At 43.8% G+C, this 72,089-nt stretch overlaps 1 non-coding gene across 1 annotated transcript; it reads left to right on the forward strand.

The window, feature by feature from the left end:
* The first annotated feature begins 33,966 nt into the window (after nucleotides 1–33,966).
* Nucleotides 33,967–34,073, forward strand: LOC148517908 (U6 spliceosomal RNA). Its single transcript, XR_015879246.1, has one exon. It is a non-coding gene; the product is annotated as a U6 spliceosomal RNA (small nuclear RNA).
* The last annotated feature ends 38,016 nt before the right edge of the window (nucleotides 34,074–72,089 follow it).

Below are 72,089 nucleotides of genomic sequence, written 5' to 3' on the forward strand. Positions count from 1 at the left end.
AATTGCTCCACTACTGGATGTTCACACCTTCCTTCAGGGTGTCCTCCATATACAACCTCTTTTTGTCTCTCCTGTGGCTCCATGGGATTTGTCAGTGGTTCTCTAAGCACTTCGGGGACTTCTGTTTGAACCCCTGGACTCAAAATATGTCAAATGGCTCACTGCACAGACTCTTTTTCTTCTGGCTATCGTGTCTACCCGTAGGGTGTCAGATTTGGGGGCACTCTCCTGTCGCTCTCCATTTCTGATCTGTCATCAGGACAGGGCTGTTCTTCAGACCCGCCCTGGCTTCCTTCCCAAGGTGGTTTCTCGAACATATAGAGGCACAGAAAGGGGAGGGAGCTTGACTACTATTACTATAATGTGAGAGTACAGTATACTGTAATATAAGACTTTAAGCTTGTGCTTTACCTGTACAGAACCCTTGTAACTTAAGTTGGGCACACAGTGGGTGATATAACGACGTTGTTCAGAGACATATGTGCAGCACAGCAGATTACCAATATATCTGCAGATATATATCGGTGCATCTGCTGGTGTGTACGGGCAACCTGCCGATCGCCCATACACATGCTGCAGAGACCCGACGGTGAGTGACAGCTGAACTGAGCTGGCAAATTTAAATGCCCACCCAGTTGTGATGTCAGGCTCGTCACTTTGGCCGGATTATTGGTAAGTGTATATGCACTTACCAATCGTCAGGTAGGTCGGCAGGCTGGACCAATCGACCTACTGTAGTGTGTACCCAGCATTAGGGCACAATGGCCCTCAGGCACTCTGTTCCCCCAGATATTGTAAATCCAATACCTAATATGCCCTCCAGTTAACATCAGTATTTTTTTACACAAATGTCAAAGAAAAAGGTTGCACTAGTCTAGCCTAAAGCACTGATGTTGCAGAAGAAAATAAAAGCTGTCAGCCAATTAGAGTATTTGTTGTGTACCTTACTGCTAGGGATGAATCTGAATTTCGGGGATCCGGGGCGATCTGAGCCAAGCTCGAATCTACCTGCCTGCCCCGGATCCCTCACCCGAGGCAAAACCTTGCGATCCCGCTGTTGGGTTGCGAGGTTTTGTATTGAGTGGGCTTAACACTGATTGGCTGAGAGAGCCATCTGTCACGGCTCTCAGCCAATCAGCGTTAAGCCCATTTAATATGAACACAGTCAGGAAGCAAAAGAAGATGGCACCCGCCATCCCCTGCTGCCTGACACCACCGGCACCCCCACTGGCAGCATCCCCCGCTGCCGACACCCCTGGTGCCGGGACCCTTGCTCTGCTGCCCCACGTGCTGAGGAAACCATCAGCGACCCCCACATTGCCAACACTGCCGGCACTCCCACACTGAGGACACCACCAGCACCCATGCACTGCCGACACTGTCAGCACACATGCACTAAGGATACCGCTGGCACCCCTGCTCTGCCGACAACGCCGGCATTAAGGACACCCCTGCACTGCCGACACAGTCAGCAAACCTGCACTAAAGACACCACTGGCACTGCTGACATCGCCAGTACTCTTCACTGAGGACACTGCCAGCACTGCGGCACTGCCATGCCATGTACTGAGGACACCGTCAGCAACCCCCACACTGCCGACACAGCCAGCAAACGTGCACTATAGACACTGCTGACATCGCCGGTACACTTCACTGAGGACACTGCCAACACCGCAGCACTGCCATTCCATATACTGAGGACACTGTCAGCAACCCCTGCACTGCTGACACAGCCAGCAAATGGCACCCCCACTCTGCTGACACCGCCGATACCCTGCACTGAGGACACTGCCAGCACCGCAGCACTGCCATTCCATATACTGAGGACACCGTCAGCAATCGTGCTCTGCCGACACTGCTGTCACAGTAAGTGCACTATTGGTGTAGCCAACCCACACTGTATAACACACTGTATCTGTGTTGGAAATTGGAAGCTGAACTGCCACATGTTAGTGCCACCCACTGTGTCACTTAGCTTAGTCAGCCAGCTAGCTAGATGGAACTTTTTGGCCTTAACTAGATGAAAAAAATAATTTTGTGAGGTGGTCAAAATTGATTGGAAATGACTGAAAATAAATTTTATTGAAGTTATTAATACTCTAGGAACAAAAAAAGACCAATTTTAGCTGTTTTTATTTATTTAAGAAAAAATCCAGATCCAAAACCAAAACATGAAAACAAAACACGGAGGTGAGGTTTTGGCAAAACCAAAACCAAAACACGGGGGTCGGCGCACGTCTCTACTTACTGCGTGTCATTATAACTTTAATCAACAATGTTAACTATGTGCACTGTTTATTAACGGTGCCAATCCATGCAAAATAGAGCCAAATCAAGTTTCAAGCTGTCATGAATATTTATAGATATGCGCTTACATTTTGTGCAGGCTCCATTAATTTATGTAAAAGGAAACATCCACAGACACCGCATCTCTTTAAATTCAATTACTTCTCATTCAGAGAGATCATAGCCTGTAAGATCAGACTATTAAGGTCCAAGGTGATATTGTTATACGTCAAGCTATATTAATTTTCTATGTAATTGGGACACAATATTTTTCCTGATCTTGTGCCAAGGTTACCGTGACCTTAGCTTAGGTGACCCTGCAGAAGTGCCTTCTATATGTCAGATCTAAGAAAAAATGTTTCTGGCTTTCAGAGCAAAGGTTTTCAAATGTATATTTATAAATCGTGACAAATAGGTTGCTGGGTCATTGTTCTTCCTTATGACGTCCATCTTCAGGGTTCTTTTTTCCTTGTGATTTATTTTCTATTCAGGATTATACTACATTCTGTCCTGATTATTTACTGTTAGTTTGAAAAGCAGATTCATTTTCAGAATTGCACAATTATGCTGTAAGAAGATATCACACAAAAGAAAAGTAATGTATACGTTTGTTGTTGATTCCCATACGGTAAGTTTTCAAAGGTACAGTATGAGAAACAGTTTGCACCTAACCGTTAGTGGCAAGATTTACTAATGTGCGGTTTTATAAAGCAATGTTTTTGTGGGGTTTGGTATAAAAGCTCTACAGTAAAAAGATAGACAATGTATAGATAGTCACCACACGGTAGACAATCACTAGGTTGACAGGGACAAAAAGTTGACAGGGACAAAAGGTCGACATGGATGACGATAGTTCAAACTATGAACAGCCCAGTTACTTAACCAGTGGTGTTGGTTTATTTAGATATAGCAGGTACAGCCGTACCTACTGCGGTATATACACTGGTGATGGAGCAGAGCTTGAGTGGAGCGAGCCGGTGAATGTATGATGCTTGCAGGATGCCGGAACTAAGAAGGAGACATCCATCTCCCACAATGTCGCTCTACACAGTGGCAAGATGGTGCAGTGCATGCGCAGTGCTAACTACAGCGGCCATCTTGGTACAGGGAATGAAGCTCCCTGGCGGGATAGTAAGATGGAGTCTGCGCAGTAGCACACTCTACTTTCAACAGGTCACACCAAAAATTTACAGAACAGTTTTCTGCCGGGCTCCCTAACTTCTTATGCTCTGACATCCCCACCATCATCATGGGTGATTTCTGTATCCCTATAGATAGTCCACATTCTCTTTGTGCCTCAGAACTACTCTCTGTGACCTCCTCTCCCGGCCACTCTGAGTGGACTGACTCCTCTACTTATCAGGATGATCTTGTATTCACCAGACTATGGTCAGTTTCTAAATTCAGTAACACACTCTTCCCTTTCAGATCACTACAAATTACTACTTTGGGCCAGATTCAGAGTTGCGATCACGCTAACTAGTTATGTGTTAAAATATGCTAATGCCTGCCAACAGACTCCCAGCCTGAAAGAGCGTGCAACGGACTGTGTAAATGTTGCTGCATCTACTTTCCCCATCTGCGTTGTGTGTAGATCTAGTGGTGGTTGAGAACACACCTCCATCGATGCAACATTGAACGTACATTGACTCCTCGAGTAAGTCCTAGGCTGTTCAGATTCTGGATTAACTTTTTCTCTAAAATGGCTTCTGAGACTGTGGTTCTGCGATTGGGAAACTAGCCACGAGCGCAGGCACACCGCTGGAACTCCCATAACATGCCCATGGTCCGGACTCTTTATGCGAACACTTTTGGCTTCCTCTCTGACTCCACCCAGGAACGCCCATGGATCTCAGAGGTGTACTCATTACGTTGCAATCATTGAGACGTTGCAAATACTGTCTCAAACTACAGCTCGCGCGTGCTCAGTGAGACTTTGCTCAAATTTTTTTTCAGTAGCACAAAACGCTCAACTGCGAAAACATCGGCAGAGTGTACTCTGAATCAGGCTCCTTATCACCTGCACATTCTCCTCCATCACTTCAGTCTCAGTGTCACTGAAGTCTACCAAGCCTCCTCAAACCCGCAGAAACACAATTAATTTTCAACAACTTTCCACCTCTCTGCAACAACTACTCTTATAATTTTCTACTTTATCTGAGATTGCTGCATCACACCTTAACCAAACTATAATAATAGCCCTCTAAGAAGTCGCTACAGCTATCCATCACATTCCAAGAAGACTTAGGCCCTCATTCAGACCCGGACGCAAGTGACCGTTCGTACGTTCGGCGTACGTAAAAAAATATTTAAATTCAAGCACACGCTCGTATTTTCGCTCGCAGCCAAACATCCTCCCCAAACTCAGGCGACCCCTCCTCTAACTAACGAGCGTGCCAAATAGCGAGCGTACATCCCCGAAGTGGTTTGAAGGGAACGCACGCACTAGTACTACCCGGAAGTTGGACTGTCAGATTTCGATAAACTGCTCGTTGATTCTGCCTACCTCCCCTCAATCGTAACATGCCAATCAATATATCAATTAGCTTAATTGGTTGTTTTTTTTTTTTTTTTACACAATGCAATAAACTTTATTTATGTCCATGTTTGTGTTTACCCGCAGAATACGTACGGCTTAAACATTCGCTTTTAATTGTCCAAATACATGTTAGCCCCTATTAAATAATTGTTCTATTTGTTTTTCTACCCGCATATTTCCTGGAGTTCAAATCTTTATGTAAATTTGCTTACGCATGTCACTGCATCAAGCCTATCATAAGTCTCAACAGATTTCTGGCCCTGTCGAACAAATGACTCATACACTAACCAATAGAATTGCTCCTGTTAATTTCCTAAATACATTAGCCAATCATAAAATTTGGGTGCACTTTATCAAAAATGATTTTTATGAAAAACTCCATTGCCATCATGAGAGCCTCCGCATTCACCAGGCGCGAGCTGCTGGTGCTTACGGAGGTGATGGATAGACGGATCACCAGCCAGCCTCCACCCATCACCAACCGCGAGAAGCGTTCCGCATATGCGGAGGTTCGGGCCCGCCTGCGCTCCTTCGGCTCACGCCGCCATATCGGGCAGCTGGAGCGCACGTGGTCGGACCTGCAACGGCGGACGCCCCGCTTGCTGGCATGCTTTCGCATGCAGATCGCGGAAAGTAAGTTTAATGGATTGTGTTTTTCATGTTTGTCTTTGTGGCCCTAACTGCGTGTGCATGTTTTCCCTGTATTTCATATTTATTAATTCTCCTCATATCTGCATGGCCATGTTTTCCCTGTATTTCATATTTATTCATTCTCCTCAAATCTGCATGGCCATGTTTTCCCTGTATTTCATATTTATTCATTCTCCTCATATCTGCATGGCCATGTTTTCTCTGTATTTCATATTTATTCATTCTCCTCATATCGGCATGGCCATGTCTTCCCTGTATTTCATATTTATTCATTCTCCTCATATCTGCATGGCCATGTTTTCTCTGTATTTCATATTTATTCATTCTCCTCATATCTGCATGGCCATGTTTTCCCTGTATTTCATATTTATTCATTCTCCTCATATCTGCATGGTCATGTTTTCCCTGTATTTCAGATTTATTCATTCTCCTCATATCTGCATGGCCATGTTTTCCCTGTATTTCAGATTTATTCATACTCCTCATATATGTTTTTTTTTTGCTGTGCATTTGAAATTGTTTTTGGGCGTGGATTTGTGTTGAAACTAACCACAATTTGTTTCACATCTTTTAGGGGCCCAGCGAAGACTACGCCGTCAGTGTCCGGCCAGATGACGATCACGGCCACTCTCCCCAACCCCCAGCCAACACTCCAACTCCAGTCCTTCCCCTATTCCCCACTCCTCCCCAGCCTTCCTACACCCTCGGCCTGATTTTTCGGGCCTCCTTCCCCTCCGTCCCAATTCCCCCTCTCCTCCAACCACCCCTCTTAGAATGACCCCCTCCCCGGAGTCGGTCATTACCCCGCCCCGATCTTTGGGGAATGGACCCACCTCCGAGGAGGACGATGGAGGGCCTTCCGGAGCTGGCGTTGGGTCTTCCGGTATGTTTTTCTTTGTGGTTTTTTATCGTCACAAACTGTTTGTATGTAATCATGGGTGTTTCCTTTTTTTTTGTTTTTTGGCTAAACTTTTGTGGTTTTTGGCGATTGCCTTTACCTGTTACTGCTGTTTTCAACATACACATAGCACACCTGTCGGAATTTGTACATAGGCCTTGTATTTTTGCCCTACACCATTTTAGTTTGATGAGTTTTAATGCCGTTTTTTTTTAATGTTTTTTGTGGAGTTTGGTTTTGTTTTGTTTTTTAATGTGGTTTCACTATTGTTATATTAATCCCCACACTTTTCTCACCCACAGAGGAACAGAGGCGTCGGGCCGATTTATCCGCCTGTGTGGCCCAGATGCACACCAATATCATCGGGGTGCTGGTGGTCCTTGACCGTATGTCGGTCCTCCTTAGGGAGTAGTTTTTTTAATTTTGGACCATTATGTTAATAAATTGTTATTTTTGAAGTTACGTTCTGGCTCATTCGTTTTTTCTAAAGCACATATTGTTTACCCTGACATAAGTAGACTGTTCCTGCAAGGATTTCAAATTTTTAACACTAAGAGTGTGTGTTTGATTTTTATGTCAAACAGCCACAAGAAACACCTAACAGTAACAATCTGATTTCCCTTTTTTGGTGTAGTCACAATTAGATATTTCTACATTTTACAGGTTCCTAGTTGGTGTGCAAGCTGCTTAGGCCAATCTTACGAAGCAAAATGATTGTACAGGCTTCCTTTTGGTGTTGTTTTGGACCCTGAAAAAAAAAACATTTTATCTCAACTGGCGTCAGTACTGGATTACCCCTTAGTCCAATGTAACGTGTGTGAACCTGGTTACACTTGCTGGTATCGTTACAAAAAATGTACAACATTTCACTCTCAAAACATTTATTATCAACATAACTGAAAAATCAAAGTGGTCACTCACAAACAAAACACACAGTGATAATCTCAAATACAACACATACCAAAAAAACAACATCACAAAACAAAAAATCAAGAACTGGTTGACGAACATCCATGCCAACATGATTCCACAAATATGGCGTTGCAATAAGGGTTCCAGAATATATCCCCAAAATGTCCACATACAGGTTTTGTAAGGGTAGCAGGAAGTAGTCATCGTTGGAGTGCCAAAGATTATGTGAAAAAACAGAAGATGGAGAAAATAATTAACCAAAAATTTGATGTTCTCAAACAAAACCAAACACATTAGGTAGCAACACTGTTTTGTTTCCAATAATTACCTAAAAAATCTGGCCACCACATCATCGCGTATGGCCCCCCACATACTGACCTCCGACCAATCTCGGGGGGGCCATCCTCAGGTAAGGCATCCTCTGGCTGCATTGGGACACCACTCCTTATGGCGATGTTGTGAAATATCCCACACAGGACCACAATTTTCGAAACCATATCCGGCAAATACATGAGTTCGCCACCAGAGCGGTGGAGGCATCTGAATCGGCCTTTTAAAAGGCCGATACAGCGCTCCACCACTTGCCTTGTGGCTGTAAGTGCGGAATTATACTCACTTTGTGGCCCTGGTGTGGAAGCCACATAAGGAGTGAGCAGCCAGGGCGTGCAAGGGTAGCCACTGTCTCCTGTGAAAAAGAATAGTCAACATCAGACTCACTCTGTATGAAGCTTAACATTGTTATGTACTAAAGGTCTCCACTTACCCAGAAGCCACGCATCACCAGCTTGTAGGTTGGTTAATTTGTGCCATATCCCTGATTGCTGGATGACGAAGGAGTCATGTGCACTTCCTGGTAATTTTGCATTCAGGGACAGGATCTGGAGGGAGGCATCACATACCACCATTACATTGAGGGAGTGATAGTGTTTACGGTTTCTAAATATTGCCTCCAGCCGTGCTGGAGGTTGAAGTGGTATGTGACTACCATCCACAACCCCTATGATGTGTGGGAAGCCAGCTATTTGGTAAAAATTGGCCTTAACCAGACTAAGGGCACCCATATCCAAAGGCATTTGAATAAAATGATGGAGGTGCTTGAAAAGTGCCGCCATCACTGCCCTCAGGATCCGGGAAAAGGAGGATTGTGAGATGCCCGCCACTATTCCCACCGTTGTTTGAAACGATCCTGAGGCACAGAAATGTAACACCACCATAAATTGTGTAAGTGGTGGAATTGCTGTTGGACTGTCAATTTGCTGCTCAAGATCATTCTCTATTAATGAAAGAGTGTCTATGATGATTTTTGGAGGAAGACGGTATCGTCTTAAAACCTCATCATCCGGCATTCCAAAAAGGGTGACACGTGTTCAAAATATCTGGGGCCTTGCACACCTACGATGCCTACGCCTGGGATGAGATTGAGGTTGGTCGGCTTCCGGGAGCAGGGCCAGAACAATCCGACCCATATCAACCTGAATTGGCAACATTGGAATGTCAGGTTTTTTACACCACCCATTAAATTAAAAATTAACTTAGCTTGAAAATACCATCCATTGATGCTTACATGCCGGGGTATTGTCATGATATGTTGTATCTGCAAATAATCACATCAAAAATATACATCATTTTATGCTGGCCATGTCATTTTCAAAAATTGAAGCCAGAAAATAAATAAAGGGGACACACACACATTTGGGCAAAATGCCAAACGACGTTGCGCACACTACGTCAAATAGAGGCAAAATGTAAGCAAACAATGCTCCCGAAAAAGCACAAACAATTTTAAGGGATGAATAAACATTTCACAAAGCGTTAATTACTTCGCAAATACAAGTCAAAATAGTAAGTAGTAAAAATGCGCTAATTAGTTAGCAAATACAAGTCAGAATAGTAAGTAGTAAAAATGCGCTAATTACTTCGCAAATACAAGTCAGAATAGTAAGGAGTAAAAATGCGCTAATTACTTCGCAAATACAAGTCAGAATAGTAAGGAGTAAAAATGCGCTAATTACTTCGCAAATACAAGTCAGAATAGTAAGGAGTAAAAATGCGCTAATTAGTTTGCAAATACAAGTCAGAATAGTAAGTAGTAAAAATGCGCTAATTACTTCGCAAATACAAGTCAGAATAGTAAGGAGTAAAAATGCGCTAATTACTTCGCAAATACCAGTCAGAATAGTAAGTAGTAAAAATACGCTAATTACTTCGCAAATACAAGTTACAACAACGCCGCATAAATAAAAATTAAAACAACACAGAGTTTGATTTTCCCGAAAAAAACGTTACATGTGTAAGGCCAACCAAAGTTGCGTAAAGACAAACAAGAACATTGCCAAAGCAGTTTAACAAATGAACTTACCAAGAGATAATATCTAAGAATCCTGAACAAAATGTCTTTGGGGCAGAGCCAAAATAAAACTTAAGAGAGATGAAATGACGGGAAAAACTTATTAGAAAAATCCACACCAGAATGAGAGACAAATTGACCCAAAGTTAGACTTCCCCAAACGTACCAAAACTGGAAATGAACAAAAAAAATAAAAGGGAAAATAAACGAACGGAAATCCAAAAAAGAAAGAATCCAATTAAAAAACTTCAAAACCCACAATCTCCTACACCAGCCAACAATCAACTCCAACCAACGTAACCTCCAACATTCAATAAACGCCACCTCGATTCGAGACGCACCAAGCCATAAATAGTGTTTCATTTCCCGCACAAATTAAGGAGGGATCATAGGAACGCACAATCAATGATGCGGCCGCAAAATAAGGACGCATGTATAAATATGTCACGAGACAAAAACACAATTCTGGTGTATTTCTTGTTTGAAGCTCACACATGGCTACAGACCAGGGAAACAATGGACAACAGTCAGGCGGTAAGTATTTCATGCATTTTGACTCAATGATTATTTTAAAACATAATATTGTGCAAGTTGTGAAGTTGACAATTCTCCAAAATTACACACATAGGTGAGGAGGATGACATGGAAGAGGCTGCTGGGCCCTGTATTCCGGCCAAAGCTGCCAAAAAGAAAAGGCAGCCACAATTCACAAGAAAGGAGATGGAGGTTTTGATTCAGAAATGTGTGGACATCCTGCCACAGGCAGACAGGAATATGAGTGCTAGCCAGAAGTGGAGAATGTGGGAAGAGGTAGCCGTGGATGTCAGTAGGGTGGGTGATTATGTCCGTCTAGCCCGGGATGTCAAACGGCGGTAAGTAAACACTTGACCACCCTAAAACCAAAAACCAAATCAAATAAAAAGTAATGTTTCCAATTTAACCCACAGATGGGGCGACTTCAAATATCGCCTGAAACAAAAAATGGCCGACAGGGCTAGGCATGCAAGGGGGACAGGTGGAGGTCCCACCCCTGTGTCATTGGAGTTGACTGATTTAGAAGAGCTGGCACAGGGGTGTGTGCAGCCTGTGGAGGTGTTTGGCGTGTCCAACATGGATACGGACATGCCAGACATTGCGGCTCCTCATGTTGTCCCAGGTAAATGTTGTGATGTCACCAACTGTGAAATGTTATTGTGCCAATATGTAGATTCTAATGTAAGTCTTTTCTCATTTTTCCAACAGAGACACAGGCGGATGAGTCTGCTCCAGAGGGGAGCCTTGGCCGCAGAATTTCTGTTGGCTCTGCAGGGGAGGAACCAGTACATCTGGCTGAGGACCCTGCAGAAGCCAGTCCAGGGCAATCCCCCTCGCAGGCAGTGTCCCTCCTCACAGAACTCAATTTTAAATCGGATTTCCATACGGAGATTCTACAGAGGATGGACGCCAGTCTGGTACAGGTGGCTGAGGCCCTGGAGCAAAATGCTGCGGCCAACGTGACCATTGGTCAGGCCCTGGCGGAAAATACCAGGGCCAACATCCGCATCGCCACTGCCCTGGAGCAGCTTGTTCGCCAGCACCTGGTGGAGCCGACCTCCCTTCCTGCCGGAACATCAGGATCCTCCACCTCTGGCACATCAGCCAATCCTCCAAATGTGCCTAGCCCTGTGCCTAGTCCAGAGGCCACAACATCTGCCTCTGGACGGGCCAGCCCGATGACATCCCGGACCCGGTCTGGCGCCCTCCCTTCCCCAGCCAAACGGGTGAAAAAACGGTGACACCATTGGCTACTTTTCCCACACTCCTTATGTGCTTGCCTCATATTCCTTTCTGCCCAAAACTTCCCTCTCCTTTCTTGTGAATTGTTTTTAATTTTGGATTTGGCGTTTACACAAAAATTAATGTTTGCATAATTAATAAATATTGTGGAACACTGCTAAAAATGTTTGAGTTAAATATGTATATTTTTTTTTTTGTGGCTTACCAATAAATTTACCACAAATGTACGACTTTGTATTCTGACATTATTGTAAAAATGGGTTACATTTAATCCAGGCACACAAGCCAACAACGTTCAAACTAAAAAATTACACATTGAAAAAAAAGGGCTCGTTAAGGAACGTTTAAAACATTACCTAAGGAGGAAAAATCACCTTGCAAACACAAAATGAGGGACCAAACCTAAACATGATGACATTATTGTTACAATAGTCCAAAAACGAACACATTGCGGCCAAAATACACCCCCACAAATGTACGCTAATTGATTGTGTAATCCAGACATTAGCAGCTCTGATTTCCACCTGCGTTCGGTTTTGTGCTATCCAAAAAAACTGCTTTCCAAACACATACCAAGCCGGTTTTCAATCCAACACTAATTGAGTTTCTGACAAGCCGTGATTAATCGATGCTACATCGTGGAGTCCCGGGACGGAGGAGAAGGCCATCGCCACTGTGGTCGAGTTATCCAGCCCCTAAGCTGTGCAAGCATTTTGAAGGGAAAGAGGATCATCCAGTGACGTATGAGTTGGTACGAACACATTTGACGTTCGCATTTGATAATGTATGTACGCCCCAAAAACTCCTCGCCACGCCTGCGTTTTTCCATCTCCACCCCCGTCAACGCCCAAAAACGGCCTGTTCTGTCAATCACATTTGACATGTCACTTCCTGTACGCTATTTGTCGAACGAGACAAAAAAAACTCGCAATCTGCCCTACGCACATGCGCAGTGTAATACCAACGCATGCGCGGTTACTCAACATCGGAACGCAACGAGCGTACTGCTGTTAACGAGCGGTTCTGAATCAGGGCCTTAGATGTCAACCATGGCATTATAAAATAACAACATGCTTGCAAGAACTCTCACGTAAAGTAGAACGTCAGTGGCGTAAATCTCGTACTACAAGTGACTTCCTCACATATAAGACTATCTATGAAAAGTAATGGACCAGGGGCATAGCTATAATAGGGGTGTGCACCGGCCACTTTTCGTGTTTTGTGTTTTGGTTTTGGATCTGGATCTTTCTTCGTGTTTTGGACCTGGATTGGTTTTGCCAAAACCACCCTTCGGTGTTCTGGGTTTTGTGTTTTGGATCTGTATTTTTTTTAAAAAAGCATAAGGACAGCTAAAATCACAGAATGTGTTGATTTTTCTACTCCTATACTATTATTAACCTCAAAAACCTTAATTTCCACTCATTTCCAGTCTATTCTGAACACCTCACAATAGAGTTTTTATGCCCAAAAGTTTGCACCGAGGTTGATGGATGACTATGCTAAGCGACACGAGTGGGCGGCGCAAACACGTGGCCCATCTAGGAGTGACACTGCAGTGGCAGACAGGATGGCAGTTTGAAAAACTAGGCCGCAAACAGTACATAATGCAAAGAAAAAAAAGAGGTGCAAGATGGAATTGTCCTTGGGCCCTCCCACCCACCCTTATGTTATATAAACAGGACATGCACACTTTAACAAACCAATCATTTCAGCGCCAGGGTCTGCCACACGACTGTGGCTGAAATTATTGGTTCGTTTGGGCCCCCACAAAACAAGCTGGCAAATAATCTGTCCCTGCACAAACTGGCTCTACGGAGGCAAGATGTCGTCCTCATCCTCCTCATTCACCGATTCCTCACCCTCTTCAGTGTTGTGTACATCCTCATCCTCACAGAGTATTAATTCGTCCCCGCTGGAATTCACCACCACAGGTCCCTCTGTACGTTCTGGAGGCTGGTCTCCCTGGAAGAGTTGATAATTCATTTTTAAGAACATCATCTCCACATTTTGTGGAAGCAACCTCCTACGCCTTTCGCTGAGAAGGTTCCCGGCTGCACTAAACACTCTTTCGGAGTACACACTGGAGGGGGGGCAACTCAGGTAAAATAGAGCCAGTTTGTACATGGGCCTCCAAATTGCCTCTTTTATCCTGCCAGTACAGGTACGGACTGTCTGACATGCCTACTTGGATGCTGTCACCGATGTAATCCTTTAACAGACAGACGCACGCTTGTCGCTGCTGCTTTGAGGATGCAGGTGCGGCTACAACCCACACAATTCACAAAGACAGAAAAAAAAATAATTTTTTATTTTGTTTGGGGTGCACTTTGGGGCTTACAGCACCCTTTAACGGACAAGCCAGCCGGCCCTTTACTTATGACACAGGCGCATGCAGTCGCTGAATGGCAAAAGTGGCCAGACATTTTTCGGGCCACCCAAAGCGTCTCCTGCACGCCCCTGTCGCTTTTCAGAAAATTCTGCACCACCAAGTTTATTGTGTGAGCAAATCATGGGACGTGCTGGAATTTGCCCAGATGTAATGCCCACACAATATTGGTGGCGTTGTCAGATATCACAAATCCCCAGGAGAGTTTAAGTGGGGTAAGCCACTGGGCGATGATCTCCCTCAGTTTCTCTAAGAGGTGAAACCGGTGATACACAGCGTAGCCTGCCTTGGAACGAGCTGGCGTTTCTGAGATGCTGCTACTGGTGACGCTGCTGTTGTTGCTGCGTAAGGTGATACATTTACCCAGTTGGCTGTCACAGTCATATAGTCCTTAGTCTGCCCTGTTCCACTTGTCCACATGTCCGTGGTTAAGTGGACATTGGGTACAACCGCATTTTTCAGGACACTGAGGACACTTTTTCTGACTTTTCTGTAGTGTCTCGGTATCGCCAGCCTAGTGAAGTGGAATCTAGACGGGATTTGGAACCGGGGACACACTACCTCCATCAATTGTCTAAATCCCACTGCACTAATGGCGGATACCGGATGCACGTCTAACACCAACATAGCAGTCAAGGCCTCAGTTATACGTTTTGCTTCAGGATGACTGCTATCGTACTTCATCCTCCTCGCTAAGGACTGTTGGAGGGTCAATTGTTTAGTAAAAGTAGTGGTGTTCCTACTTCCTCTCTGGGATTATGAACAACTCCCAGCAGCAGCAACAGCACTAGGAGGAAGTGGTTCTTGATCTTTCCCTATTTTATTTTTATTGGAGAAAGTTTGGTCCTCCATTTATGTTATATTGATATATACGTGCGGCTAAGGCGCACACAAACACAGAAATTAATTTTTTATTTTTGTTGGAGACTAGTGCACTTTGTGGGTTACACCACCCTTTAAGAAATGAGACAGCCGGCCCTTTACTTATGGGACACAGGCGCACGCTTGGCGCTGCTCCTTTGTTGATGCACATGCAGCCACAGTGCACACAATTCACAAACACAGAAAATATTTTTTTATTTGGTTTGGAGTGCACTTTGGGGGTTACAGCACCCTTTAACGGTCAAGCCAGCTGGCCCATGACTTATGACACAGGCGCACGCTTGACGCTACTTTGTTGATGCACGTGCGGCTACTGCGCAAACAATTCACAAACACAAAAATATATATTTTTTATTTTTTTTGGAGTGCAATTTGGGGGTTACAGCACCCTTTAATGGTCAAGCCAGCCGGCCCTTTACTTATGACACAGGCGCACGCTTGGCGCTACTTTGTTGATGCACGTGCGGCTACTGCTCACACAATTCACAAACACAGAAAAAATATTTATTTTTTTGCACTTGGGGGGAGCACCCCTGATGGACAGAGTACCCCCTGGACAACACTACAGCACCCCTTTAGGACTGGGACACTGCACAGGACTTTGGAGTGGACACAGCCCCTATGGACAACTGACTGCACAACACAGTCCAGCCAGCCCCTATGGACTTTGGAGGAGTGGACACAGTCCCTATGGACAACAGCAGCACAGCCCAACACAGCCAGCCCCTATGGACTTTGGAGGAGTGGACACAGCCCCTATGGACAACAGCAGCACTGCACAACACAGCCAGCCCCTATGGACTTTGGAGGAGTGGACACAGCCCCTATGGAAAACAGCAGCACAGCGCAGCACAGCACAGCACAACACTACACTGCATTACACTACACTACACAGCCCAGCCAGCCCTAACTCCCACCCTCCCTCTTCACTGTCCACAGCCGAGTGAGAAAATGGCGCCGACGCGGGTACCTTATATAGAATACAAAACCCGCGAGACCCGGAAGGCGGGATGATGACGTTTTCCTCGATTTCAGATCCGAGTCAGGCGGGAAAAGTCGAGCCTGACTCGGATCGGCCTCGGATCGGGGGGGCTCGGGGGGGTTCGGATTTCAGAAATCCGAACCCGCTCACCCCTAATCTATAATGGGTGCAGGGTGTGCGGGGAACACGGGCCCCTGGGTCCAGGGGGGCCCCGCACCGCACACTCTGCACCCACAATACGACTTACCTCTCCGGAGACCCACATCGGCACTGGTGTCCGGCGCTGTAAAACGACTGGAAAATGGCCACGGGGCCATTTTCCTGACGTTTGCGCATGCGCAGTACAGGGAAAATGGACGCCCATTTTCTCGGTGATCTGTGCATACAGTATAGACTCTGGGCACATTCTAGTGCCCAGAGTCTGTAACTCCGGCTCTGGCCGCGCACAGCTCAGTGCAGAACCCTGCTCCACTCAAGCTTCTCTCCAGTACCTGTATACACGTAACAGTGAGTACGGCTGTACCTGCTATCTCTCAATAAAACAACACCGCTGGTTAAGTAACTGGGCTGTTCATAATTTGAGTCATCCACTGGTGTGTGCCTACATAACTCTGCCATATGACCACACCTGTACAGCCCACACTGCAAAGATGCCAGACCATGATCTAGCACTTTAGACTATGGGCTCTAATATTCTTTAGCTGCCATCCCTCCTCTTGGTGCCCCTGCTGGCTCCCTCTTCACAATTGGTCTTGGGAGTTCTGTCACTGGTGCCTGTCTCTCCTGAAAACAAGGGATCTCAGGCACACAAGGAGTAAAAAGTACTGACCTAGGCTCATCCATGGTGGGCTAAAATGAAATCAAAATTTCATACATTTAACATAGCTGTTAGACTAAATACTCTTTGATACATGCTAGTCTACACCATAAACATAAGCCTATCTGATGCTTTAAAATTGTTATGAGCCTTAAAGAGCTCTAATCTTTCTTCCCTAAAAACATAAAAAGAAAACCTCAAACAAGATTATCTGTACCAATAGAAAAGCAACATCTTCCTTATTGGTTTATTTTTATTACTGCATATTGCAGCTGTTTCTTTGAGGACAGCTATATGATGAACGCATTCAAAAATGTGTGGGAGTGTGTCATGGAAGTGTAGCCAGAGTTATTTGATATGCACTCTGGAATGCCATGGGGTAAGTGGCGATGATAATGATAGTGTCTGCTCTCGCATATTGTTCAGTAGAGTTGTGCCATGGTATAGATGTGTACGCATTAGAACATAATCATAGTGGTATCAGCAGGGTGTGGTATAAGAGATAGACAGTAATTAGATAGACAATGTCTAGGTAGACACCAGATGTTAGACAGACAATAGGTCAGCAGGGACAAAAGGTCAACAGGATCAAAAGGTCGACATGGTCAAAAGGTCGACAAAAACTGGTTGAAATAATTTTTTGGGGTTTTCAGCCGTAATCTTCACCCTTACCCTCCCCTTGGATCCTAACCCTAACTCTCCCTCCTGGTGCTTAACCCTAACCATCGGGGTAGGTGCCTGGTCCCAACCGTCCCTTATAGTACCTAACCCTCCGGTAAGTGCCTAACCCTAACCCTCCCTCCTGGTGCCTAACCGTCTGGGTAAGTGCCTAGCCCTCCAGTAAGTGCCTAACCCTAAACCTAATCCTAAAACACACAAAAAAAATCATGTGGTGACCATTTGTTTGTCGACCATTTTCATATCGACCTTTTGACCCCGTCAACATTTTGTACCCGTCGACCTTCTTACATGTCGACCTTTAGTGTGTTGACCTTTTGCCCTGTCAACCTTTTGTCCCTGACAACCTATTGACTGTCTAACATCTGGTGTCTATCTAGATATTGTCTATCTAATTACTGACTATCTACAGTCCGGAACCCCATCAGCATTCCCGATATCATTTTAAGCCCATTCCATTGGCAACAGATGTCCAGAGTTGCTTCTTTACAACAACAACCTTGAATATTGTCATATGTAACATTATAATGACATTACTTTGCAGGGTTTCTTTAGTTTCCATGTTGCTAGATCACCAGAGCTATGCTTTGAAAATGTTTTACTTGCTTATTATATAGCCTATATACAGTATGTAGGCATTAACTATGTAACAATTGTCTACACAGTCATCCACTTGAGCCCACAGAAAACTGAAGCGGAAGGGATTCCAAAGTGTTTTTATTCTTTATTGTTTTTCTCTTTGGCATTAAGATAAAATATGACATTCCTTTTACCTATTGCACTTTAAGCAGCCATTGACTGTATCTAATTAGAGGCGATAAGAAAGAAGTGGCCTAGGGGCACTTTTGACATTTTACCCGATAAAGTTAAGAGATAACTGACCTAAAATGACAAGTGTCTGTTTTCAAGTCCTTGCTAATAGCTGTGGCCACTTATCTGCAGGTTTAAGTCAAATGCCATCAGAGGTGAACAGAACAATGTCAAAAGTCAATCATATGGATGAACGCATTGATGAAACAATATGTTGGTAATAATACTTTTGTGTTTCCAACATCATCTGAATTAACTGTCTCACCACCAAAGGTTTCAGTTAACACACTTTTTAAGTGGAAAGTAATTTCCATTTTCACTGTTTAAATCTGTGTCTGTTTACCTGGGAATAATCCATCTCTTTTATCCACGCGAGTGAATTTTATATTGATTTTTTTGTGTGTGTGTGTTGGGGAGGGATATAGAAAATAATGGTATCACAAGTGGAAAAACTTGTATGTCATAGATAAGGCGCCTTAAAAATACAAAGGTAAGTCGAAATGCGTTGGTATATGGGAAACAGAGTTCACTGCAAAAAACGGTTCACATCTTATCCAGCTGATAGCGCAGTGTATGGAAGGTGTCCAGTGGGACATATTTACTTGTTATATGTGGTAGGAAGAATAACTAATTGCTATGCTTTATCATAGGTGACATGCTCATCTTTTTTAAAACTATGGGGCATATTCAATTTCGGGTGAGAAAAGCAAAAATCCCGCACCTGCGTAGTTTTCCTGCAGGTGCGGGATTTTTGCTATTCAATTAGGTGCAGATTTTTTTCTATTTTTGTGCTTGAGGAGTTTTTTTGTCTCACACCTCCAGAACAAGTGTTATTTTTCCTAAAAACAGTAATTTTAGGCAAAATCAGCAGGACTTGCTCTGGGACCCCGGTGGCACCCCCCCTGAGGACTAATTAAGCAATTGTAAGTTTCCAATTAGCTTAATTAGTTCTTAATTACTTACCTTCTGCAGCGCTGTCTTCTGCATCCAGCTTCGCAAGCCGGGTCGTCTGCAGCAGGGTGAGTATGTCAGTGTGTGTGAGTGTTTGTAAGTGTGTATGAGCAGGTGTGTGTATGAGTATTGTGTGTGTGTGTGTGACCCCCGGTGTATGTGTTCCCCCAGTGTCTATGTGCCCCCCAGTATGGGAGCTGGGAGAACTACATCTCCCAGCTGCCCTTGTGTCTCCCACCAGCCCCTAGAGCCTCCAAGCAGTCCCCAGGACTCCCAATAGCCCCCTCTCCAGTGAGAAGATAGAGGGGAGGCCACCGAGAGCCGCGAAGACCACTGGAGACCCCCAGGCAGGTATGTGCATAATATTTTTTATTTATTTTTTTACACGGTGCAGGGTTTTCAGAGCTGATGACCACTTTTATTTAATTGGATACCGCGGGTATCGGGAGCGCACATACCCGTGGTAATCCAATATTGGGCATGAGGGGCACAAGGTTTTTTCCTCGCTAAACCTTGCGCCCAATTGAATATGCCCCTTTGTTGTTCTTTCAAATCTTTGTCTCCTGTGATCTGCCGTATGAGTCAAAATGCTGAACGAATAACCCTGATTTATTCATTTGATGTCTTTAATAACAATTTTTGGTGTGTAATCACATGTTGTGTACAGCTTATATAACATACTACATCGTACTATTGTTAATTTAATTTCTTTATTTTTTTCCCCTCTATGTTATTACGATTGAAGCAATACTGAGAACATCACTGTAACATGATCTACTAAATATTGTATATTCTGTTGTGTGTTACACTTAGCAGCACCATTGTGCTCTACAAATAGCAGATTTTTTGGGATTTAAGATAATTAGATAGGCCTCGGTAGTTCACAGGTGATAGCTAATAGAGCACTGAATAATTCCAAAAATGTTAGATATGTAAGATGTATAAATAGATCTCGGCACAAAATTGTGGCACTGTGCATGTTTACAACTTGCATTTGTTTTGAGCCATAATTGGACATGCAGTTGCCTACGCTCGGCTCCAGAGCATTTGGTCCTCTTGATTTTGCTTTAGCCAGCACTAGGGTTTACTAGCTAGGGCTGGTGGAACTATTCCAGGGAGACACTCAAGTGCCACCATTGTGGACCCAACCAGGTCAATCATCGCAGGACAAAAATCCCAAGGGAAGTAGGGCCCACAAAATAAATGCCCCTCCAGACAACTAGCCTTGCGCTGTGGTTAATAAAGTATGTTTAATAATATATTATATTTTCTGCATTAATGGCACGCTACAAGAACCCAGTTAGCCTTGTCATGCCCAATAATAAGAAAATGTTACAGAAAACACAGTAGACATACACACCAAAATAAAAATGACTGTATTAAATAAAAACAACACAAAATACTTCCTTTCCATCCTCCAAGCCCATCGCGGTGCTGAGCCACTGTGCAGGGCCTTGTCACTGGCCTCCACCATTGCCTGGAAGACTTCTGCTACTCCCACAGAAGATTTGCTATCTCCTGTATTGGAACCTTGCAGTGCCTAAGGGGGCCCGGGATGTTATGCCCAGGCTTGCTACTACAATGCTGGGGATTGGGGATCCTGCCCACTTGCTTGCGACTCTGTTCCCCATCAGGCAAACTGCTATTATTTCCTGTCCTGCAGATGAGCTGCAGCTGCCCCTGCAGCTCAGTCCTTTTCCTCAGTTGGACCTTCTGTGGCCCCTGGGCCCCAGACTGCAGCAGGTTAAGAAGCCCACTTTAGGATTTTATTGGGGTGGAGTTGCTGCTACTGTTGCTGGATTCCGTCCTGTTGGGGGTCCAATGCCTGGGGCATGGTTGGGTTATGGGTGCTTTCAAAGGGTGTTCCACCTCTGGTGCTCAGCCCTGCAGTCTTGTATCATCTGTCACTTTGGGAATTCTGGGGTCCTCTATCTGCCTGCTCTGAGGATGCTGGAGCAGTGCACTTCTCCCTAGCACCCTGCCCTATCCCTACTGGGGATGCTGTGGCCCTCAACTACAGTCATACAGGGTGTAACATTGTCCACTACATTGGCTCTTCCTGTGTCTGCTTTCTTGACCCATTGCTCTTGACCTGATTCCGGTTCACCCATGAGCAGTCTTTGCTGTCTGAGCAGCTATTGCAAGCCCAGCTTGCCCCTTTTACTGAATACCTATTTCAGGCCTTGTGCCCTGTGCATCTAGTCTCTACCCTTTCCCTGCCAGTCCCTCCTGCTATACCGACTGCTTCTTTGTTGGCTTTTAACCCCTCTTTTGCTGCATTGGTGACTATTTTACCTGTTTCCTTTGTTGTGCTGTAGATCAGCCGGGCACCTCAGGTGAGTTTTCCCTTATTCCTTCACATTGGGTTGATACAATTGAGTCCTCCTCCTTTGGCAGCTCTGTATCTTGGCAGCATGAGCAAAAGCGTGAGTCCCGTCATGCGTGGAATTCTTATAGCAGTAGCTCTGAGAGCCTCGGTTTATCATCTTCAAGCTTCAGTGACGATTCAGGGTCTTATAGTCTGGTCTGTGGATCACCTTCATCATTCCTGCAGGGGCTCTCGGAGTTCCAGTGGGTCAGCTGCTTGAGGTCTGTTGAAGATGGCCATGAATCTGTGGTGTGCTATGACAACATTGCCATATTGCCGGGCTGTGCAAGATCCCGAAGGACAGGATTCATAGTGGGAAGTTTGTGGATATGTTTTTTCTCACATTTTTTCTGCAGAGATAAAATGCAATTTGGGCAGAGGAAAGTGGATTTCCCTACACCTCTGTGGCAACTTTAGGATCAGTCCAGACACTTTTTCTTCATTCAATGTGGCTCAGCATCTACAGTTATGGGTTTCCCTCTTGGTCCACCAGGACAAGATTCCATTGACCAAGTTCCAGTTTTGGTCGCTCTTTAAGTGTTGCTTATTTGTGGTCTTTCCCCCTAGTGAATTCAGAACACATCCATTCTGAAATTCTCCTGACCACCTATGAGTCCATGGCTGGTGTATCACAATCCAGCATTAAAGCCCCCAGGTGCTGGAAGCTAGATTTTTGTAAGTGGTATATCTAAACTGGGCATGTGCATTGAGACAACTTGAGCCTCAGCTAACTTTTAGTGAGAAGATGTTGGCCCATGAGGGACTTTTTGCCCAATTAGCCTGCCATTGGGGCCTGGTCAATAAAAAAAACAACCAATTGTAAGTGCCACTGTTGTATCTGTTTATTATAAGTGAATTATGCTATAAGATTTGCTTAAGATGTCTTTAGCCAAACTTTTGTAAGGCTTTCAGGCGTTTATAATGTTAAATGTTTTTTTTTTCTATAATCTTTGGAAATACTAAGCTTTTTTATTTGAAATTTACAGTTTATTTGTATTGATATCGTATTGGGCTGTTTTTCAAAATAATATGTAAGAAATACAACTTTACTGTACTATGACCTATGATTAGGAACTAGCTAATTTAATTTACTACATCATGATATTACAGCTAATTTTACTGTTGAGTTCACCGTGACTTGATGTGGGCACATGTACAAAGACATAAAACTATTTTATGATGTGTGTCAGTATTTATGTTCCCCCCCTTCTCCAAAATTATCTGATTAATAATTTGTTAAAGGAATAAATACATGTAAGCATATGCTTGTTACAAAACAATATCAATAATAAAAGCTCCTGGTTTTATGTGTTTTGTTTTAGCAAAACCTTTTCTTTACATTAATTAAATACTGATATTAAAAAATTATTTTCCACTAAAACATGTGATTGAGCCACTTACCTGGCACTAATTTATGCCAGTTGGGCTTTACTTGAGATGACCAGATCCCATCCATCAATGGAGGAGATCCGTTCTACACATGTGCAGAATGGATCTTGTCACCCTGTTACGACTCCCTGGTAGTGATGTCACGGTCTGCAACGTCACGCTCCACTGTTCATGTAATAAGGTGAGGGGGCGAGCTATGGCACGGGGAAGGAGCATAAAGGGGGGGGGCATCTTTTGGCCCAACGAAAGTGATTTTTGAGTGGGGGGGTGGGAATATATTAAAAATATAAACCTGCATATAAAGTGACACATGGGGAGGGGGGGGGGGGCATTAATGGATGTGGTCCCGTTCGCACTGGGGATGGGGGTGAGTGCTCTGCCACTGGGATCTTTTTACCATTATGGGAGTGGGAGGAAATACTGCTGGAGATCTTTTTTTGCGACGGGGGAGCCATTTCCACTGGGGAGGGGAAGGGGGTTGAAAAATAATTTCTACATTGGGGACCTAAGGACACGTCGGGGTGCAAAACACCCCCTAGGTTTATATTTTTTTTAAATAAAATACTCAAATATTAAAAATTTATCGTATTTTAAAAATATAGCACAGCTACCTGCCCCTGGGAAAATACGTATTTCACAAATTATGGTGATTCAATGCAGCTGTATGTATAATGTATAATTAACTTTGATTTAATTACTAGATCATTGAGTCAGTTTTAAAACACATTAACGGTATTGATCATTTTATTTACTGTTAAATGTTGATATCGTTTCGCCACTTATATTAGTGTATTTGAACATGTTTATAGCAAAAGTATTTGTTCAGTTTTTTGCAGCATTGATAATTGCACCAGAAACACTTGATGTGTTTTAAGGGCCTGATTCAGAGCCGGTCGCTCTGACAGAGTGCACGCTCTGAATCAGGGCCGGTCTTTTTTTTTTTAGAATGGCCTCCTGGCCGCTCGCATAGCTGTGGGTGACCACCCACAGCTATAGTGAGCGGCCAGGAAGATGGTCGCGATGGTCAAGACCATCGCGACCATTCGGCTTGCGACGAGACCCTTGTGGTAGGGTCTCGTTGCCGCAAGCCCCAGAGAGCTTTCGGCTCAAACAGAGCCGAAAGCTCCCCCACTGACATCACTTGTGATGTCAGTGGGGCCGCCCCCAGATGGTAGGCGTTCCGTCTGGGCAGCCACCCCCCCGGCCCGCCCACCAAAGGGGGCGTGCTGTCACTCAACATCGACAGCACGCCCCCTTTGGTACGAGACCCGGAGCGACGGATTGCCCGTCGCTATCCGGGTCTCGCGCATGTGCACGACGGAGCCGGCTCTGTCGTGCGCATGCGCTCTGGGCCACCATCGACCCGGTTGCGAGCGCTCAGTGCTTGCGACCGGGTCTGAATCAGGCCCTAAGTTCTTAGTAGTGCATTGGAGATATTTGGTTTTGTTTGTTTTTTACTCAAATGTTATTTTAAGTTAGGTTTTATTCTGTTATAAGTTAAGAGTGCCTCCACAAAGAGAGTTTATTTTTCCTTTGGTGTTTTGAGATATTGGAAGTGGCTTAGAGAATTGTGGGTAAGTGTTAGTGAAGGTCCCAAAGGGACTCATTTATCAACAAGTTTTATAATTCACAATGAGTGATAAAATGAGTTGCTTATGATAATGGTGCTCTAGCCAATCATCTCCTGTCATCTGTTTGAAAAATGACAGTTGGGAGATGATTGGCTGGAGCATCATTTATCGTATGCAACGAATTTTATCACTCGTTGTGAATGATAACACTTGTTACTAAATGAGGCCCAAAGAGGGCTAATTGGGAGAAAGGGGTGTCCAGGGCACAAAAATGATCAGGTACAGCACTACCTACTGTACCTAATGCTAGGTACACACTTGCCGACCTGCCGACCTATCTGACGGTTGGTGAGTGCATATAAACTTACCAATCATCCGCCTGATGTCACAACTGGGCAGGCATTTAAATTTGCTCGCCCAGTTGAGCTGTAACTTACCTCTAGGTCCCTGCAGAATGTGTACGGGCAATTGACAAGCCGCTCGTACACACCAGCAGATGCACCGATATATCTGCAGATATATCGGCCATCTGCTGTACTGCACAGCCGATGCGATATGTCTGTGAATGACATTGTTCACAGATATCTCGGGGGTAGACACCCACTGAAGTGCTCACAATATATTGACCGTTCGATTGAACGACGGATATATCGCCCAGTGTGTACTCAGCTTAACTGTGTCTTGCTGCTGCTTCAAAGGCCAGATCATAGATAGGGCATAAAAGGAGCCTCCATTAATACACAGTCGAGTGACATTATTATGACCGCTAGCTAATAGCCAGTGTAACCACCATGAGCAGCATGGACAGCAGCTAGACGGTCTGGGAGTGACTCAATAAGGTGCTGGTAGGTTGGCACAGGTATCTGGAGCCATGCTGACTGCAGTGCATCCCACAGCTGCTGGAGGGTGCATGGTGGAAAATCCATAGAGCAAACAAAACAATAGAGATGGCCCCACAGATGCTCAGTTGGGTTCAGGTCTGGGGAATTAGTGGGCCAGGGAAGTACCTGGAAGTCTTGGTCGTGCTCATCCAACCACTGTCGGACATTTCTAGCCATGTGACATGTCGCATTGTCTTGCTGGGAGATCCCATCCGCCTCAGGGAAGACAATCAGCATGTATAGGTGTATGTGCTCTGCAAGGTTGGATTCATTACCAAATCGGTGGAGGGTGCCATCCACATGGATAAGTGGACCGAGAGAATGCCATGAAAACATTCCCAAGACCATAACGCTGCCACCACCAGCTTGTGTTCTTCTAGCAATAGTTGCAGGGTGTTTGCTCTCCGATGTTTCTCGTCTGACACGCCAACATCCATCCGTTTGATGAAGCAGAAAATGTGACTTACCGGAGTAGGCAACCCTTCGCCAATCAGCGGAGGTCCAATTCCGATACAGGCGTGAAGAGTGAAGCCTTTTCCGCTGATGCACCTTCGTTAGCATAGGTGCAGTGACCATCCGTTTGCTTTGGAGCCCCATACGTAGCTGAACTCTCATACGTTCACTGAACTCTCATTTTAGACGCACGTCTGGTGGCCCCCAGGTTCATTTTGATGGTGAGCTGTTCCACTGTAGCATGTTGGTCAGCATTCACTTTGTAGCCGACATTCACCTCACATCAATGGCACATGGTCAGTGGCGTAACTAAGGGGGGTCAAGCAGGTAATGTGCCCTGGGCGCCATAGGACCGGCAGCGGGGGGGGCACCATGGTACCAGCCCATCCTGGTTAGCCAGTGTAGTGCAAACCTCAGTGAGTGCAGTCGGCACAAGACATTTAGACAGGATAGGCGCTAGGCTTCCCTGCACCCAGCGCCATCCTGTGCTGCACAGCCGAGCCTCTTCTCTCCCCCTGAGTGCTTACCCAATAGCGCCAGATGAAGGGTGGGAGGCGGGCTCAGGCCAGTACATTTTTACACACACAACGCCGCCGGCGCGGCGGTGATGTGTGTGTTAACCAGCAGCCAATGAGAGTCAGAGTGCGCTAGCCTGGGAGGACTGACATGCGGACGGCGGCAGGTGCAGTGGCCAGAGCCAGAGCGGGGATTCAGGTAAGTTTTTTTTTTCTTTCTTTTTTATACTTGTATTTGTCTGCACTGCATCAGAGGAAGGGAATGGGGGGGCTAGAAGACTACTACTACTACTGGGGGCACTACTGGGGGAGATTACTACTGGGGGCACTGCATCTGGAGGGGGGACCTCTACTGGGGGCACTACTGGAGGGAGGCTACTTCTGGGGGAACTGCATCTGGAAGGGGGACCTCTACTGGGGGCACTACTGGGGGGAGGCTACTACTGGGAGCACTGCATCTGGAAGGGGGACCTCTACTGGGGACTACTACTGGGTGGACTACTACTGGGGGCACTGCATTGGGGGTGGGGACCTCTACTGGGGGGGACCTCTACTGGGGGCACTACTGGGGGGGACTACTACTTATGATGTCACACTGTAAAACCCATTTTATCATCACATCTCCACTCCTATTATGACATCACAATGTCATTCTCATTATTAAACCACTTTAGTACTCCCATTATGGGGGCACAGCATCAGGAGGGGGGACCTCTACTGGGGACTACTACTGGGGGGACAACTACTACTGGGGGCACTATATAAGGGGCTTACTACAAGGGGCACAAGGGGCACTGCACTGGGGGGACCACTACTGGGGGCACTACATAGGGAGGACCTGGACCACTACAGGGGGCATTGTATAAGGGGCACTGGATAGGGGGATAACTACTGGGGGCCTACATAAGGGGGACCACTACTGGGGGCACTGCATAGGGGGGACTACTACTCTGGGCACTATATAAAGGGGACTGCATAGGGGGTACCACTACAGGGGGCACTGCATGGGGGGAGTACTACTGGGGGCACTATATAAGGATCACTGCATAAGGGGGACCACTACTGGGGGCACTGTATAAGCAGAACTAATGGGGGGGCTGCACAAGGGGGATCACTACTGGGGGAACTTTATAAGGGGAACTAATGGGGGGCTGCATAAGAGGGACCACTACTGGGAGTACTGTATAAAGGGCACTACTAGGGGCCTGCATAAGAGGAACCACTACTAGGGTAATTGCATACTGGGGGTACTGTATAAGGGCACTACTGGGGTTAAGGTGCATATGGAAAGGAATGTTCAGAGTGACGAGAAAGGGGTGTGTGTCATGTTGACACGCCCCATTTTTAAGTGACCACGCCCCTTGTGACCATGTCCATTTTTGCCGCTTGCGCACATAGGGTGGCAGGGTGCTGCCTTTTTTAAATTTGCCCTGGGCTCCAAATATTCTAGTTACGCCACTGCACGTGGTGCTCCACAGTTTCATTGTAGGTTAGCCGCAATGGTGCCATTTGTCCAGTCATGATACACCTTCACCACAGCAGCACGTGAACAGTTCACAAACTGCGCTGTTTCAGAAATACTGCCACCCTTGGCCCGAAAGCCAATAATCATCCCTTTTTGCAAGTCTACTAAATCGACCCTTTTACCCATGACAGCAATGAGTGAGATGTGTGCAGATGGCCTATCGCACACCTTATATACCCACGAAGCCAGCGCACGGCACATGACTTACTTCATGGGCTACGCGCTGCCGACGTCAAATGTAGGAGGTGGTCATAAACATGTGACTCGACTGTGTATAATGGACTGCTTAACGCCTGTCTCTCCTCCCATGGTATAGCAGCATGGCATCCTCTGTTCACAGTTCCACACAAACCAACAATGATAAGGCTTTATGTAGAGCATTAACTGCAAACAGCCAGAGTAGTGTACGCAATTGCATTCGCGAGAATATCCCAAACGACTCAAATGCCATCTTGTAAATAGAGATGTCCACTGCAAAAGTCTCTCAATCGTCACTGACATGCAAAAGTGAGAACATTGGACACACATCGGTTGAGAGCTCACCAGCTGTGAGTGAACTCACTGTGACTGGATGGGGGCATGGACTTAGTAGAAAAACAATTTGGAAAGTGGAGTTTTGGTGATAGTGAAAGTTATTTGCAGTAGACTCCCAAAAATTTTAGTTGGTTAATTTCTCTGATGTTCTCTATGTAAATCTTGTTTGTGAGGCTTCCAAATGTACTTACACTGCTGTCCCCTTCTCTGCCCACCTGGTCTCCAATTCCGGAAGCCCATTTCTTCAGTGTTTTGACAGCCACGGAGAGCCATGGAAGACACCCACAGTATACAAGCGGCAGGAGAATTTATTTGTAATATTTGGTGTAAAGAGTATCACAGTGTCCACTGAGCAATTATTTATGCATTCATTTATTACCCGCCTTGCATATCCCACTTTTCGTGAATTCAACTTTCAGATGCTGCTATCTGATCCTGTAGGTTGAAAGTGAAAACAACTCTTTCAGGAGGCATTTATAACATCCTTCAGCTGAGCTGAGCTGTACCTGGGCAGAATTCAGTGTAGGTCCTCAAACTTAGGATAATCTCTTTTATTTGTTATGTCGCTGCTTATCAGCCCTTCTTATCACAGAAGAGTCCTTTCCGTAGGATTAGGATCAGTGCTAAAAGCAATTTAAAAGTCAGATTAATAAGACAAATGAAAGCTTCCCAAAACTGACATCCTTCTGCTAGTTCCTATTTCAAAAGGTTTAGTTGCAGCTGAATTGCCAGGTTATTACAAAGGGAATTTCTGTTTTCTTTGCATACTGATTTTTGCATTAGTATCTTCAAAGAGTTTCCCCTTTGCTTAATAGTTTTGTTCATCCTTAGAAAATGGAAACGTTGGCTTCACGCTGTCAGCGAGGTCAATCCACTAATAACAAATGTAGTATTATCACAAATAAAATATTGGGTGGAGTGATTTGTGGTAGGACTGGAAACTTAAATTCAAATTGAAAAGTGGTTAGAAACCAGCGCTAAATATTGTTGTTGTTATTCTGGACAGTTAATTCAAAACTCAGAAACGGATGTAAAAAATCACTTGACACATTTAATGCATATAATATTTACATAAAAATATATATAAGACAATAATAGTATAAAAAAGCACAGTCAGTGAGGTGCTATCAGTAAATTATTGATGTATATATTCCGCTACTAGGGGAGCTCATGAATCCATGGTTTGCATGAATGGACACTAGCTGTGTGGACCAATTGATAATTCCATATGGATTAGCCCAGCAAATATTTACCAAGTGGAATGTATGTATGTCTCAGTCCTGTTAGCGAAGATCGCAGATGGATTGACCGTATGGGTAGTCCACTTGTAGCTGTATCCTGGATGGAGTCGGTATAAGGTTCCCAAACAGCAATATCATGTGTCCAAAAATAGTCCAATGTAGATGATGTATGAGAATCACCCCAAATAAGTGTAGCGGCCTACCGATACCGCTACATTTATTTGGGGTACTGCACCTCCTCCCTCCTATACTTACCCATCTTCTTTGGGCAGTGTGTCCCTTCACTGCGTTAGGAGCAGTTGGGCACGCTCTGCAGGCAGGCGCCAGTGCTCCCACTGCATATGACAGAGATGGGATAGCTTGGGGAATTATATTATAGATGTTCGCAGTAGAGATGTGCGGGTTCGGTTCCCAGAGAACCTACAACAACCGAATTTAGGGGTTCCGAGAAGAACCGAGTCCGAGTTCAGAATCACTATGGGGTACCGAGTCGACCCGAGTTCCGGTTCGGATCTTCCCACGGTTTGTAACTTGGATTTAAAAACTAAACTCGGGTTTTGGATTGCATGCTAACAGGTCAAAATTATATCATTTTAGCTGTTTTTAAAATTATATCATTTTAATTTAAAAAAAAAAAAAAAATACAGATCCAAAACCAAAACACTAAGAGGAATCCGGATCCAAAACCAAAACTTGGGGGACGGCGTACATCTCTAGTTCACAGTAAGACTAAGGGCCGTATTCAATTAGAGGCAAAAAGTCAGACAAGTTTCGCCTGTCGGAATTTTCGCCTCTTTCGCCTGTTTCAGAGGCGAAAACTTTTCGTGGCGGGACACTTTTCGCTCTATTCAATTCCTAAACACACGAAAATGGAAAGTGGCAAATGCAGAACAGGCGGAAAGTACTGTCATAATTGGGGAAATCAATCTGTACTCCAAAACACAGGGAATCAATGTAGATGTGTACTAATAGCCCTAATAAAAGTGTTTGGGGTACTTAAGTTGTATAAATTGCTTCTTATTAGCGTCTTTGCATAAGTGGTGAAGAATGGCATAAAGCAGTATTTTTGGTGAAAATAAGTACTACCGTCAAATTTGGGGTACTTGTAAATGGGTGCTAGCATATATTTAGGTCTCTAAAGTGAACTTTTAAAAAACGTCAAAAACGAACCTGCAGCATACACCTGCAATCCTAAAAACACCTACCCCTCCTTGCAGACCCCCAAAAAGTCTATTTCGCTAGTTTTTATGCTTGTCCCCCCACTTTTTACTGTTTCGTCCCAAAAATGAAAGTACTTTTTTGGAGTAGGTTTTTTTTTTTTTTCAGATTTGTAAAAGGAGAACTGTGCCAAGGGTTCTGGGTCGTTTCCCAACGTTTGCACCCCAAAATAAAGATTTTTCATCTGCTATTCTCAGGCGAAACTTTTTCGCCTATTACATTTCATTGAGTTTCCACAGGAATTGAATTTGGACATCAGTTCCGAACAGGCGAAAAGCGGCAATAGGCAAAACTTTGACGCCAATTACGGCTTTTTGACTCTAATTAAATATGGTCCTCAAGCTGGGTACACTCTATGCGATTGTGTACTCAGCTGACACGAAAATGTGATGGAATGATACTGTGCATCATTTCGTCCGTATACAATACACAATGTGGTGTACGATGGCACAATGTGTTGTTCCATATTGCATTTAGCATCATTCATCGGATCATCCCATTTGCTGTGCAGCAAACGTGCGACCGGCTATACAAACTATGAGACCTGCGCGATATATCATTCTGATCTGCAATGGAATTATATATGGTAAGATAAGTCACACTAGCGCACACAGGGTGGGTTTCTGAGTACCCAGAAACTCCCCCTGACAGACTGGAGAGCAGGCACCATCTTCTTAAGCCCCGCCCCTTCATGGCAAAATGCCATGATTTGCGGGTCAATCGGGACGATATGGAGCCAATATGACGTGATTCCATTAGAATTGCATCATTTGGCTCCACCCACTCTTGATTGACCTGCAAATCATGGCATTTTGTCGCTAGGGGGAGGGGCCTAATGACACGGTGTCTGCCTGCCAGGTTCCATCCTCATCACAGGTCTACAACCCGCAGCTGCTGCAAGGTAAGTGTGTGTGTAATGTATGTGTGACATACAGTAGAGTGTGTGTATGTAAGGTATGTGTATGTGTATATATATATATATATATATATATATATATATGTATGTAATTTTTATAAATATACAGTATATATATATATATATATATATATATATATAAAAAATATCATACAAACTCGGCACTCACATGCTTTTCAAACTGCAACTCCTTTGAACATAGGGAATGTTGGTTCCAAAATATTGCAATAATTTGTTAAGCTGGCCACCGCTTCACGGTCATTCCCATCTAGCCAGTCCCTACACTGATTCTCAGATAAATGAACTTGATCTGCCATCTTGGCCTCAAGCTTGCATACATTTTAAACAGAAAACTGGGTCCTGCCTTAAAGAGACAGGACCACACCCAGGGCTATCAGTTAATAAGCACCTGGAAAAAGAAAAAAGTTTGTCTTACATTTGAAAAACAGGGTGCCCTAGCAAGTGTGACCACATATATATATATATATATATATATATATACATATATATATATATATAGAGAGAGAGAATATGGATGATTTCAGTGCCAATTAGGTTCCTGTACACCTATGGAATTTGTGTTTTGGTTGTAGTAAATAAATTTCATTAGTAAAACGCACTTCCCAGAATTTGTGGGTGTCAGCTCTATCAACAAGATTGTGGTGGTCGGCAATCCACCAAATAAAATTTCAGACAATATATAGGGTTGACAATGAGCGCCTTCCATGCTTAAAAGATAATCTTAGTTGTAAGTAAAATAAATTAAAATGTATAAATATGTGTGGTCAGATATAAAATCATTTCAAATTTGTGCAATACTTTCAATAAAAATGAGGTATACATAATGGAAAAAGTGCATAATACCTATGTAAACTTGATATTGAGGCCAAAGTGCCACATGTGCTTATTATAGAATTCCAACAAAGTGCAAAAGTGCAAAAAGTACACAAAAGTGGTAATACCTACATAAAGTTTAAAAAATCATTCAATCAATGAATAACATATACAGGTGTATACAAATAAAAAAATATATTTAATTAAATAATAGACAATACATAAGAACATTTCATTTGATAAAAAAAGAAAAACTACAATATATAGAAAAAATATAAGCAAATGGATAAAAAATTGGGGACATAGGATGAGGATCAAAGTGCTTATCTAAAAAGGATGTTCAAAAGTTCATGAACGTAAGTGGATAGAGCCTCCCAGTATATAGAATATATGTGTGTGTGTGTTTGTGGAAACACCCCTGTAAAAATCCTGCGTTTGCCCCTAAGTCACATAGAGGAGTATTCAATATGGAAGCGAAAAGTCTGTGCTGGACTTTTCGCTCCACATCAGAGATTTTCCTGGGATAAAGTATCGGGCGCGCGCCGGCTTTATCCCCGTATTCAATTTAAAAGCTACGAAAACGGAACCCGGCGAAGTAGGATCGGCGAAAAAAAACGAAATTTACCTGGAATAAATTGTAGGACCCCCCTAAAGCTGTAAAAACATGGGGGATCACTATGGGTGCCCTCGTTTTAGCCTGCAAATAACAGTCGGGGTTTTAAATAGCCGCGGCAGGTGTTTTTTTCCCGACATTGAAGAAGTGTTGCAGAAGAGCACTTAGGTTTTTTTTTTATTTTTTTAAGTGGTCCCATCAAATTTGGGGTACATGAAAATGGGTACTAGCATAGATTTAAGTCCCTAAAGTCTTTATTTAAAAATTCTGCAAATATGCACCTGCCGCTAATAGTCTATTCTAGAAAACACCTGCCGCATACTTGCAGAATAGCCCTGAACCTATTTTCCTAATTTAAACACTTTTTTTCCCATTTTTTTTTTTTCACCCCAAATTTGAAATAATTTTTTTGGGGTGTCCCTATTTTTTTTTTTTACTTTTTTTGACACAGTTTATTTTAAAATGACATTCCCAGGGATGCAGGCTTTTTTTTTTAAGCCTGCACCCCTAAACCCCAATTCTGCACTTTTTTCGCCACTTATTCAGTGGTGAAAAGTTATCCCCGTTTGTTTTCAAAGACTTTTCGAACCTGCGAAAAGTCTTTGAAATTGAATACGGGGATAATTGAAATTGGTGAAAATGACGTCATCGGCGATAATTTATCGCCGATTCCGACCTTTTCGCTCCATATTGAATACCCCTGATAGTGTGTACTCACTAAAGGGGACAAGTGGAGGTGTTACCCATAGCATACAATAAGCTTAAAGTTATCATTTTATAGATAGTACTAGATAAACTGCTGAAATCTGATTGGTTACTTGGGACACTACCTCCACTTGTCATCTTTAGAAGGTTTGATAAGTTTCCCCCATTGCCAACTGTCAAAATATGGTCACCTGAGTTCTTTGGAGGCTTTATCAAGCTCTGAGAGTCCGAGCGCTTCAATATTCTTTTATAGATCAGTGAAACATTGCTTGAAAATAGTAGACCCAATTGCTTGCTTCGGCAGCACATATACTGAAATTGGAACGATACAGAGAAGATGAGCATGGCCCCTGCACAAGGATGACATGCAAATTCATGAAGCGTTCCATATTTTTTCACCCCGTTATCTCCCATACCTTAGATATATGGGACTTTGCAAATCAATGGCATAATATTGCTCCTCATCCTAGCCCCCTGATTCCATTGTTCAACAATCCTGATTTCTGACCAGCAAAATAGCAGAAATGTATTGTTGAACGATATCACCCAGAACTCTTCCTTTCCTACATTCTCCGATATTCATACCAAATTCTCTATCCTTCAAAAATCCTTTTTTCAATATTTGCAAATTCTGCACTTTCACTTCACAATATCCTCACAACTTTCTAACAGACCTCTTACTAGAGTTGAGTCCTTAGCAACTGGGGGGGGGGGCAGGCACCAGGGGGCTTATCTCCACGCTGTACACAGAACTCGTGCCTCCATGACCCGAGGAGAAAGACCCTCATGACACTGGGAGGACATTTATTTCAATGTGGTCTCTAGTTCTATTTGCATGCACATAAAAGAGAATGCCTATAAATTGTTTTATAGGTGGTACTATGGGCCTGATTCAGACCCGGTCGCCAGCGCTGTGCGCTCGCAACCAGGTCAATGGTGGGCCAGTGCGCACGCCGCGCAAAAAGCGCTTGCTCCGGGACTCACTACAAAAGGGGTGGCTGTCGATGTTGATCGACAGCTCGACCCCTTTTGGAGGCGTGGCCGGGGGGTGGCTCCACAAACGGAGGCGTTCCCAAGCGAATGCCTGCCGCTTGTGGGCAGCCCCACTGACATCATGAGTGATGTCAGTGGAGAGATTCCGGCTCTGTTAGAGCCGAATCTCTCTGGGGCTTGCGGCCACGAGACCCTACCACAAGGGTCTCGTCGCAAGCCCGATGGTCGCGATGGTCTTGACCATCGCGACCATCATCATGGCCACTTGCATAAGCTGTGGGTGGTAACCCACAGCTATGCGAGCGGCCAAGAGGCCGCAACTTAAAAACCAAGTGCCCGCCCTGATTCAGAGCAAGCGCTCACTTTTTGCGAGCGCCTCTGAATCAGCCCCAATGTGGCCTATAGGTTACATAAGATGCACCCCAAGATCTCTAGTCTGTTTTGGCATTGTGGGATCGACACAGGGACGTTTTTACATATATGGTGGATTTGTCCGAAGCTGGTTCCCTTCTGGAAAGAAATTTGTGCCCTTGCCAGCTCCATCCTAGGCATCTCTGTCCCCTTTAGTCCCAAATATTTTCTTCTCCCAGTGCATGTTCCTGGGGCAACTCATCAATATAAATTATTTTACCACATGGTGCTGGCAGCCAGTTGTCACATTGCATTGGCGTTGAAGAAAATGGAGGTCCCAGCAATTGGAACGGCTAAAATCTGACACATTCACTCCATGCAACAATTGACCAGTATCCTAACGGGTTCATCTAAGGAGTTTCTGTAAAATATGGGAGCCCTGGACATCCCATTTCCAGGTCCCCCCTGCTTTTTCCAGATTTTTCTAAATTGGACCGGACCTCTTTGACCTGTATGCTTAGCCTCCCCTGTGCCGGTATTTCAGCTGAGTCTTCAACTCCCCTTTCCCTTCTTCCCTACTCTTGTTTCTTCTCCTTCTACTCTATATTTTTTGTTCTTCTTTTCTGCTGCTAGGTTTTAATTAAAAATTAGTTGAGACTGCAGAACTGTGGACATTCATTCTATGGTCTCTATCTGTATCTGTACATGTATCTGACAATTTGTTGATTTTCCATGTATCATTACTATGTAATTTTTTGGAATATTTTTTGGACAATATTTTATAGATCAAATTTCCTCAAATTCTTTAGGCTTTTTTTCCCACTTGTCCTGACTATTTGCTATGGTAACATGGCTTCTTAAATTATAGACTTGCCATTGTCCTTTATGAATGTTAATCTGCATACCAGCCATATTCTAATGCGCAATAAATCATCTTTATAGTTAATTGCATAATGTAAGTCAATATATTATTATTCATATCTACAGTTTAATAGTATATATTGTATCATCATCTACTGTATCTACAGAGGTGTTCTCATACACCATTGCCGCAGACGCGCCAAACTTATCAGTGCGCTAGGTCCCATGCAACTCGGCTTGCACCAAGTATCTTTTTTGCGACTTTTCTGCCCAAATATGCATCTTAGTTGCAATGTGATGTGATAAAACTACTTAACAAGACTGTACTGATTCATTTGATATGTGACACTTGTACATCTGTGTGCGGATTGGGATTGAAATCCCGACAGTGAAAGCCCAACAGGAGGAGATCCCGACGCCAGGTGGTAAGTATCCTAACCCTCCCCTGTACCCCCCAAACCCTAACGCTCCCAGGGTGGTGCCTAACCCTAAAACTCCCAGGGTGGTGCCATACCCTAACCTCCACCCAGTGGCGCTCAACCCTAACCCACCCTCTTCCCCACCAAACCCTAACCCTTCCTGGGGGGCTCCTAGCCCTAAGTTCCCCCAGGATATGCCTAAACCTAACCCCCCCCGCAACTAACACTTACCTGGGTCTGGTCTCTTAGAATCGGGATGCCGACTGTCGGGATTCCGGCGCCGCTATCTAGATCATAACAGAAATAGCGGCGTCAGCATTTTGACCGGCGGCAGGATGCCGGCGGCTGTATATCGACAGTCGGCATCTCATCCGCTGGGATATGGACTACGGGCCTGATTCAGAGTTGGGAATAGAGAGAGAGATAGCACGTAACTGTGTACCTGGACAAACCATGTTGCAATACAAGGGGTGTAAATACATAAATTGCATGTAGGGTAAATACTGGCTGCTTTTGCATGTAGCCCACAAATACTGCACAGCTTTATTATTACACTGCACTTTAGATGTCAGTTTGGACACCTCCCTCCCAAATCTAAGTCTCTCTGTACATTTTAATCTGCCCTACCTGCAGTGCAGCATGGTTTCACCAAGATGATCAGTTGAGAAAGATATCTCTCTCTGGGCCTGATTCAGACCAGGTCGCAAGCGCTGAGCGCTCACACCTGGGTCGATGGTGGCCCAGAGCGCATACGCACAACGGAGCCGGCTCCGTTGTGCGCATGCGCGAGACCCGGATAGTGACGGGCAAGCTGTCGCTCCGGGTCTCGCACCAAAGGGCGTGATGTCGATGTTGAGTGACAGCACACCCCCTTTGGTGGGCGGGCCAGAGGGGTGGCTGCCCAGACAGAGGCATTCCCATGAGAACGCCTACCGCCTGGGGGCGAACCCAATGTTTGAGCCGAAAGCTCTCTGGGGCTTGCGGCAACGAGACCCTACCACAAGGGTCTCGTCGCAAGCCCAATGGTCACGATGGTCTTGACCATCGCGACCATCTTCCTGTCCGCATCGCTATAGTTGTGGGTGGTCACCCACAGCTATGCGAGATGCCAGGAGGCCGTTCTAAAAAAAAAAAAAAGACCGGCCCTGATTCAGAGTGAGCGCTCTGTCAGAGCGACCGGCTCTGAATTAGGGCCTCTATTCCCAAGTCTGAATCAGGCCCGACATCCCCTGTGTGTATATCTGTGTGTGAATGAGTCTGTATACAGAGTGCTATGATGCAGAGTCCACGTCTTTTTTTCATCCCAAGTTCCGTTGTGTTTTATCTGCTCACTTTCTACATTTTTAAAACTAAATAAGAAATAGGGATGAGACCACAATGGAAAACAATGAGCTACTGTCGGAGGCAGTGTAAGTATTTTTTTTTCTAATGCGTAATTGAGATGCCCTTATCTTGAAAACATAGAGATGTGTCCTTACACATCTTTGCTGCAGTGAGCCACGTGAGACTCTGCTAGCGCCGGGCGTCTTTTTTGCCTATTTTTTCTAGGCACCAGCAGACTGCGCTGATTAATTTGATATGTGACACTTGTATATCTGTGTGCCCCTCAGTCTGTGCATGGGGCCTGATTCAGCAATGATTCCACTTGCCTGCTGGCTGCAGACTGTCAGTAATTGACAGTCTGCTGCCGTTTGGGGGGGCGGCGCCAGCCTCCGTTAGTCTAAAAGGAAGTGTGTCGCTGCCGTTGGGGGGGAGGGAAGAGGCCAGGACCTCCGTCGTGTGACGGAGATTTCCTGGCCTCTTCCTCTAAACTGCAGCGGCTGGGTCACCGCAGCCAGCCAATGGTACGCAGATTAACCAATGCTGAGTTGAACAACGCAGCTCGGTTAAGTAATGCACAGGGGGCGTAATGCCTCCTGTGCATTACCATATCTGCAAAGGATCGCAATTGCAAAGCTGCATGAGTGCAAGCTTTGCAATTATGATCCTTACAGAATCAGGCCCATGAAGCACAATGGAACTTGGAATGAAAAGAGCTGCGGCTGCTACATTGAAGGACTTCGTATACAGATTCAGAGACTCAGGTGCACTCAGATATATGTTGCATTACAAATTAATCATCAGCATCTGCTGGTGCGTATTGTGACTCAGACACATTTTCAGATAAAAAAAACGCAAAATCTTAGCAGAGTAGCATGGGACCTGGCGGCTCACTTACGCCTGGTAAGTCACGCTGTGTGGCGTATTGCGCTAGCTGTATGAGGACACATCTGTGTTGGGCGTTCCTGGGCAGTGAGAGGAAGGTGGCTAAGTGGTCGCACGGAGATGGTCTGGCTTAAGAGCGTGTTATGGGAGTGCCGCAGGCGTGTTGATGAGCTGGTTACGAACTCAGATGCATAATCACTCAGATTGGAGGCCACAGTCTGATGGACAATCTGCACCTAGAATGGGGCTGATGCAAGTTTCCATGGTGCAACCAATTGCTGCATCTAAATGGCTGTATCTAAGCGGTATGTGAGAGTCTAAAGATGCTTACAGTGGACGTCTCAGTCGTTGCACATTCAGACACATGACTGTATACCAGGGAAAGGTTTGTAGTAGTATTCCCAAAAAGTCGCAGAAACAATATTTGCAAAAGGCGCACACACGGACGATATAGCTTCCAACTCAGAATCAGGACTCAGTGTGCAACAAATAGAAAATGGGGAACTAGAGGACATAGAGTATTAGAGAGAACAATTTTAAATGTAAGGATCCTGATCACTGCTGTGACAAAGGCAACAATCCTTGCTGGCTCTCCTCACCTGGTTAAGCAGCATCCAGGCTCCATGTATTGTCCATGAATCCTCTCTGTGGTCGAATTGGAATTGGTTAAATACGTCTACTGGGATTAGCATAATATTGGCCTCTGCTACCTACATCTCACACTATTCATAGCCATCACATTTCCAAGGCATCTTATAGGTAAGCACAAAATACATTACTTTTGATGCTTTATTGTCCTGAGAACAACCGTTTTTCACTTGTCTGCTCGAACATTTGTAGTCTAATGTTGGGAAGAAGACAGGGTATCAAAGCCCCCTTTAAGGAGGTTTTCTTTCTGATTTAATATCTGCGCAGCTTTGCAAACAATGAAATTGCTTCTGCCACCATTTCTATTATTTGAGTCATATTGCTTTGCATAGGGGCCCAGTTGCAGCAGTGGCCCATGTGATCAGCAGCGCTATACAGACTGGTGGTAGCAGTACCTTCACCCACCACTCACACCAATGTCACTGTGTGCCCTGTGCACAGACTGCTATGTAACCTATCCTATTCATCCACCACTCACACCAATGTCACTGTGTGCCCTGTGCACAGACTGCTATGTAGCCCATCCTATTTACCCACCACTCACACCAATGTCACTGTGTGCCCTGTGCACATACTGCTATGTAGCCTATCCTATTCACCCACCTCTCACACCAATGTCACTGTGTGCCCTGTGCACAGGCTGCTATGTAAACTATCCTATTCATCCACTACTCACACCAATGTCACTGTGTGCCCTGTGCAGACTGCTATGTAGCCTATCCTATTCACCTACCACTCACACCTATGTCACTGTGTGCCCTGTGCAGACTGCTATGTAGCCTATCCTATTCATCCACCACTCACACCAATGTCACTGTGTGCCCTGTGCACAGACTGCTATGTAGCCTATCCTATTCACAATGCCACTGTGTGCCCTGTGCACAGACTGCTATGTAACCTATCCTATTCACCCACCTCTCACACCAATGTCACTGTGTACCCTGTGCACAGGCTGCTATGTAACCTATCCTATTCATCCACCACTCACACCTATGTCACTGTGTGCCCTGTGCACAGATTGCTATGTAACCTATCCTGTTCATCCACCACTCACACCGATGTCACTGTGTGCCCTGTGCACAGACTGCTATGTAGCCTATTCTATTCACCCACCACTCACACCAATGTCACTGTGTGCCCTGTGCACAGACTGCTATGTAACCTATCCTATTCATCCACCACTCACACCAATGTCACTGTGTGCCCTGTGCACAGACTGCTATGTAGCCTATTCTATTCACCCACCACTTACACCAATGTCACTGTGTGCCCTGTGCACAGACTGCTATGTAGCCTATCCTATTCACCCACCACTCACACCAATGTCACTGTGTGCCCTGTGCACAGACTTCTATGTAACCTATCCTATTGAAGTGAACATGGGCCCAAAGCACCTCTCCCCATCCCTTAATGGCTGTGCGCATGGTGTCACACCTATCTCTTGCATTGATGATGTCAATAAATTTAGTTTTTGTTATTGCTCAGCTTTAAATTGACGGACCAAGATGAAATAAAGTGCAGGTTATATCTATGAGCTTCCACTACAAAATTATGCAGTTTTAATTAAAATTGGTTCAGTAGTTTCTGCGCCAACTTGAAACTGAGAGATAGGCAGTATAGTATCAATTGCATCTCATTATATAATCTATAACATGTTCTATTTCTATTTTATCTACTAAAGTGTGTTGGAAATGCAAACCCACATAGACAAATGGAAATGCTTCTAGCAGTTATATTTCATTTGTCCTGAGCACCAGATTTTAAAAGTTTTCATAAGGCCGTCGCCACCCCCCACCCCCATTGACATGAAGACATTATTATAGAAGACCACTATTCTTCTGAACATAAGAGACATCTGGATAAGAAAAACAAAGATTTAATGGAAATTCAATTTTCCTCCATTAAGCGATGTGGAATAAGCAATGACTATCAGCTGTAATTACAATACTCATATATAATTACCGTGAATGCATCATAAGCAATAAGCTACCTAATGAAAAAAAGGAAAAGTAATGCTAGGACTCCTTTGATGTGATCCGAGTCCTGTTATTAACATTTGGGGTGCATTACTTGCTGTGTAATTCTTCAGCGACTATAGATACGAGGAAATCAGGAAGGTGGATTACCAGTCACTAATAGCGTATTTCATGTTATTAATCATTATAGACTTCTTTGGCTGCCTAACACACCTGTGGCCTGTAACAAAAAAGCCAAGTAGGCACAGGGGTCTGTATATTTTATTTAATGTTAGAATAACAGTCCTAGTCCTACTGTAGGTTTCACTTTCTATTTAGTAATTATTCCCTTGAATTTGCTGCACGGAACATATCAGTACAGACAAAGGGGCGTGTTTATTAACGATCGGTATTTTAATAGCCCCCACAGAAACCTATACAGCGAATCACAGTTACTCATTGAGCACAGGGTTGTGTGGATGTATGTATCGCACACCTATTTTGGTTCTGCTATTGGCTGATCCCAAATTCCAGAGCATGAAGACAGAGGCGGTTTATGAGAGAAGAGAGGACCCCCTCCTATCTGGTAGCGCAGTAGTCTCTATGGCACATGTTCCGGTCTCTGGGAACATGGCACCCGTGCCACATCCCCGGAGACTCTGTTTGCGCATGCGCAAACACCGGGAAAATGCCCACCGCTCCACTTTCCCAGTGATTTCTGCTGTTCTGCAGTGCCGGCCGACGTGTGACTCCAGAGAGGTAAGTATAATTATGGGAGCAGGGTGTGCGGCGTGGACCCTCCTGCACCTATTACAGATAGGCCAATGCATGAGGAGGTTGCATACTAGTGCCACCTTTCAAGACCATACCTAGTTTTCCATTCTGGTGACCTCACCTTTGTTTGGTAAGTATATACAGTACATCCACCACTACACTACAGAAACCCAGATAGGGCCCTTGGGGGAGAATCTAACCCATGACCAGCAAAATAGATGGAACTGCCTGCGGTTTGAGGTATCGCGTCTTTCACAACCACCTCCTTATTTTTCTGGCATTTATCCTTCAGCAGACTGGCACATTCTGTGCTTTGTATTTTTGTGATGAAATAAAGCAGGAAGCCGATTTTTAAAACTGTTCTGTGTAAAAAACATAATTTTTTTAGCGTTTTCTGCTGGGGACGCTGAGAGGAATCCGATCGGAATCCTCTCAGTGCACAATGCCGTAAGAAGGCCATAGCCTTCTATTGGGCAATTCCGTCTACAGATGCATCGGAGTCAAGCTCCGGAAAGTAACGAATTCCGGAGCTTGGTACATATGGGAATGCAGCCCAAAACTCAGAAAATGTCAGTTGTCGGATTTTTGGCCGCATATTCCCTTTAATACATCCCACCCTTAGTCACTAATTTATACTCAATTAAGCCACCCCACAAAATAATATAAATTTTGAAGAGCAATAATTATTTAAGGGATTTTATTATTGGGGGCAAGAATGTTTAAAAATAATAACGTTTGAAATTAGGTGGACAATATTTTTATATTAATTGATGCCAATTTAATTAATTCATGATAGAAGCACCATTTATATTACAAATGTATGGCACTACAAGTGCCAGCATGGATGTACTTCTATCTTTAAGAACAGAGCGGTCCATAGGGCTGCAATATGGCCTTATGTATCAAGCTCCTTAACTAGACTGCCACTATCATAGCGTATAGAGGAGCTGAATGTATAACTATGATACATACTTTATATAAATGATGTGACATTAGTAACAATATACCCATAATAAGACAATCAGTGTGGAGAACGTTTTGCTTAAGGGAGTACTCTTCCTAAGCATCCACTGTTTTCCATTACATGTTAGGTTGAAATTACACCATTTAAAAATCAATGACATTAAATACTTAGTGGTCTTTTGACTAAGCCTTGGATGCAGAAAAAGTGGACGGAGATAAAGTATCAGCCAACCAGCTCCTAACTGTCATTTTTAAACACAGCCTGTGACATGGCAGTTAGGAGCTGATTAGCTGGTACTTTATCTCCGTTCACTTTATCGCCGTTCATTTTATCTCCATCCAAGGCTTAGTAAATAGATCCCATAGATAAATACAGTTTATACATACATGTATAGCTAATTTGTAGCTACGTATATCCTTATAGACAGCAAAACTGTCAGTTATGTGAAGACTTTTAAGATATTCATTGAAATGATATAATAAAACACCCAGAGCCTAGCTTTGTTTCATCAAGCATATATTATTAAATAATTTCATTATCAGTATTTCACAAATGTGGTGCCTCAAGGAAACTACTTAAATTGCTTCCTAAGTAGACAGATGACTGCTGATAAATTATCTTTTCTTACTCCTGGAAAGTCAAAGAAAAGACGTGTACAGTAATCAGGTCCACACTGGTCAATGATCTTATAATGACAGAAATAAAATGGAATTGTATTACACGTAACTGTACCATTCTGAAAGGCGTTCTAACCAATCTACTTCTTGTTTTTACCTGTTCTACTGCCAACAACACCAGATCTCCATCATGATATGATGAGTTTATATTTTACATTGTAACCTAATTTAACAAATAGTTTTACAGTGCACTGCCAATGTTTTTTTTTATTTCTTAAAATGTTCTTGGCAAGTAAATCATGTTTCGGTTTCATGTGTGCCAGATTGACAATATATAAAGCGAGAGGGGTTTCAGTGTTACAGGCAACTTTATTTCTTTCAATAAGATTTTTACAGCTACAAATTAAAAAGTGAATTACAATTTGAATATTAGGTAACATGCTAAATTCATCAGGCAGGCATAGCAAAAATGAAACAAACATTGGAAAACAGTACAAAAAAAAACAAAAATTTTTTTTATGAAAATCATGTGGCCATTAAGATTGCTTATGTTGAATTGCATTGACATTTTTCAGCAGGGTTTAATCAACTGTTGCTACTTGAAAAAGACAATCTAACGTTCAATTGTTAGACAAGTTTGAAAAGGGTCTTTATTGAGAATATATCATATGATATATTATATTTTACATTATATTTTACATACTGTACCAAAATACTCTCCAGCACTAAAAAAAAACCAAGGACCAAGAAAAAAAGATAGTAAAACAGTTTAACTTATTTACTACTCAGACCAACTTATTTACTACTCAGACCTATAAACAACACATTTTAAATGTACTACTCAGACCTATAAACAGTAAATTTTAAATTAACTACACATAACTATAATCAACAAATTTTAAATTTACTACACAGACCTATAAACAACAGATTCTTAAAAAATATAATTAATTTAATATGATATATTATATTTTACATACTATACAAAAATACTCACCAACACTGAAAAAACAACCAGGGACCAAGAAGAAAGATAGTAAAATATTTTAACTTATTTACTACTCAGACCTATAAGCAACACATTTTAAATGTACTACTCAGACCTATAAACAATAAATTTTAAATTTACTACACAGAACTATAAACAACAAATTTACATTTAAAATATAATTAATTTAAATGACAAAATGACAAGTAAAATCAAATTTCTCATAAAAAATAATTAACCTATAACTGAAAATAACTTTAATCAAAGTTGAGTTACTGCTACCTGACAAGAACAAAACACTAAAAAGACCATTTTCTAATCAGTTGATTTAATCTTTTTTAAAGCAATTAGTCCATGGTAGTTAAATAATAAAACAATTTGGCTATTAAGATCTCCACCACCTCAATTTAATAATATTTTATAGTGTATATATATATATATATATATATATATATATATATATGTGTGTGTGTGTGCGTGTAATATATTTGAATCGTACATTATACCTGTATATGTACTATGTATTTTTATTTAAATTGGTCTTTTTGTCTTAGTGAATGACATCATACAAAACGTTTATTTGGTTATCACCTGTTATTAATTCATAATGCCTGTAAAACATTTGTAGTAAAGGCGTGCATGCTTGAACATTTATTTTACAATGCTTCTAGCAAAATGCATCTACACACACAGGAATGGTTTTAAGGGCTGCCTCTATTTTTCAGTACATGGTTGATTTAATTTACAATGTACATAGTCTTTCAGGCTGGTTCCAGTTCGTGCCCTATGCCAAGTTTTCTAGCAAATATATGTATGCCTATGTATCAGACTTCACACATGTGTAGCTCTCATGCCAGTTTAGATTCTTATCTTGTTTATGGAATTAAAAGTTTCTACAATCACACCAGTCACCGATGGCAGACAGACTCTATAGTTTAATTGTCCATTGACCTCTGTACTGTGAAAACCTAGCCATGGTAATACAGTTTGACATCTTGTCCTGCAATCATCACGCTACCCCTGCAGCCCCATAGGCAAACGCAGGGGGGGTTTCCGTCTGCCTGGAAACCCCCCTCCCCAGCCCACACCATGACCACAATAGAAATAGTAATGTAATAGAATGTTACTAGTGCTGCATGTTCTTCTCAGTATCACAAATTAAATAATTAGCACCACCTGTGGATATTTTAACATGTATCAGCCAGTAATATATAACCTGTGCACCAACTAGAAGATCTGGAAAACATGCACTGTTAGAGATGCACTGCTATAGAGCCCAATATGTAGTATACAGTATGTCCAGGGCAGTGCTAGGTTCTTCTGCTGCTCCTCCAGGCTCCCGGACTTGCTCCAATAGATAAATAAATATGTTCAGCTCAGGCAGGATGGCTTACTGATGGATCTAAAGGCTTACTGTGATCACTGGTCCTGTATATGCTGGAATTATGACACATAATACACTTTGTATGATGCTTATTAAAGCTGGTTAAGTACTAATTATGTCATCTCCATTGACAGGCCACTCTAGCTCTAAAATTAGGCCTTTGGAAACCCCCCTCTGGAAATCCTGCCTTTGCCACTGAGCCCAGTAAATGAAATGACCTTTGTTGGATGGCCTGTTTCATAATTTCCTATAATAGTGTTGGGACTCCTGTGGCAGCAGTATGGGAAATAGATTTTGATAGTTTAAAGTTATTCCACTGACACTTTGAGCCAGATGGGAGCTGCTCATATTGGGTCTGATATAGAGGTGGATGTTGTTAATCTGCCACTGTGAGTAATAAGAGCAACATCGGTCACATTGATGGCACCATCAGATGCACCATTGGAGATTACACCTATCCTATGGCAGCCGTAATTTCTCCATCGGAACATGGCCGCTGGTGTCAGCGCAAATATGTCTTTGTACGCAGTCACTGACGGCATCACACCCATGTCTGTCTGGTTAACCTCAATGAGACACCCAACAAAAATGCATGGATCTGCATTCAATTTCGGCATGTGTCTTTGTGACCATCGGGATGCATTCGCAGTTCAACTCGGACGCATGCGCAGGATGAAAACACCAGCTGCTTGCATATGGCATCGACATTATGTACATCTCTGAATCAAACCCATTGTATGTCAGCTTTTGTTGCAAACAATAGGCATTTCTGTACAGCGCAAAAAAGGAATATGTAATCATATGTCCATGTGCAGATTTGGCCGCTCCGTACACTTGTGACTCCTTAAACTTAGGAAGGCAGTATGGGGCAGGGAAGGGCCAGGCAAGCATAGGCCTCGTACAAGAAAGGCATTCACATAATTGTGATATAATTAGCAATGGATGCAACTATGGATATGCCTGTTAGGAGGTGCATCCCTTGCAGGTGCTTGACCTTTGGCACAATGATCCGTGCTGATCCTGGTAATCATCAGCATTCACCTTTGCAAAGTAACAAAAAAGCTTTATTAATTTCATAAAATAAACAAGGTGTTGCCTCCTTCCAAGACTTTTCATAACCTGGGTTGGCCGCCACTATATGTGCGGAGGCAACAGCATGGGGTCCCCTTCCAATATCAACACCCAATACTAGTCTATGACGGTCTGGGCTGGTCCCACTGCCATCCTGGTCAGAACAAAACTGAATTTCCTTTACTTATTGTCCTTTTTTTTTTTTTTTGACACTCATCATCATCTTTTTTTTCGACACACATGTTACAGTATTTCTGCATCTTGGACACAAATGGATCTAACTCAGCATCAAAATCCTTTATTCCCAAGCTGGGACATCTACGCACATCGAGATCAGTAGACCATGGAGTAGTACAATCCCCATAATTTCTCATAATAAATCATTATTATTATTAAATCATAAGTACATGACAATAATAAGTATGAGGTTATATTTATTGTTTTTTATTATAATAGTTATTTTTATTATACTATATTAACTTGTCTTTTAGTATTATAAATAAATGAAGAAAAAAAAATCAATCAATTTATTTGCAGAGGTTTCAGCTTTGGAACAACTTGTATTCAGATATATACATACATTTTACCTTTTATATATATATATATATATATATATATATATATATATATTAGGGATGTGCAGGCTCGGATAGGTTCGAGTTTGCACGTGGAGTTCGGATTTTTCCCTCCAAAAAAACGGAACTCACAACGAGGCAAAACGTCATCTTACATGGACGAACATCATCATTCCTGGTCTTTTGTCCAGGAATGATGATGTTCGTCCATGTAAGATGACGTTTTGCCTCGTTCTGAGTTCCGTTTTTTTGGAGGGAAAAAACCGAACTCCACGTGCAAACTCGAACCTATCCGAGCCTGCACATCCCTAATATATATACATACACTCATACAGTATATATAATTTGTTCCATATTTTCCCAGTATTGCCTCTAGCCTCTTGGTGAATCTTTGTTTGTATTGTTATGTTGCATATGATGTGCATTGTCTCTATTGGTGTTTTTAAGTTTAATTCTGGATCGGTGTTTAGATATTTTTATCTTTACAGGTGATGTTGACATATTATTTATATCCTGTTTATCCATCAGTTGTCCTGTTATAATTGGTGAATTATGAACTCATACAGCTCTATTATTTGATTTCTAGGTATTTCTATTTATCTTTGAATGGATGGGGCCAGATAGATATTGTTATGTTTTACTGACTTTACTTTATATATGTTTTGTTTTTAGATGTCTATTTTTGTATTATGTGTCTTACTTCACAGACACTAGTCTTGAAAAAGGTCTGATGTAGACCGAAACGTCGACATGAACAATGAGGTGTCTGATTTAATGGCTGAACAGCCTGTGGAAATTATGTCTCAATTAAAATTATAATATAAATAGTGAGTACCTTCATCCGAAATATTAAAGGATACATTTTTCTACTTTTGGACTTTGGTCTTGAAGTGCACCCTGATCTCACTATTTGTTAAGGTGTGAGTGCAGAACTTTGATATATATATATATATATATATATATATATTGGCTCTGCCTGGTTTATCCATTTAAGCTACTGATGTTGCTTAAGTCCTGCTGAGTGCCCTTCAGCTTTTCTCTGTGTATTTCTACCTGTGGGTTTGTTGTGGCTTTATTCTGTATATATATATATTACAGAAGCTCTGCACTCACCATAATAAGGTATGGCCAGTTCATATTTTGATTATAACACTTAAGCTAGCAGACCCCATCAAGTGACCCCAGTGTTCTGCAAGTCCTACTCTATCACTCAGAATTATACACATGGCAATTGCTGTCACATTAGAATTAAGCATAAGATGTGCTTCCATGTATGAAGCTCATCTGCACATAGGCTTAACAGGCTAATATTTTTTCCATTAACTGCTCTGAAATTGTCTTATTTTGATTATTGAATTAGGTCAAAAACATCTACTTATCCAACACGATTTTATGTAGAAAAATAAAATAAATAAAATAACATAAATAAAATGGATTTTTTTTTTTTGAAAAACGAGAAACATCGAATTTTCTCGATGTATCGGGCAATTGCTATGCATCAATGAGTGGTGCAGACGCTGCGTGCCGGAGCTCTGCTATGTTTCCCTAGCAGCTGGTCCTCTCTGTGCCGCCGGGTATTTACGCTGACTGGGGACTCCTCCTCTTTTATTTATTTTTTTTAGCCAAATTTAACATTGAAGAGTCCAACTTCTACAGTAAGCACAAAATGCGCATCTGTACAAGTGTGTATGCAAACTGACATGTATCTCTCAGTTGCTCCTCTCCATGCTTAGAAAAGCTGAAGGAAGGGGAATGATAGTGTACTCCAAGTGACGTATGGGCATTCTTCATACTTTATGTACTGTGTAGTGGTGGAAGCAGCTACAGATGCACCTGTTGTGGCTGCATTCCTCATGTGGTAGAACTGACCCGGCAACTGCTCCGCCGTGTATTCACACTGACTGGGGGCAGCACTGGATGGACTAATCTTCCAGCAGCTGCCAATCTCAGACGGACCTGCCGGCCCCTCTGCATCTTCGGATGTTCCTCCTCCAGTGTGTGCAGCCCGGCGTTAACCCCCATCCAGCGGCTACAGAGAGGCGCAGTCACTGGTGAATTCAGTACTGCTCCATTGTATACACATATGCATAGTAGAGATTTGCGCAGACCCCCGTGTTTTGTCTTGAAATCATCGTTATGTTTTGGATCTGGATTTCTTTAAAAAGTTATAAAAACACGCAGTCTGGGTCTGGTTGCGTTATGGCAAGGGGACCCCATGCTGTGTGTCTCTCTGCTATAGCACAAGCCCCCCTGCTGGTTATTGGAAAATAGGGGGAACTCCGTACCATTTTGTCACCCTATTTTCCAGTACAGGACCAGGCTCTGAGGTCCAGGGCTGGTTATGGATTTGGGGGTAGGAAGACCCCAGACATTTGAATTAACCAGCAGCGGCTCCTGCTCTCTTACCTGAGGGGTCTGCCGCTGCTGGCCTGGGTCCCAGCGTCTGCTCAATGAATCTGGTGGGCATCAGGACCTGTGCATGCGCATGAGCGGCGGTGGTGCTGCGCATGCACATACCTAACTCCAGCTTCTCTGGGCTGCATTGTTTGCAGCCCCGAAAAGTCCTGCAGGGCTGCCCGAAAGGCTGAGAAGCGGCTTCCACTGGAAGCCGCTCTCTGCTGATTGCAGACCTGACTGGCAGTCCCATGGGGGAGGAGACACCTCCCCCTGACTGTCTGTCTTCAGCGCGACTGGCAGGTGGCTCTTCCAATAGGAAGCCACCTCCAGTCACAGTGAAGCCAGTACAGTTACGGACTGCACTGGCTCACTGAACAGTGGCGGATTTTACTGGGGGGCTGCAGCCTCGCAGCCCCTAGGTAAGATCCGCCACTAGAATTAACTATTTATTTTCTATTTTTAACAGATACCGAAGTCTGCACAGATCAGTGTCAATAAACAGAATGTATAGGGAAATAGTTATGTGGGGAGTAATCACTTGGTCTTCCACTTATAGGTCATCAGTGAACTCATCGTTACTAAGGAAACGACTGTTTTGTAGTTATGTGAATGGAAATAAATATACCTAGTAGCTGCTTTAGGATGACAATCTTAGGTCCTGTCAGCGGAGCAGTTGTGGGACCTGTGCTAATCAGTTTCTTCAAAAGCTCTTCTTTCCGAAAATGTTATCTACAAAGGCACCTGGAATATTCTACTATCACAATACTTGGGAAGATGAATGTGAATGCTGATGCATGAAGCACCTAAAGGAAGTTGTATACTATTAGGCAATTCTCACATGCTCCTGCCATATGTTATACAGTACAGTACATAAAAAAAGTAAAGGCAAGAACATTTTTTACTGGCAATTTAAACTAAGAACATAAAGAGACACAAACAGACACACAGACACACACGCTATGCGCTGTATATTGTATAAAATTGTATCTACTGGAAGATTATGTGTCACATCCAAGGAATACAATGGTAAACAATCTAAAAAATGAGCAGACCCAATACATTTTTCATACACAGATGCACCTATTTGCTGGGCATTGCTACAGTATATTGTGTGGCTGTGGTTACACTGGTGCACCACTGCCAATGCGGAAGCCTTTCTGTGCCTCTTTGGAAGGCCCAGGCCCTGGTACTTTGCACCAGGGGCTTGCTGGCACATTTTAACCTGCAGGGCTTTCACACAGCACAGCACAGTAAGCTAACTAGCCAGCTCGTGCAAAGTGAAAGTGAAATACTATATTTGGGCTCCCAGTTCCACCAATAAAACATACAATTTAATAGATGAAAAATGTAAATAACATAAACTTTAAAAAACACACCCTCTGGTTATATTGCAATGGTTGCTCCTTCGGTCAGGCTGCAGGAGGTGCAGCTCCCTGCAGCCTGACCGGTGCCTGGTCACGCAAGAAGCCCTGGTAATCAATGTCGTAGCCCGGGATTACCATCGCAATCCTCGTTCCTCCCGGAAAATGGGGGTGACACACCACCGCAGGGGTGTATCTAGGGATCCAAGCGCGACTGGCATTGTAATGGACTGGTGTCCCCCTCCCCCCCCCTATGCAGTGCCCCCAGTAGTAATCCCCCCTATGCTGCATTGCCCCTAGTAGTAGTCCCCCCTATACAGTGACCCCAGTAGTAATCGCCCTATGCTGCATTGCCCCCAGTAGTAGTCCCCCCTATACAGTGCCCCCAGTATTAGTCCCCCTATACAGTGCTCCCAGTAGTAGTCCCCCCTATACAGTGCCTCCAGTAGTAGCCCCCCTATACATTGCCCCCAGCAGTAATCCCCCTATGCTGCATAGCCCTCAGTAGTAGTCCTCCCTATACAGTGCCCCCAGTAGTAGTCCCCCTATACAGTGCCCCCAGTAGTAGTCCCCCCTATACAGGGCCTCCAGTAGTAGCCCCCTATGTTACAGTGCTCCCAGTATTAGTCCACCCTATACAGTGCCCCCAGTAGAAGTCCCCCCTATACAGTGCCCCCAGTAGTAGTCCCCCCTATGCTGCATTGCCCCCAGTAGTAGTCCCCCCTATACGGTGCCCCCAGTAGTAGTCCCCCCTATACAGTGCCCACAATAGTAGTACCCTCTATGCTGCATTGCCCCCAGTAATAGTCCTCCCTATACAGGGCCTCCAGTAGTAGTCCCCCCTATACAGTGCCCCCACTAGTAGTCCCCCCTATACAGTGCCCCCAGTAGTAGCCACCCCCCCTAAAGTGACCCCAGTAGTGGGCCCCTATCCAGTGCCCCCAGTTGTAGTCCCCCCTATACAGTACCCCCAGTAGCGGGCAACCCCCCATTAAGTGCCCCCAGTAGTGGCCCACCCTCTATACAGTGCCTCCCCTGCTGTGTCAGGCTTACACACACACAGAAGAAAAAAAAATACAACTTACCTGATCTCCACTCCTGACACGACCGCCGCTGTCCGCTCCGAGTCCCGGCTCTTCTCTTGCACTATGGGAGAGACGTCATGACTTCTCTCCCATCACCTGCAAGGACGGTTTTAGGGGCGGGCTAACAGGTCCATCGCCCGGAGTGCCGGCCCCTAGAGGGCGCCACGGAGTCCCATATAAAAACAAAACTGCCTGGTAAGTGCCGTGTCCTGTGTAAGTCAGCCCCAGGCGGCTCTCGTGTCAGAGCAGCTTCTGCCGGGTTAGACACAGCGACAGGGAGGTGACCGCTCACCATCATGATCTATGGTAGAGACTGCTGACTGAATGCTATATACCCTGATCTGTCAATTGCACTGGGTGAGTGAACAGCATGGCGCACCAGAGTAGAGCCCCTACAGCGTTGCATTGGTGCCCTGGGTGGGTGGGAAGAGAACAGGTGTGCTCTGTAGCTGTCTGTACCCAGTGTATTACTGACAGATCATTGCCAATGCTTGTTTGCCTCATGCTTCTAATTCAGTTAGCTACAGTAGCCTTCGGAAGTAAAGATGTGTCTGTCTGCAATATGCATAAGAGCACTAAGCCTTTGGTCCTACATAATTGTATTTCACCTAAATTCTATTTGCTAAAATAGTGTATGTGTGCGTGCAAGTGTGTGTGTGTGTGTATATATATATATATATATATATATATATATATTATATATATATATATATATATACATACATACATACATGTATGTACGTCTCAAAATGCAACATATTGCCTCTTTTCAATAATTTAGGAGTATTTGTTTTATTGCATGTCATACAGTTGTCACATGGTTTTAGCTTAGTTGCCTACCCTAAACGCATCTTGGGAGACTCCAGGTTCACTGTAGAGTTTCTACTGCGCCAGAAAGTTAAACAAAACCCCCAGATTTCCCACTGTACCAGTAACCGAATTGTCCATAGCTGGAGTTAGACACACCCTTTGGGCTGAGCATGACACGTCCCTGCCACAGCGCACCAAGCATTCTACTATTAACTAAAAGCTCCCTCAACCTACTTTTCAAAAGTAGGCAAGTGTGAGTGACAGGCAGCCTGTACCGAGCAGTGTGTGGCAGTTAGACCTCCACTGTGATACCAACGCTGGTGCATGTTCCCAGCATTCCTCCCCTGCTTTCTCCTCCCCTCTTTTAGGAGCCAGATGCTGGGCTACCAGTTTACAATGTGAGTGTGGTATGTATAGTAGTTATGCAAACTTGTAACTATATATGAATATATATGTACCTATGGATATGTGTGCATATGGGGCATTACAGTGTGGCATAATGTATAAGGGGCATTGCTGCGTGTGGCATATTATAGAGGGCATTACTGCATGTGGCATAATGTGTTATAAAGAGTATTACTGCGTGTGGCATAATGTGTTATAAAGGGCAATGTGTTATGAAGCGCATTATTGTCTAAGGCGCATTACTGCGCATGCCAATTATTCACTGTGAGGGGAGAGCTTGTGGGAAGCCCAGCACCTCCGTAAGTGCTGGGCACGCCACAAAGTGTGATGAATTGGGGGTGTTCCACAAGGATACGCCCCCTTTCCTGGGAATGCACGTGCCGAAGGTACGCCATCTGATAAAAAATAAACATATTTTTTCTTGGGGGTGAGGGGGGGCTGGGGGTGCTACTGGGAACTTTCGCCCTGAGCTCCACAATGTCTAGAACCGGCCCTGATCACCTGCTGTGGGGGGAGCCGGAAGTTGGAGCTCATGAGTGAGCTCCAGCTGGCTCCCTCCGTGGACGACGCAGCAGCCAATGAGAGTCTGTCTGACTCTCATTGGCTGGCTGCTATAACAAACACACAGCTGCCGCTGCTGGCCCGCTGTTTGTAAACTGTGTAGGGCAGACCGCTCTCACTGTGGTCTGCCCTACACTTGTGGGACCGGGGGACTAGTTCACCCCTTGGCTGCTGGTGGACACGACGCCCCCCTTTGGTCGGCGCCTCTGGTGAGTGCCATCCTGGCCAATGGGTAAATATGCCCCTACATCACCGTTTCCGAGAACGCTGCCCAGGAACGCCCATGCTCCACCCCCCAAATGCTGCAACATGTCAATCATGCTGCGGCTTGGGATGATCTACAGGCACAGGACCTGTTCTGTGCATGTGCAGGCCACTAGCCATCGGAGATGTACGCTAATCCAAATATGACTCAGGCCCATAGGCACAGCATTGGTCACAGATAATTTGATTATTGCAGTAACCTTATGGAGAAGCAGAAAGGCCGCATGAACTGAGACGCTGGTGCTACTTTCACTGCATACGGGATCGCAGATGCAGGCTGTAACGTGCCCTGATATCAGTTGCGACACGCCTGCGTCTTTCGCTGCTACTCCCCGTTGCCCTACCAAATGCTCTCTGCTTGTCGATCACAGTGCGAGTAAAAAGTTGCTGCGAGCGGCCACAGCAATGTACCTTGATGCATGCGCATTGCAACCCAGAGGCATGCGCAGATTGCAGTTATCGCTCAACTGTTTAAACATCGGAATAACGTAGAACCAGGCCCCAAGTCAGCAGCTACCATGACTGCACAACAATTGAACGCATTTGGCAGGACAAAATGTAAACTCACAAAGATCTTTTCTTGTTCGCGGGAAGACGAGGAAGAAGGGGGGGAGGTGTGTAGGAAGGAAAAATATTTTTTCTTGAAATGTTCCTGAACCAGGGCCCCTAACCTTGAAATTCAGACTGGCCATTTGCCTGGTTCTGTGGTTACCCCCAACTTGCAGGCTAGTTCATCCTGTAAAAAGAAACTGCATACCGAAATGTCAGTAAATATTTTTCTTTCCCCTATTCAGTTTACACTGATATTTATGTAAGCTTCTGGCTGCACGAAATCTACAAATCACAGATTAACCACAGTTTAACCCCTTTCCCTTTGAGTTAATAAACACCATTTTGAAGTAAACTGCAGGCAGTAGGGGCATTGTGGGCCCTATGTACCAAGCCCTGGAGAGACATAAAGTGGATGGAGACAAAGTACCAACCAATCAGCTTCTGTCATTTTACAGGCTGTGCTTGAAAAATGACAGTTAGGAGCTGATTGGCTGGTCAGACTTCTAACGTGATTATAGTCCCATAGTCTAAGTTGTACGCATCTACAGTATGTGAAAGCACCCCTCCAGGCCTCTGTCCACGAGATCAGCCATCATTACTGTCATCAGCACATACACCTATCCCATGCTGGGTGCAGGAGTACAGTCTGAGTTTGGCATCCATGGTGCATAGCCGTGATTGAGAATGGAAAGTAACTTTGGCTACATGCCGATGACACCCCCACGGAACAGATGTCTTATATGCAGTCAGAGGAAATGCTCATACAGAGGTCGCAGAGAATTGAGCACTATGGATAATATGACTCAGAATAACTCCCCAATAAATGCACTGAGATGCCTCCCCAGCCTGTGATGCATGCGCAGTTTGCTATTGATAGCTAGATGCTGCCACGCTCGGACTAGGTTGCAACTCACACTCAGGCCCATCTTGCAGAGCCGTAACTAGGGGCGGACGCGCAGTGCCTTCGCATAGGGTGCAAGGCGTCGTCGCTGCCCCATGGCAACCTGCAGGTTGCCTGGAACGACACCCTGCAGCCAGTAGCACCACTGCAGATCCATCCAGAGCATCACAGGTTTAGGGGGCGGGGCTGGCACAGGAAACACACTGCCACCCTGGTACTCCGCTGCTATTGCGTCATTGATGTTTTCCAGTACTGTGTTCAGTGTAACCTCAGATTGAAGTAGAGCAAACAGGATATTGTAAGGAATTGGGCAACCTGGAAATTGATGTGAATATTTCAAGCTAGTCACAGCTTAACTGAAATTCCTTAGGAGAATCTCTACAGAATCTGTACATAATTATCAGGGATGGTGTGTCATTCTCTACAACAATCCACTCATCTGTAGGAATTGTATATTATACCAGGCCTGGCCAACCTGTGGCTCTCTAGCTGTTGTGAAACTACAAGTCCCACCATGCCTTGCTACAGTTTTGCTATTAGGGTATGCTAAAACTGTTGCAGGGCATGCTGGAACTTGTAGTTTCACAACAGCTGGAGAGCCACAGGTTGGCCAGGCCTGTATTATACACTCCTTAAGGGGTCTATTTATTAAGGGGAGATAAGGGGTTACAAATGCTAAAGGCAGAGAAAATCCCTGTACATACCACTTCTCAGTATATACTAAAGGGATTTTCTCTGCCTGCAACCTGCCAGCGCTACATGCAGGCTACAATATCGCACTACACCTGGGGCATTTATCGCTGCCATAGACACCTGGCAGCGCTAAGTGTCCCAGGTATTACTAAGAGGAGATGTCACTTACCATCAGGTGTCTTTTCCAGCGCTGATACCGCATCCTGTAGCTGCCGGTATCTGCTTCTCCTCATTGGAGAAGTAGGAAGTGCTTGTTGTAATTGTACAGTGCGTTAATAAAGATTTTACAAAAAAAAAGTCGCTGCTGCTGCTGCCGGCTGGAGATGGTGAGTCACAGAGGGCTGTCAGGGGGAAAGGGGTCTCCGATGTTTCCGCCGAGGGGGTGACTTAACGTTCAAACTCCTCGGCTGGTCTATTTTTAGTAACAGCTGCGGTAACCAGCTCCTGCTCCGCAGCGGTAGCAGGCGAAGCAGGTGTGGCATTAACTCCACAATATGTGGAGTCTTAAGGTGAGTACACACTATAGCGATATATTGGAAAGATTTCTGGACTGCACACCCTGAATATATATATATAATGGGAGGTGCTACCTGATGAGACTAATTGCAGGCACAAAAACAGACAAATATCAGGTGCACAACTCCAAATTATCAATAATATATAAATGCAATAAAATTTTGCAATCAATAGAGGTTTTTAGCATAATCTTGGCCAAGGTTATGGGCCTACCCACCATATCCAGGTAACCTCTGTAGGGTAGGCCCATACCCTTGGCCAAGATTATGCTAAAAACCTCTATTGATTGCAAAATTTTATTGCATTTATATATTATTGATAATTTGGAGTTGAGCACCTGATATTTGTCTGTTTTTGTATAGCGATATATCTGCAGATGATGGTCGTTCATACACACTGAACGACCATCATCTGCATGCTGCAGCAGGTCAGACCGAACTGGGGGCGGGTAGAGGGCGAGGCATAATTGCGGGAGGCATGGCCACGCCCCCTTCATAAAAAAACAAAACATTTGCGACATGGCCCTGCGCGCTGGGGAGGGTCTTCAGCCCGGCGCACAGCCAATGGGGGCGCAATCAGCGTGATCGCTACCCCCCCTTTTGGCATAGGAGACTGCTCGGGCTGCTGCTTTAGCAGCCTCGGACAGTCTCTCAGTGCAGCCCGGCACACAGCAGTGTGTGCTGGGCTGCTGTGGATGGGGAGCTGTGCCGCACCCGAGTAAGTAGTACCCGCTTGCGGCTCCCCCACCTCTCTGCACCCCTGTTTACGGGCGATCAGCTGATACACTTGCCGTTGGACAGATATGTCTGCAGACATATCTGTTCATTGGCTGTGCAGCACACCCAATGCGATATGTCTGTGAATGACGTTGTTCACAGACATATCGTCTGTACACACTGGCCGACGGGGTCACGATATATTGGCTGATCAATTGATCGGCCAATATATCAGCCAGTGTGTACCCAGCATTAGGGGTCTATGTACTAAGCAGTGTTAGGAGACAGAGTGAAAAGTGATAAGAAAGTGATAAGGTGCCAGCCAATCAGCTGCCAACTGTCATTTTTCAAACACAGCCTGTGAAATGACAGTTGGGAGCTGACTGACTGGCACCTTATCACTTTCTTATCACTTTTCACTCTGTCTCCTAACACTGCTTAGTAAATAGACCCCTTAGTAAATTGTCCTTTGTTTTGGGGTTTTGATTTTGTTAATTTTTTTTTTATAAAAACATCTAAAATCATATAACGAGGTCCTGTTTTTGTTCCGATAGTATTATTAACACCGGCCACATTCATTTCCAGACAGTTTTTACCATTTTTAGCACCTGAAAACATGAACATCAAAAACATATGAAATCCAGTTTTTAGATCCGAGAACCGACTCGGATATTTAAAATATTAGGTCACAAAAAGAAAATAGGGTACATTTAAATATATATTTACCCTGTTTTCAAGAAATATATTCTAAAAGACTGATATCATGTGAAATTATTGTTAATGTAGCCAAAAGCACCTGCACTACTGGTACCAGCAGCTACATTATTCCCCATTTCAGGTTCTGCTCAGGAAATGAACAGTGATAAAATTGAAACAATGGTCACACGTTATATATAAATGTGTTCAGCATTTCTCACAGTTTGGACAATACTGGCATCAATCAGAGTAAGAAATGAGGAAGAGGGAGTAAGCTGCATGCACAATTGTTCCCTCAGCTTGAGGTTATCACATACAATACAGTTTCATTTCAAAGAGAGGGCAATAAGTATAACTATAAATCTGTGAATGTAAAAAAAAACACACAATAATGTGCTAAAATAATTTATAGTGTTAACCTCTTGCCTCAGGCATATATTCATTTCATTGTAAATCATTTTCTGCATTAATCGTGCTTCCTGAATAATGTTACTTACCAGAAGGAATTTCCTATTCAGCCCTAACCTTAGCAAACTCTATGAGGGGGCTTTCCAAAGGGGCAGTCTGTAAAAAGGAACATAAAATGTAACAAATATAAATCCAACATGAACAAATACAGATGCAGAGCCCCCCAAAAGCTCATCTTACTGTAATCTGTGTATCTTGGGGGTTTGCTATATTTGGTTGAGAATGTCGTCATGTCGACATTCATGTCAATACTGATGACATGTCAACATGGTCAGGAACAATGTGTTTTTAAGATAAGACTAACTCTACCTCTAAACCAAACCCAAACCTTAATCCCTAAACCTAACCCTAATGCTAATGTCAACATTTTGACAAAGTCAACATTTCATATGTTGACTTTCTGTTTGTGTCTTCATTTCCAGGTGCCAACATTTTAACCACGTCGACATCATAACTGTTCTGGATTGTTGTCGACAAACTGACCACATAACTGGATCCTGCGATTATTACTTAAGTACAGTATATATATTGCTATACATTCATGCTTTATCCACGGATACTATTTTGTGATTGAAGGAAGTGGCACTGGCGGACCTGTGGAAGTGCATTAGTGGCTTGCGAATTGCCTAAAGCATCTTCTGCTTGCAAAGCAATGTTCTCAGGCCTTTATATGTCAACAACAAATGTTCTATGTGGCATGGAAAGCACTGTTTGCAAAGTTCTAAAATGGATAAACACAAACTGAATCCACTTTGCAGCAGCTGCATGTTTATGCTCAGAACATGTTTATGCGCTGGAACGTGCTTTAATTCACTGTGTGGATTTGAATTGATTTTCAGAACATGTGGGATTGTTGGAGAGGTGCCATCGCTAAGGTGCAAGGCTAAGGGGTTGGCATCATTGCTTACCTATTGGCACCTGCATTTGGCTTGCATGGTGTCTGCAATCTTGCTAAGGCCCATTAATACACTGGCAAGTATAAATACAGTATACTGACATAAAGAGGCATCTGGAGGAGAAACTGACAGAAGACTGAAGGGTTGCTGTATCAACAGTAGGTGGCTTCCCCTGGTCATAGAATACCAGTCATATGAAAAGAAGGTGCCAATGGAGCTTCCTGAAGGTGTCAACACCCATGATAGTGACGGGCTGCTGAGTATACCCAGGCCCATGTTGCAGTTTGCATTTTAGCCCCCAAAGTAATATCCATGTACAAAATAGCCATCCACTGGGTATTTCTCCATTCACAAACTCTGATAGGGAGCATAGTCTAATGACGCACTATCTCACTTATCAGAACCATGTCCAAAATATCTGCCTTCTCTTCTGTTCTAGCTGTATGACGTGTGGTGCCACTTGCTACATGGCATAATGTGTATGCTTTCCATGTGTAAAGCTCAGGATGGCTGTTTTAGAACTGGTACTTTGAAACAGTACAAGAGACCGATGTTTTAATTCTGCACATGCATCAGAGATACACTGTGCATGCACCCCGAAGTTTACCACCGGGGCACGCAGATTGGAATTGCATGGAGATCCATGCAATTTTGAAGGGCATTCTTGGGTGATGGCTTACGGTGGCCGGTGTCTCGGGGGGTGTCGGTGTCAGGAACTGTGTGGAAAGACCCAGTTTAACTGGCACCGGTGGCCATGTACCATCGGACAATCTGAGCAACCATCGGGTCGCTCTAATGTCAGATGCTGTGGTCGATGGATCTGCTGATAGTGTGTCTTTGTATGCACTTCGTTGGATTTCCGCTACGGCCCATGGGCATCTAAATAGGCTGCCCATCGGCCATGGCCTTACCATATAGTCACAGTAGCGGCTGCGACTTCTTGCAGATGATACTCCGTCCACCATGGAATCAGGCCTAAAGCCACCAAAAACAAGACATGTTGTTTTGGGCAAACTGCACTTTAGTAAATCTCCCCCATAGACTTTGTACACATAAATTAGTTTTTTTTTTTTTTATATATGAATGTTATCATTTAGGTACCATTTAATGGTAAAGATAGCTGTCTGCCTGTTCTTGATAGATGTCAGATGAAATTTGCACAGTGGCTAAGATGATAACGCTTGTTTCTTACCAATCTATACAACTTGAATGGAAATTTCTTCGGAGATGAGGGTTTCTTAGTTTTACTCAATGAGAAAAGATGTACAAAACAAAATTGTCTTTAACACCTGTTTAAAGTGTATCTTGGGTTAGTAAACAAGCTAAATGGCTCTTGCATGAATCGTTATTAAGATCTAGTAGCAGCAGCAGTAGAAAGTTATTGGATGAAAAGTTGACACAATTGGGACACAATTTACTTTATGACACGGTTGCAGTTTAATCTCTTCTGTTTGGAAACCTGGCACCACCTGGCGCTAACTATTTTAACAATGAAAAGGTAATTGTCATACATGCGATGATCTCAGATGTAATGTAAGAAAAGAGACCTTCATTGTTTGAAAAGCTCAGTTATAGGCTTTGTTCACTTTATCCCTTGGCAGCTGGATATCTTGTCGATCTCGAAACGCCTTGGCATGTTCTGCAGTCAATGATGGATGCTGCTGGTCGTACCTTTGCGTGGAGATGCGTAGCTCGCTTTCTGATTATTTCATATTTATTCAGAAAATATATCTTATTATGCAGAGGAAGACATGAGTGACTGGTGTTACTGGAATAGATATGAGGAAGACGTATTTCACATGAATAAATGTTTGTAGTTGACACTGTATTTGCCATACGTAAACAGTACTCCAAAAGACTTGAGTAACTTGGGCCTGTGTCCGGACCCTACCACATGCTGTTTTAATGCTTTAATTCCATAAGCATATTATATGAAATTACTGGGGGGCGGGAGGGATCAAATATAAGCAGCCTGACTCGTCATCACTGGACTCCTAATCTGCCATTGTTGGTTTGTGTATTAATCCGTATGCTATTTTTTTGTAATCAACCAGTTAAAAAAAGAGAACTTTAGATAATCTTTCTTTAAAAAAAAGTTTTAGACGTGTAATTTTAGCAGGAAATATAAGTTTTCCTGAATTTTCTTGCCTATGCAAATTTTAATTAGATTAAAACTCAGTAATTAACTTATTACTCTTCAATCAAAACAGATACCCTCAGAAGTGCACCAACGCTGCCACTGCACTTAAAATTGCATCTTTATCGTTGCTTACACAGCAAAATTTGCAACAAAAGCTGACTTTGAGACAGATGGTGCACATAATGATGATGCAACAACTAGATGCTAATGTTATGAAGTGATGACAGGTTTTACTTTAATATCTGCCTTCTTGTATTTTTCATCTAGCTGTTACTGTGGTCCCGTCCTGTGACCTATTACTTCATTATGTATTTCATTAACTTACCGTGGCATGAAATGACTGTATTTTTGGATTACAATTTGGCTCAACACTTCTGAGAATTTTCCCAGTCTCCATATACCACCTTGATGACTTCCAGTGGCCACACAGTAGCTAAACCTTACTGCATTGGGAAAAGTAGGTCATATTGGCAGAAGAAGAACCTAGTTGGGTATATGGTGATGATAACTGGGCAACAGTAATTACACAAAGTCACCCACCATCATAGTGTGAAAGACAGAAGTCATGTAAAAAAAAAGCCCATTAGTATTTATGTTGTTTATAATAGTTATTTAGGATGTAGCTCAGTGAGTGACACAGTTACAAGCTTATTTACTTTCGCCGTTCTTACGCTTAATAGCAACGCTATGGGCCCCATATTTTCCATTAACTATCCTGTTATGTTATGCCTTAGTGACATAGGCAAATGGTAAGCGTGTTTATGTGCACTTGTTTGTCAAATACATCCAATGAATTAACTACTGTACTGATGCCTGCTAAGTGGGGATTAAAAGCTACATGACTTTTACTAATTGCAAGATGGATGCTTGGAAAAAATGACATATATTCCTTCCTCATAAAATCCTCAATGATGAAATTGTTGTGATTTCAAAGTAGAAAGAAGTCAGCTAAATATTTCATTGGAAATGAACAGAAAAAAATTAAACTTTACTCCCATTTGCTCCCATATGCATATAAATAATGTTTATTTTAAACCCATAAGGTATAAACATACTTGAAACGTGTAACATTCAAAAAAGGAACAGTGTCTCGACATTACTGTGATGAAATAAAATCCAATAAATACTCTAAAATACACATACTTTATACTTTGGACCTGATTCAGACCTGCTCGCTAGCAAGCGATCGCTCATTGCTGGCGATGTTTGCAAATGTGCGCATGCGTATAGTTAACAGTGCGCGGGCGCAAACTAATACGAGCAGTCGGGATACTCTCGCTCGCCCTGCAAAGACAACCCAGAGGAATGAGTGACAGGAGAGGCCGTTTTTGGGTGGCAACAGGGGCAGGGCAGTAGTAACGGGGCAGTGGCGATGCGGACGCAGGCATGCCTAAGTTTTTAAACGCCGTTTCAGAGGCGTGCATAATTAATAGCCAGCGTGATAGGACACGTCACTTGCTAGAAATATACAATGAAGTGCTCGCACTGCTTGCGGCAGGGTATAGCCAACCTCAAGCGCTGCGATCGCAACCGATGGTTCTCGATGTGCCAATGGTTTCATGCACTTCCTGGAGATGACGTACTCAAGTAGGCGTCTTTAGACAGGCTGGTGGGCGTCTACAAACAAACAGTGATAGCTCGCCAAAACAAAGTGGGAGTGCTTATGACTTGCCCTTCGAGCGGTTGCCTTGACGTCACTTAGCCGAATTTCCATACGCTCGGAGCGAGCGATCGCATCTAGCGAGTGGGTCTGAATGAGCTCCTTTGATTTGGGAGCTGTCACAATCATCTCTTTAAAATAATGTAGCTAGTTATTATGATGACAGCAGAGCAATTGACAGAAAAATCAATTTATTGGTTTGATTTGTTATTTGGAAGTGACATACTTTGTACTCAGTATTCAAGTAATCTAATTAACTAAGTGATATTAATTTCTAGACATATGTTAACATTTAGCAGACAGGGAAATGTAACAACATAGTCCAAACAATGAAACAATCTTATATTAATCATGAATGTAAGGTGCACTGTACAATGTAAGATTGTCTTTGCATTGCAGTTATATTTAAATGTAATCCGTAATGGATTATTTCCAGCCTCCTACAACAAAAACAGCACAAGCCTCATCCTCTCGCCCTTATGCCACACATCCACTAGATGACTTTGAAACAAGAGCACGATTACGACATTGTAATTGCGCAGTTGTTTCACAGTCTGTGATGTGCCTACACTGAACGATCAGTCGTTCATCCACGAACATAGTGAACCTGACGACCAGCAGGCGCGTGCATTGCTGGTCGTTTTTGACATTAAACTGCCAGATTTGCGGCTGATTAACAAATGATTGAACGATAACGATGTTGTTATCTTTCAATCGCTCTGTTTAATCGCGTAGTGGATACGCGGCATTAGGGCTTTATTCAGCAATTAAATATTTACTTAAATAAAGTGGAAACGATCGTTTCCGCAATTTTTATGTCATTTAACTATTTTGCAAAGGGTTAATGGAGGGGATAACGCAATCATCTTCTCTGTTAATTCCCATCTCACAGAGTATCGCACTGTAAAGTGCAAGCCATTGCTCGCTACAAGGGTTGGGCATGTGATCCCGGCGCTGATGCCGGTGGTCAGAATCCGAAGATGGCGTAGGTTCCCGCAATCAAATTCCATGTTCATAATGAATGGGTCCATTACTTGATTCGTTCAAACGTAGGTGAAAAATAATCTTTTCACCTACATTAAGGAAAGCAGGTAAGAGAGAAAAAGCATAGAGAAAATGCTCAGAGTGTGTTAAAAAAAAAAGTGTCAAGCAAGAAATTTATGATAGAGTTGCACGCGGAACCCCGTGTTTTGGTTTTGGCAAAACCACTCTGAAATCTTACGGATTTTGTCAAAACCATCCTTAAGTGTTTTGGCTCGGATTCGGTTTTGGAGTGCGTTCAAATTGCTAAACACAGCTAAAATCATGTAATTTGGACCTGTGTACATGCAATCCAAAACCGAGATTACTTTTCTAAATCCAATTTCTGAATATACAGCAGCCCCGAGTCGGACTCTGGGCCTGATTTAGAGCCGGACGCTCTTTCAGAATCAGTGCCCGCCTATTGTATTTTTAGAGCGGCCTCCTGGCCGCTCGTATAGCTGTGGGTGACCACCCGCAGCTATAGCGAGCGGCCAGGAAGATGGTCGCGATCGTCAAGACCATCGTGACCATCGGGCTTGCGACGAGACCCTTGTGGTAGGGTCTCGTTGCCACAAGCCCTGGAGTGCTTTCGGCTCTATCAGAGCCGAAAGCACTCCCACTGACATCACTTGTGATGTCAGTGGGGCCGGCCCCAGACGGTAGGCGTTCCCATGGGAACGCCTCCGTCTGGCCAGCCACGCCCCCGGCATGCCCACCAAAGGGGGCGTGCTGTCACTCAACATCGGCAGCACACTCCCTTTGTAGTGAGACCCGGAGCGACGGTTTGCCTGTCGCTATCCGGGTCTCACGCATGCGCACGACGGAGCCGCCTCCGTCGTGCGCATGCGCACTGGGCCAACATCGACCCACTTGCGAGCGGGTCTGAATCAGGCCCTCTGTTCTAATTGAACCCACAAAAGTGATCCGAGCTGGGACCCAATTCGACTTGAAACCCCTGAGTTCGGGTTTGTTCTTTTTCAGGAAAACCAACTTTAATATTAATTTGCAACAAATTGCTGAAGCAAAAAAAAGGCCTTTCTGCAGATGAGGTCAGTGTTTTAAATGAATGCACACAAATGACAGCTAATATTAAAACCAGAGTGGATTTAATATATAATACTAAAACTGATAAAAGCACAGGAGTAAATTTCACCAATGCTAATAGCAACTGGTGGAATAGAATATTGGAAATAATGTCTCTGCCCCCGGTTAAGATGAATGTGCTGTGGTTACTATAAGCAGGAGCAGATCTTCTAAAGCCCCAAAAGTCTAACCACCTATGCTGGAAACTATCTCATTGCTATTTCCTCCTAGATAGCACTGCCAGTATCAATAGCCCAGTGTGGGTTATGCTGGAAAGCAATAGAAAGATTCAGTGTTAATGATTGACATGTGCTGATGTTGGGAATTCCTATAGCAGAACGTCAGTGTCCTTCTGTGATAGTTCAGACTGACTTCGGAAGCTCCCTGCTTCATTCGTCATGGGTGAATGAATGAGATAGAGTAACAATATTTTAATAGTTTTTTTTACACTCTGAAGAACATATATAAGAACTATGGATGGTGTCATTGATTAAGCTCAGGGGCAGAACTATGGGAGACAATGTCGCCGGGCTCCAGCACTGAACGGGCACCTCCTACACTGCCCACAATATAGTCACCGCACTTAGGGCTGTTACTATGTTCCCGGAGTGTATCATCACGGCCGCCCAATACATGGCACCTCTACCCGACACCTGAGAAGTCACTATACACTAGTGGAGAGCTCCGTATCAGACCATCAGCTGGTACCTCTGTATATCTATAGCCTGTCCTTACTCATTGGTGTTGCTGCTCCTCTGCAGCTTCTTATGTCAGTGTGACACGTCCGGCACCCCCTCACCCACAGCTCTCTGTCTCACTCCTCCATGGCATGCCTATATTCTGTGTGCAACTGCGGGTGTATCTGCTTGCAAAATGCTACATTACAGTGTCGGGGGGAGGGGCACCAAATTATAACTTGCCTCCGGGCATCTGGGATAAATTTACACCACTAATTAAGCTGTTTCTGAAAGTTGCGAATTGTCCAGATTCTCACATATATTAATATTACTCATTTGAGAGTGGGGCCAAATACAGTACAGCGCATGAAATGTAAAGAAGACAATCCAAAAGGGAAATTAAATATGAATGCTACTGTTTGTGATTGTGACATCAGTGGCCTAAACTCTGACCATTCTAATCCTCATCTTCACCTCTGTCCTGTGCTAGCACACTCAATAATTGTAGGGTTCTATGTACTAAGCCTTAGAGAGATATAAAGTGGATGGAGATAAAGTACCAACCAGTCCGCTCCTGTCATTTTTCAAACACAGCCTGTAGAATGAGTTAGGATCTGATTGGTTGGTACTTTATCTCTCTCCACTTTATTGCTCTCCATGGCTTGGTACATAGAACCCTTATATACTACTTAGTTTGTCCTATTGTGACTCACATTCAGCAGCGGCTCCTGCCCTCTTGCCTGAGGGGGGCTGCTGCTAGTCTGGCCTTGGCTGGCTGGGTCCTGACGCCTGATTCTGGCAGGTGCCAGGACCAGCGCATGCACATGAGCGGCGATGGTGCAGCACATTTGCATAACACCGGCTTCTGGGAACTGCATTGTTTGCAGCCCCGAGAAGTCCTGTAGGGCTGCTAATCGCAGCCCTGACTGGCACCTCCCCCTGGGGTTGGCTGTCCTGAGCGTGACTGGCAGGTGGCACTTCTAATGGGAATCCACCTCCAGTCACAGTGTAGCCAGTGCAGTCACGGACTGCACTGGATCACTGAAGTGGAGGATTTTACTGGGGGGGGGGAGGCTGCAGCCTCGCAGCCCCTTACATCCGCCACTGCTCACAATCTATAGGGGTGATGTAGATTTGCATAGGTTTTTCTTTTAACCAATATTACAAATTACTAATACATTCAAACAAATTGTTATTAAGGAAAGCTTCTGAACCTTTATAAAGTTTGTCCAAATAGTGTAGTCCTATTATCCATTTATTTAGTCGTCATCAAGTTGATAATGATGATTGGACTCTCTGCCAGGTCATGGTAAACTTTAATCATTCGGATGCCTATTAACATACTATTCTAAGTAATTGCATCTCATTACTATATTCATTTTACATCTGTGTTTTGAGTACAAATGCGTCAACTCAGCATAAGGCACAAAGGGGCATATTCAGTTAGGAGTGAAAAGTCAGTTGCCGGACTTTTCGCCGTCATCGCTAGTTTTCTGAGCAGAAAAGTATCGCGCTCGTCCACGGATATCCCCGTATTCAATTCCAAATCGGCGAAAACAGGACCCGGCGAAAACTAAATGAGCGCAAAGTGCTGTCATTTTTGGGGAAATCAGCCTGACACCCCCAAAAGATCCTCTGACATGGGGGTTCACTATGGGTACCCCTGAATAGCCCTGCTGCAGGTATTTTGGGTGTTTAAATGGTGTCAATAGCTGTTATTTTGCGTCTTGGAAAAAGTGGTGAAGAACAGGATTTAGCAAGTTTATAATAGAAAAATAAGTAGTCCCAGCAAATTTGGGGTACCTGAAAATGGGTGCAAGCATATTTTAAAGTGGATAATGTGAACTTTTAAAAAACTTGAAAAATCCATCTGCCGCAACCACCTGCAACCTCAAAACCACCTGGGGCATACTTGGGGACCCCCCCTGAGTCTATTTCGCTAGTTTAGAAGTTTGTCCCCCAACTTTGTTTTGTTTTTCACATGCAAAATTAAAGAAGTTTTTGGGGGTGTCCTGTGGTACTTTAAAAAAAAAAAATTGGCACAGAACACCTTTGGGGGACTGTCCAAGGCGTGCAGGGTGGTTTTTGGAAGTTCGTACCCCAAAACACCAATTCTGCACTTTTTGTTGACACCTATTCATAGGTGAAAAGTTTTCGCTGGTACTTTTGCATTGACTTTTCACACCTGCAAAAGGTCTCCGCAAATGAATATGGGGAAAAGTTGAAACCGGTGAAAATGACGTCATCGGCAAAAAAGTATCGCCGATAACAGCTTTTTGTCGGCAATTGAATATGGCCCAAAGGGGTAGATATACTAAGCCTTGGAGAAAGATAAAGTGGAGAGAGATAAAGTACCAACCAATCAGCTCCTAATTGTCATTCTTCAAACCCAGCATGTAAACTGACAGGAGCTGATTGGTTGGTATTTTATCTCTCACTAAGGCTTAGTACATCTCCTCCAAAGTGTTTAAGGTAATGATTCTAAGGGCCAAATGTAATAGGGTGAGAGTTTAGAAAAGTGTTTCTGACACTTTTTAAACTTTGCCAATGTAATAGAGTCCAAAAACAAAGTAACAGAGCGAACTTGCATGTTTTTTTAGACTTAAAAAACTCTCAAGATTTTAAATCTCATTCAGATGTTTTCCCATTTTGAAGATAAAACTCAACCAATGTGAGAGTTTACTGCTAATCTCTCACATTTTCTAACTCTCACCCTATTACATTTGGCCCTATATGTTTGCTTTTGTGCAAATCTTGACAATCTTTCTCTTTCAGCAAATTCGACATTTTCAATCATTTTTAATATGTAAGTAGGAAAACTCTGGCGGTAACCTTCCACAATCAATTTATATTCCACTAAAAAGTGTTGACTAATGCTTTGAATACCAATTGGGGAATAGACCATACCCCCCACAAAAAAACAAACAAACAATGAGCAATAAGTAATATGCTGTAAACAATAGACATTTATAGATATATTCATCAATTAATATCAATGATTAAAAACCAAATCTGAAAATAACACAGATGGTACTTAATTGACTAACATTAAAATATTATTATTTGCACAGGAATATACTGAAACAGCACAAAAAAGCAACTCTCTTATACATATATATATATATATAATATATATATATATATATATATGCAGTATAGCAGCAACAAGTCCCAAACAGGACTGGTTCCGTTCTTCCTGTTTGGGACTTGTTGCTGCTGTATTTTACTTCTGACCCTGCACCCTCATTAATTTTTTTGCTGAATGTGATCCATATGTTGTGGATATATAATATATATATAAAATATCATACAAACTAGGCACTCACTTGCTTTTCAAACTGCAACTCCTTTGAATGCAGGGAATGTTGGTTCCAAAATATTGCAATAATTTGTTAAGCTGACCACCACGTCACGGTCATTCCCATCTGGCCAGTCCCTACACTGATTCTCAGATAAATGATCTTGGTCTGCCACCTTTGGCTCAAGCTTGCATACATGTTAAACATGAATATGGGTCCTGGCTTAAAGAGATAGGACCACACCCAGGGATATTAGTTAATAAGCACCCGGAGAAAGACAAAAAAAGTTATATATATATTAGAGATTAGAGGGGTTTACCTGAAAACCGAACACACCAGAACTTTGGAGTTCCGAGTCAAATAGATTCTTGGCTCGGATCACTTTTGGGGTCCTAGTGAAACTGAGTCTTGGCTCGGGTCTGCTGTAAGTTTGGAACTCAGATTTAAAAACTGTATGTTGGGCTAGGATAGCATGTAAACAGGTCCAAATTACAAGATTTTAGACATTTTTTATAAATTTTAAAGAAATCCAAAATCTAATCCGAACCACAACACTTGACGGTGGTTTTGCCAAAACCATAAAATTTGAGGATGCTTTTTCCATGGGGGTCTGCACACATCGCTAATATATATATATATACAAAATAAGCAGAGGTCCGGCACTCTCCAAAAAGTCAGTGTATTGCTCCGGTGCCACAACAAACCATATGGTAGAATATGCAGGGAAGAACCGAAGGGCACTCAGCAGGACTTAAGCAACCTGAACAACTTATATCAATGAACCAGGCAGAGCCAGGATAGATGTCAACGTTTCAGCAGGTTAGTGCTTTTATCAAGACATCTTGATGTTACTACTGGACTACTGATGTTGGCTTTCTACTAATAAACTTTTACTATGCTTGCAAGTCTGGTGTGTGCGCTCAATATGTTTTTATACTTTAGGAGCTACTGAGCCTGTTTGAGCTTGCGACCCCAGCAACACTGACATCAAAACGTGAGTGTGGACCTTCTTGTGATTTTATATATATATATATATTAGGGGTGAGCGGGTTCGGATTTCTGAAATCCGAACCCCCCCGAGCCCCCCCGATCCGAGTCCGATCCGAGTCAGGCTCGACTTTTCCCGCCTGACTCGGATCTGACATCGAGGCAAAACGTCATCATCCCGCCTTCCGAGTCTCGCGGGTTTTGGATCCTATATAAGGTACCCGCGTCGGCGCCATTTTCTCACTCGGCTGTGGACAGTGAAGAGGGAGGGTGGGAGTTAGTGCTGTGTAGTGTAGTGTAGTGTAGTGCTGCTGTTGTCCACTACTTCAAAGTCCATAGGGGCTGGCTGTGTTGTGCTGTGCTGCTGTTGTTAATTGGGGCTGTGTCCACTACTTCAAAGTCCATAGGGGCTGGCTGGACTGTGTTGTGCAGTCAGTTCCAAAGTCCTGTGCAGTGTCCCAGTCCTAAAGGGGTGCTGTAGTGTTGTCCAGGGGGTGCTCTGTCCATCAGGGGTGCTCCCCCCAAGTGCTAAAAAAATAATATATTTTCTGTGTTTGTGAATTGTGTGCGCAGTAGCCGCACGTGCATCAACAAAGTAGTGCCAAGCGTGCGCCTGTGTCATAAGTAAAGGGCCGGCTGGCTTGACCGTTAAGGGTGCTGTAACCCCCGAAAGTACACTCCAGTCCAAACCAAAAAAAAAATTATTTTCTGTGTTTGTGAATTGTGTGCGCAGTAGCCGCACGTGCATCAACAAAGTAGTGCCAAGCGTGCGCCTGTGTCATAAGTAAAGGGCCGGCTGGCTTGACCGTTAAGGGTGCTGTAACCCCCGAAAGTACACTCCAGTCCAAACCTAAAAAAAAATTATTTTCTGTGTTTGTGAATTGTGTGCGCAGTAGCCGCACGTGCATCAACAAAGTAGTGCCAAGCGTGCGCCTGTGTCATAAGTAAAGGGCCGGCTGGCTTGACCGTTAAAGGGTGCTGTAACCCCCGAAAGTACACTCCAGTCCAAACCAAAAAAAAATTATTTTCTGTGTTTGTGAATTGTGTGCGCAGTAGCCGCACGTGCATCAACAAAGTAGTGCCAAGCATGCGCCTGTGTCATAAGTAAAGGGCCGGCTGGCTTGACCGTTAAGGGTGCTGTAACCCCCGAAAGTACACTCCAGTCCAAACCTAAAAAAAAATTATTTTCTGTGTTTGTGAATTGTGTGCGCAGTAGCCGCACGTGCATCAACAAAGTAGTGCCAAGAGTGCCCCTGTGTCATAAGTAAAGGGCCGGCTGGCTTGACCGTTAAAGGGTGCTGTAACCCCCGAAAGTACACTCCAGTCCAAACCAAAAAAAAAATATTTTCTGTGTTTGTGAATTGTGTGCGCAGTAGCCGCACGTGCATCAACAAAGTAGTGCCAAGCGTGCGCCTG

This window comes from Taudactylus pleione, unplaced genomic scaffold (assembly GCF_031769625.1).
Source record: "Taudactylus pleione unplaced genomic scaffold, aTauple2 ptg000206l, whole genome shotgun sequence".
Lineage (NCBI taxonomy): Eukaryota > Metazoa > Chordata > Amphibia > Anura > Myobatrachidae > Taudactylus > Taudactylus pleione.